General features: G+C 39.5%; 2 protein-coding genes across 2 annotated transcripts in view; both read right to left on the bottom strand.

Annotated features, from left to right (window-relative positions):
- The window catches only part of LOC133154183 (nuclear receptor subfamily 5 group A member 2-like), a 19,139-nt gene extending 15,296 nt beyond the window's left edge, over positions 1–3,843 (bottom strand). Inside the window, exons 1-4 of the mRNA XM_061278682.1 lie at positions 3,822–3,843; positions 2,685–2,803; positions 2,176–2,317; positions 894–1,543 (exon numbers count right to left, since the gene is read on the bottom strand). Of these exons, the coding sequence (XP_061134666.1) occupies positions 894–1,543; positions 2,176–2,317; positions 2,685–2,803; positions 3,822–3,843 (933 nt within the window). The remainder of the gene's footprint in view (positions 1–893; positions 1,544–2,175; positions 2,318–2,684; positions 2,804–3,821) is intronic.
- A 26,862-nt stretch (positions 3,844–30,705) lies between these two features.
- On the bottom strand, positions 30,706–61,783 carry LOC133154654 (nuclear receptor subfamily 6 group A member 1-A). The gene is made up of 9 exons (XM_061279528.1): positions 61,523–61,783; positions 46,337–46,567; positions 42,356–42,411; positions 41,620–41,780; positions 40,519–40,749; positions 37,687–37,941; positions 35,650–35,771; positions 35,413–35,565; positions 30,706–35,197 (listed from the first exon to the last, which is right to left on the bottom strand). The coding sequence occupies exons 1-9, from the start codon at positions 61,536–61,538 to the stop codon at positions 35,067–35,069; spliced, it is 1,356 nt and encodes a 451-aa protein (XP_061135512.1). The 5' UTR covers positions 61,539–61,783; the 3' UTR covers positions 30,706–35,066.
- Positions 61,784–72,089: the final 10,306 nt, after the last annotated feature.

Here is a 72,089-nt window from a genome sequence, read left to right as displayed (position 1 = left end):
AATTAATGTTTTTGGTCACTGAATTATTTGTATGTATTTATTTATTCATTGTGATGGGGGGTGCAATCCAACTCTTATAAAGCTTGTGTAAATGAACTAACAAAAAGGAATAACTAAAGACAAGGCAACAAACTGTCCTCATTTGCATTGCATCAAAATTTTTCATTTTTGTTCATGCAAATTACTGTGCCAATTTTAAATATAGTGTAGCTGCATGCCCTGAGTTACATATACGTCTAGGCCAATGTACAGTAGAATTACGACTGGAGTGGAGAAGTAACTGATGGTGATGAAAGCAACAGTTTGCTATATGGGGAAACTCCCAAGTATTATTATTAATAATATTATAATTATTATTATAGTAGTAGAAGCAGTAGAAGTGGATGTGGAATAATATTAATAATAATAACAAGGTTGTTTTATTAATATTATTACAATTACTATCAATATTATTATTATTATTTCATCATTTATTATTGTTGCTATTTTTGTTTTATTCCTGGTTTGTTCAATTCTACTTGCTTGGTTGACTACCTGTCTTGGTTGACATGAGATGGGCTGCTGAAGTAACCGTTTTTCATTGTTCAATTCCGTTGATCGACTTTTTAGAAGGCTGCTACATTCAAAGTTAAATTCACTTTTCAGCAAATGGTGATATTCGTACGACGGAACAAAAAAACAGATGAGAAACATTTTGTTTCAAACATACGCAAACATTGCACTAAAGACGGCATTTCGTTCACCGGGCTGTTTTGAGGACGATTGATGACGTGCCTTGTTGCAATTCTATGTCGCAATATCGTGTTTCGCAACTCTTTCTTCTGATGCCTTTTATATTCGAGCGCGCATGCCATTATGTGCGACACAGCCAGAACCACATACTGTGTACTCACCCTGAGCTCCTTGAAAAAGATGCAGCTGCGGGCCCATTCCACTATGGAGAAGAGGGTCTGGTCTGCCATGCGACACATGAGGCTGAAGGCGCTGGGCTTCTCCAGCCGACCTCGAGTGCTCTGCTCCTGTTGCAGATGAGCGACGATCTTGTTCCGCACCACCAGCTCGTCCGGATCACAGCGCAGCATCTCCAGCACCAGCGGCGGCAGGGTTGGGGGCTGCGGCGAGGCGGAGGGGTACATTTCTGGGTAGGCGTATCCCGTGAGAGACTCGGGCGAGCTGGTGTAGTCGGGGCACTCGGCTTTGATGACCCTGCTGGGGAAGGCTGTGTACTGGTACTGGCCGCTAAGGGGGACGTGGGACTGCATACCTAGGGATGGGGTGGCATAAATGTTTGCCTCGTAGTCTGTGGGCGTAATGGAGCCGGGGGTGGAGGGTAGGATGCTTTTGGGGAGGGCGGGCATGCTGTTGAGAGTGCCGCTGAAGCCGTAGTCGGTGTGGAGAGGTGAGGTGGACGGAGGAGCCGCACTCTCCAATTTGAAGCCGTTGGAGCGTATCAAAGCCTTCTTCTGCTGCTTCAAGGCCCTGTCCCTCTTGTACATGGGCCCAAATTTATTCCTCCCCCCACGCATGCGGTCTGCACGCACCGCTGTCAAAAAGAGCCCAGCAAGAAATCAAACATAAATGTACTGCACAGCAACCGTCCTCAAATTCAAGCCACCGGTTAGCGATGACTTTCCCGCGTCAAATAGCTGCTTCCATTCCCCCTAATGCGGAATTTAATCACAGAATGAACAACACGCGCGCGCGCGCACACACTTTTTTGCTTCCCTTTTTAGGACTGAGAAGATTCCCCAGGCTTCACTCCTCGTAGCCTAAATAGAGCTTTTGATTTAAAACACGGGAGTCTCCACAGTTTTATCAGTGAGTCCAGAATGTGTCTTTTTCTCTAGCTTGGAAGAAGCAGGTGCTTTCTCGCATGGCTGTCTGGCGATTAATCCCATCTCATGTGATGACAGAGCTACAGCCAACAAATTCGAATTTAGTCGTTTAATTTGACTTGTACAGTCAGACTAACACAAACATAAACGCCACATAATCGCGAACATAAATACACGATGCAACAATAAAGCGTAATAATTATTATATGTTTTTTCCCAACGAAAGTTTTTTTTTTTAATGATGGGCTACATGAAATGTCATCGTTTCTTAAATTACATGTTAAATCTTCTCTCGCAATATCAGTTTGATTGTAATGATTTGATGAAAAGACAAACGTACCTTCTAGTCGCATACCGACGTTGAGGCATTTTTGAAAGCGGCAGAAAGGACATCGCTTCCTCTGAGTCTTGTCAATTTTACACTCCTGATTTTCAGCACACGTGTATCTCTTGTTGTTCTGCACTGTCCTTTTGAAGAAGCCCTGAAACAACAGGAGACAATTTTCATTTCGTTTTCAACCAAAAAAAAACATTAATTTTCCATGGTATTCATTTTTATCGATATTAAAGTTTTGCATTTCAGAATTTAGGAAAAGCAGTTTCTATTCAAATTATTTACATTTCGTTGTCAATAAGTAATATTGTAATATGAATGTAAATCTATAGAATTTTTCCTCTAACAGGCGAATTACAACGTGCTTAAAAATAACGTTTCATAGCATGACTTGAGAATATTTACGGTAATATTAACGCTGACAAAAGAAGCATTAAAACAAACCTTTTAACGGCAAGGGCTCTAATTAACTAAATCGCGCAAATATTTTCTGTAGCACTCGAGTGGCTGTTTACCTTGCAGCTTTCACAGGTGAGCAGCCCGTAGTGATATCCGGACACCTTGTCTCCACATACAGGACACAATTCTTCCAGATCGTCATCATACGTGTATTCCATAACCTTCAAAGTCACACCTGGACATGCACGCACAAATGCAAGGACAGACAGAGCATGACAGGCTCAATATCAAGGCTGCAAGCCCAACTGCACATTTTTGTTGTTCGTGTCGGCAATTCATGTCTGGAGTGAGATTCAATTTTCTTTAAATTACTTATTTCGTTTATTCTATATACATTTGATATGTATTCTAATCAAGTATAATTACAATGATAACATAAATTGTGTATGCATTCTTAGAACTTGATTTGCTAAGTGTGTTTAATGAAATCCCATACGTAATCGTATTTGGTAAAAAAAAAAAATTGTTTTTTATTGCGGAGGCGCAATTTCTCAAGGGCAATGTTACAGTTGATTAATTGGCGTATACCAAATAGATAAAACATACGACGTGTAATCGTTTACGAATACAAATTTAATTTTTAAAAAAATCTATCGATTCAATTTCAAACATCAGCAAGTGCATTTTATGTAGATGGATTTATGACTTCAAAATTACTGTCTGACATCAGACATCATCTTTTAAACAGGAACACATGCATTTTATTTGCATTAATGACTTCAAATCATCTGTAACACAAATAGGTCCATTTAAAAATAATGTCTTTCTTTCTTTCTTTCTTTTCTTGTTTTTATAATTATTGCATGTACTGGGAAATTTTATAATGGTAGTTGCACGCTTTTTTTTTTTTTTAACTGTATTTTATTATTTTGTTTGAGCAAACTACTGCCGATGTCTTTTCTTTTTTTCCCCGAGTGTAGTCGGTCCCGTTTAAGATTTTTCATGAAACAAGACTGTCAATAAAATATGATTTATTCTTTCGGCAATAAATTGACAGCCCGCATCTACAGTTGTGACCCGAAGCACATCCTGACTGAAAGAATTTGGGGAAAAAAGTAAATCGCCTTACCGTGACCCCTGTCAATAAAATATGATTTATTCTTTCGGCAATAAATTGACAGCCCGCATCTACAGTTGTGACCCGAAGCACATCCTGACTGAAAGAATTTGGGAAAAAAAGTAAATCGCCTTACCGTGACCCTTGTCTCCCAGCATCTGAACAGCAGGCTGCAGCCAGTCACTGATGATTGTCTGATTATTAAAATGTGGACGTAGGCGTAGCTGCCGTATTGGATATACAGCTGAGGACAACGGCAGGAGGAGACCAAAGAAAAAAATTCTGTAACGGGATTGGTTTGGGTGTCTCCCTCAGCTTCCTCGCCCTCGACTGTCTTCCCTTATCGCAAACTTATATTTCTCTGCTTCTATTGGTGGACGGAGAGTCACGTGGCCGTCGCTGAGCTGCCTCCTTGTAAATGCCTGGACTGGCGAGAATGTGGCTGATTTTGATGACTCACACCATGAAAGAGGCTTTTTTCAATCGCAAAATAATATTTTTATGTTACTTAAGAGAAAATAGGCCTCTACAATGTTTTATAACATTTTCGACAATGCATGATTTCCATTAGAGGCTATTCCCAAATGTATTTGATAATGTTGTAATTGATAAGCACACACATTTTGATAATAGAAATAATACACGTATTATGATTTTAAAGCACCAGTGATGTCGGTGAGGTTATGTTTGTATGTGTATGTATGTATGTATGTATGTATGTATGTATGTATGTATGTATGTATGTATGTATGTATGTATGTATGTATGTATGTATGTATGTATGTATGTATGTATGTATGTATGTATGTATGTATGTATGTATGTATGTATGTATGTATGTATGTATGTATGTATGTATGTATGTATGTATGTATGTATGTATGTATGTATGTATGTATGTATGTATGTATGTATGTATGTATGTGTAGTAATAATAAGAGTAGTAGTTGTAGTAGGAGTAGAAAATGTATGTGCAATTAAAGCGTTATCTTCACCTCCTTGAAATAATGCCTCTGGTTCTCTTTAAGCTCCACATATATACTATGGACATCATTCACCCCTTTAATCAGCATACAATAAATTAGAAAAATGATCTTTTCTGCTCAGTAAGTGATTCAAAAGGTGAAAATGTCTGTTGTTAGCCAGGATGGGGTATAGCGGGTGGCTTTCTCAGAATCTGCTTGCTACAAAGGTTCATTCTGTGGAAATATATGGACAAAGCAGAGGGTCATTGATGATTGACCATAACCTGTTTCTAAATTTGGAAAAATCACAATAGCATAATTGCAATGTGACCAAATTATTTTATGATTTTCGTGTCATGTTATCCTGTTGTGATTCTAGTTTGGAACCTCTTAAAGACAATGGATCCTAGGACCTAACCTTAAAGAGGACATTATGAGAAATTAACTTTTTAATTGAATAAATATCAATAGTTGGCTTCCTTGGGAGCCTGCCCATATCCATCAAGTAAAATTAATCAGTCAAGTAAATCTGTTGTTTTAGGTCTGAAAATGTGTCTGGAGTGTGCCATTCTGGACTTTGACTCCATTGTTACAAGAGGTGGGCATTCTGTCCCAGGGACAGAATGGTCCGTCCGTCCATCTGTCCTAGACAGCCATTCAGTCGTTGAAGGACAACGGATGAGAACGTTTTAAAAAAGGTACAGATCGAGGATGATCTGAAGTATTTTTTCATCCGTCTGTGTAGTTGTCCCTATCCGTCTACCGACTAACCTCTCAGTCGTTCAAATGGACCATTTCAGCACACTAACATGGAAGTCTGCCAAAGATAGAGATCTCCATTTCTGTTGGAAAGCAGAAACAGCTTCTTTGTCTCACGTGTGGATTCCGCCAATTCACTACATTCAGAAAAAATGTAAATGTTTATTCAGAAGTAAATTAAGTAAATTAAGTGGATGTGAATAGTAACCTCTGCAATTAGCCTGTCTCTCACAACGTTAGACATGTCAAAAACATGATTGCCGTTTGTCCCGAGAGGACATATCCTCAACTTTAAGAAACCTACAATGTGGAGTGGGATCCTGGTTAAACAAGTCATTTCTAACTTAAAACTTTTTCGCATTATTCCGGGTATTTTTACTAACTGAGTGCGAGTGATAACTATACAGGTGCGATGCAGCGTGTACATAGGCGTGAAGAAGCGTTCTGGATGCGGAAGGCAGGAATGAGTCAAAGTAGTAAGAGTGTGTGAGGATAAGAACAAATGAGAGAATATTGAGTTGAGTGTAAGAAGCAAGATGAAAAACAGTGCCAAAGAAACGAGGACTGCAGTGCGACCCAGATTACGGTTAGGAACCATGCATATCTATAACATCTGTGAACGTGTGTCCTTCTAAAGCTCTTCTGTAGCCACTGTATGGTGGCTACCACAACTCAACAGGTGAAAAACCAAATAGAGTTCCTCACCTGTTGCCTTGGACAGACCAGCAAAATTTTAGAGGTTACACACCTCTGACTGTTACACAACACTGGCTAATTCACTGTACATATAAAATGCCACACACAGAATGTCTCGACATGATATGAGCAGCTAGTCTAGGGGAACAGTCAGAGCCACTTTTAAGTGATGGCCGAAGTCCCACTTAAGCACTTACGCACAAGATGTGTGTGGCATTCCTCGTATGCTTACTAAACAATGCAATCAAATGTAACAAATTGCCTATTGCACTTACGTGATTTGGTCGAATAGTGGAGCATGGGGTTAGCATACCTGTCTCAAAATCTTTGCAGGGGTCACTCTGTGTTGGCTGCGTTTTCTCCTTGTGCTTATGTTGATTTCCTTTAGAGCACAGGTGTCAAACTCAAGGCCAGGGGGCCAGATACGGCCCGCCACATCATTTTATGTGGCCCGCGAAGACAAATTGTGCATCAAATTCGTTTGTCATGAATAGAATTGCAAATTGTCTTCACTTTTAATAAGATCTCTTTTTTTTAAATATTTGACCAGTTTTTACTCATCTGATTTGAAAACGAGTTATTTGCCAGTTTGTTTTATAGCTTTTACTGTATATAATATGAGGTGCTCATACATTTATTTGGGTTGACAGTCATAATGGCTCTCCAAAAGAAGCTATGACTACAATGCGGCCCGCGACAAAAATGAGTTTGACACCCCTGCTTTAGAGGCTCTGGTCGCCTCCTCATTCCAAAGGTGTACTAGAAAATAAACCTGCAACTGTTTAAACTAATGTCAATTGTTTATCAAAGGTAAGTGTGGTTAAATGGTGACCGATCCAGACTGTATGCTCAAATTTGGGATAGGCTCCAGCTAGCCTGTCATCCTGAACAGAGCAAGCTGTGTTCGATAAATGGATGGATTTCTGCTCATTGTACAGTTGTATTATAATCATAGGATTTACAACATCATTACATGACTGAACATAACTTTATATTTGAATACAGTATAAGAACTCCTAACTCATAAATTCCACATCAATGTTTTTCTTCTTTTTAAGAACAAATTTAGGAAACGCCATGGGACCAAACGCGGTGAACCAGGCCCAAGGTTTAGCAGGACAAGACTACACAGCTGTTCTAAACACAACTGGACTGGGGAACGTCTACTTCCATCCTACAACAACACACAGAGGTGCAAATGCCTCTGTTATGCCCAATTCTACCAGTGCAAAGTCTAGCAAAATACCAAAAGACGGAAAATTCCACCCATACGCACAGTTAAACTGCGTACATGTGCCCAATAACTGGTGACCAGTCCAGGGTAACCACACTCTTGCTGTTACCCAAACTGCAATAAGTGATTTTGTCCATGCCTAATATAGAATTGAGAGGCTAACTCGATTTTTTGTGTTGTTGTACAAGTCCAGTTGTTGTGTAATGTGAAAGAAATAGAGAGTGACTATAATTTTTTTATTATCCACGTGACATATTCTCTCATAAAGCTACACAATATTGCTATATATCCATTTTCTGTATCGCTTGTCCTCTTTAGGGTCACGGGTGAGCCTGAACCTGTCCCATCTGATATTGGGCAAGAGGTGAGTTACACCCAGAGCAAATCACATGCCACATTTGACAAACAACAGTTCCCTCTAACATCCACACCTACACAAAGGTTTAGAATCTTGCTTAGTTTAAGGATTTAAATATATGCTTTCGGAACATGGGAGGAAGCTTGAGTACCCGAAGAACACTCAGGCAAGCACAGGAAGATTGTTCAAACTGAGCGGAGATTTGATCAACCCAGAACGGTTTCACATTGAGCCGGATGTGCAAACCACTTATCCACCATGGTACCATGAGAAAAAAAATATTTGAGTCACTTTGAAAATTAACCCATTTTCAATTTTGTGTTGCAAAAATGGTCTGGTATCTTGATATTATCCTATGCCGTACAATTTGTAACTATTGACAATATTAACTATTGTCAGCAATGAGCAGTCATTTACAAGTTACAAGATACTCTAAAATGCAAGAAAAGTCGGGTGGCGGCTAAGACAAGCTGGGTTATCTTCTCTACAATTAAAGCATTATCCATTAGAGTGATGGTCTTATAACGATATGCAATTGAGATTTTTGCTCCTCTTATTTATTGGGTTATTTGTTTATTATTTATTCATCACTCATTTTATTTATTTATTATTTATTAGTTATTGTTTGTGCCTTCTTGTTTTTATTTTGTGTCGTCTACTTGTATGTTTATCGTGTACTGTGTCTCGTCACCGTGGGATGGAGGAAACGGAATTTCAGTTTCTTTGTGTCTTGACATATGAAGGGATTGACAATAAAGCTGACTTTGAACTTTGAACTTGAAGTAATTTCCGCAAATGTAGTGGTGTAGGTTCTTTAGGTATAGTAAAGATAAAACATAATACCGTTTTTTTCCATGTATAATGCGTAAAATTTAACTAATTTATTGTCCTAAAATCTGGGGTGCGCATTATACATGGGTAGAAAAAAAAAAAGTTTTTTTTATTTTTTATCCGGATATGATACGGAGGCCGCCATTACAGATGCGCTTTCTTCTCTGCTGTTCACTTCAAGCACGCTCCATACGAACACAATGCTCTCGTATCAGACGCTTGCTCGATCACCTGCTCGTTTGCTGTCACAATGTACTCTACACAAATCCGAAACATTTCTTCGCTATTGAGTTTGCTAGCGCATGCGCAGTGATACTGACCGGCAGAATAACATCCGGTTGTTCCCAAAGATGATCTTTTTTCTGAAATAATTTTACGTTTACGGACTTAAATTATAAAAATGGGACCCATTGCCTCCCTGCTTGGCACTCAGCATTAAGGGTTGGAATTGGGGGATTAGATCACCAAATGGTTCCCAAGCGCGGCACCGCTGCTGCTCACTGCTCCCCTCTCCCCCAGGACAAATTTCACCACACCCAGATGTGTGTGTGACGATCATTGGGACTTTAACTTTCAACTTTAACTTAAGTTAAACCTACCTTTGCAACTGGCTACTGGATTTCCTCTGTCAGAGGCCACAGGTGGTACGTGTTGGCGACAAAATCTCCGCCAGCATCACGCTGAGCACAGGGGCCCCCCAAGGCTGCGTGCTCAGTCCGCTGCTCTTCACCCTGCTGACGCATGACTGCACTGCAACCTACAGCGACAACCGCATAGTGAAGTTTGCTGACGACACGACTCTGGTGGGTCTCATCACCAAAGGAGACGAGACTCAATACAGGTTGGAGGTTGACCTTCTGATCACGTGGTGCAGGGACAACAACCTCCTGCTGAACGTCGACAAGACCAAGGAGATTGTTGTTGACTTACGGAAGGGTCACACCCAACACCTGCCGCTGACCATCGACGGTGCTGTGGTGGAGAGAGTGAGCCGCGCCAGGTTCCTGGGGGTGCACATCAGTGAGGATCTCTCCTGGTCCCCCAACACCGCATCACTGGCGAAGAAGCCCCAGCGCCGCCTGTACTTCCTGCGGAAACTCAGGCGAGCCAGCGCTCTTCCGGCCGTCATGACTACATTTTACCGTGGCACCATTGAGAGCGTCCTCTCCGGCTGTATTGCTGTTTGGGGTGGTAGCTGCACTGACTACAACATGAAGGCCCTGCAGCGCATAGTGAACACGGCTGGTAAGATTATTGGTGCTTCGCTCCCCTCCTTGAAGGACATTTACACCTCCCATCTCACCCGCAAGGCAACCACGATTGTGAGTGATGTGAGTCACCCCGCTCCCGCACCACCAGACTCACCAACAGCTTCATACTCCAGGCTGTTAGGATCCTGAACTCTCTCCCCCTTTCTGCGTAGCGTCCTGTACTTTTGCGCTATGCTTACTGTCTGCTATACGCACACTTGCTTAGTTTTGCTCCTCTTATTTATTGTGTTATTTGTTTATTCATTATTTATTCATCACTCTTATTATTTATTGTTTGTGCCTTCTTGTTTTTATTTCGTGTCGTTTACTTGTATGTCTATCGTGTACTATGTCTCGTCACCGTGGGATAGAGGAAACGTAATTTCGGTTTCTTTGTGTGTCCTGGCATGTGAAGAGATTGACAATAAAGCAGACTTTGACTTTGAAGTAGGAGTCAAAATTTGGGTTCGTATTATACATGGGTACAGGCTTTTTTCCAGCATCAACATGCCATTTTTAGGGTGCGTATTATACATGGGGGCGCATTATACATGGAAAAAAACGGTAATAGCTCAACCCCACATTATACAGTAGATAACACGCCTCCTTTTAGATGTTGAATTTTTTCCAACATGAGATTGTTTTTTCATAGTACAAAAGTACAGAGGACTTATTTTGTCATCACATTGACACAAGCACATAGGTAATATCACGAATCCCGTTAAAACAAATGATTCCCTTTGGCTGAATCTTTAGGACACATATTATCCTGCCACCCTCCTAACACCCCACATTAAGGCTGCTTGCTCATCTGAGCCATCAGACTGTTGGCTCAGCAGAAGTTGCACAGTGGGAGATGAGGGAGAGAAGTTGTATCTATCAATCTAGTTCACCCCTGACCTCCCCGAATCACAAGGTCCTCGATTAGTCTGAATCTGCACCTCTGGTTAATAGGGATCACAGGCCAGAAAACAACCCTGGCTGACCAGAGGAAGGGGGGGCTCATGCTAAGTTGAGCCCTCTGTCACTGGGGCCAAGAATTATGGTCTATCTGTTGTTTGTCTCGACCAAGATTTTGTTTTGCAAGTGTGCTGTGGCTAGGTCAGTGAAGCCCCAGCATCAGACAAGCTCTGTCTCTGTCTCCAAGATATATTTGTACAATAAATAAAGGGAAGGGATAAGGCCAAGCTCATATTTTGACTTTGTCATTTGTATTTTGCTCCCTAACCACCCCAACTGCTGTTATTGTCATCTCCTGGTGAAAAAGCTTGACAAATGTGGACAAACAATTATAGTGTTTATCGCAGTGGGTGAAAGTAACAGACAAATAATAATAACAGAATAAAAAAAACACTAAATTAAACTTTTTGAAGCTCTTTCATGTGAAATATGCAAAGCTACACAAGAATGAACAATGCTTGATAAAAACAAATGCATACCAAAATTTGATACGCAAAAATAGTCAGAGATGCTGATGTGATGACTTACTAAACCTCATTACTCAAAAATTAATAAAGGTTGTTGTCTCTTTGGTATTTACTTTTTAGGGGGGGGGGGCAAACCCTCCGTGAGTCGTCACCTTATCGTAGTGGAGGGGTTTGCGTGTTCTAATGATCCTAGGAGCCAAGTTGTCTGGGGCTTTATGTCCCTGGCTGGGTCACCCTTTGCAAAAGGGTCCTAGGTGAGGGACCAGACAAAGCACGGCTTACAGATCCCTGATGATGATTAATAAAAATGGATACCGTACTCCCTTGCCCGGACGCGGGTCACTGGGGGCCCTCCCTGGAGCCAGGCCTGGAGTTAGGGTTCAAAGGCGAGCGCCTGGTGGCCGGGCCTTCACTTATGGCACCGCCTGAAAAGGTAACGTGGGTCCCCCTTCCCATGGGTTCACCACCTGTGGGAGGGGCCGAAGGGGTCGGGTGCAGAGTGAACTGGGTAGTGGCCAAAGGCGGGTACCTTGGCGGTCCGCTCCCCGGCTACAGAAACTGGCTCTTGGGACATGGAATGTCACCTCTCTGGCAGGAAAGGTGCCCGAGCTGCTGTGCAAGGCAGAAAAGGTCCGACTAGACATAGTTTGGGTTCTGATACAAGTCATCTTGAGAGGGGCTGGACTCTCTTCCACTCTGGAGTTACCCACGATTAGAGGCGCACACCAGGGATGGACATACTTATTGCCCCCCTGGCTGGGCGCCTGCACATTGGGGTTCACCCCGGTGAACAAGAGGGTAGCCTCCTTCCGCCTTCAGAAAGGCAAGGCTCTCAATTTACTGGTCGATCTACGCTCACCTATGGTCACGAGCTATCGGTCGCGACCGAAAGAACAAGATCCCGGATACAAGCGGCCGAAATGAGTTTCCTCCGCAGGGTGTCCGGGCTCTCCCTCCTTGCACAGTTATTGATATAATAATATGTGCTAAACCATAAAAAAAAAAAAAAAGATAGGGTGAGAAGCTCGGTCATCCGTGAGGGACTCGGAGTCAAGCCACTGCTCCTCCACATTGAGAGGAGCCAGATGAGGTGGCTGGGGCATCTCATTAGGATGCCTCCTGGGCATGTCCCACCGGCAGGAGACCCCAGGGACGGCCCAGGACGCGCTGGAGGTACTATGTCTCTCGGCTGGCCTGGGAACATCTTGGTATCCCCCGGGATGAGCTGGATAAAGTGGCTGGGGAGAGGGAAGTCTGGGCATCCTTCCTAAAGCTGCTGCCCCCGTGACCCGACTCCGGATAAACGATAGAAGATGAATGGATAAAGGGTGGGGGCAAGTAGGCAGCAATTGTTGGATAGATAATCTGCCTCGTAATTATGTTCAAGTGCCATTGAGCAGGGCACCAAACCCATTCAGACTCAGATTGGCTCAGGTTAGCATGTCCAGTCCAGTGCTGATGAAAATATATATACTATATATTTAATGTATATTTATATTTTAATTGTGAGGATAAGGGGTTCAGATAATGTATGTATGTATGTATGTATGTATGTATGTATGTATGTATGTATGTATGTATGTATGTATGTATGTATGTATGTATGTATGTATGTATGTATGTATGTATGTATGTATGTATGTATGTATGTATGTATGGATGGATGTATGGATGGATGGATGGATGGACGGATGGATGGACGGACGCATGATGAATTAGCACATCCGCCTCACAGTTCAGAGGTGCAGGATTAAATTCCGTCTCCGGCCTTCCTGTGTGGAGTTTGCATGTTCTCCCCATGCCTGTGCAGGTTTACTCTGGGCACTCCGGTTTCCTCCCACATTCCAAAGACATGCATGGTAGGCCGACCACTCCAAATGGTCATTATTGTTCCACTTTAAAATTATTGGTTCCTACTGTAGTGCATCGTTTGTTTCATTGTTTATATATATTTATGGCATATAAAATTTTTTACTATAGCATATAATTCTCATGTTGTAAATCGGACACCGGATTAAATCACACACATGCAGGCACGCAAGGATACGTTAAAGTGAATGGTCTTGGTCTAAAGATCTTGAGCTTTGGACATAGACACAATCCATTGCTCAATGGCACATCTTCAGTTGCCAAGGAGCAAACTAGCATCTCTCTTAACATTGGTTGCCATTTTTACAGCTTTGTCCACAGCAGGACTTGAACTGTGTTCCACCAGTTTCAAAGTCCTTAAAGATGAGCACTCAAAAGAATGCTTGTGGATTTAATCCCTTAGTTACTAATTGAAATGAATTGAGATTGCCTGAGGTCAGATGAGACATTCACAAAATTGGACTTGATGTTTGGTGTTTATGCTGATTTGTCTTGGATTTCAACTGTAGGGCGACTAAGGCATTCAAAGATACAGAGAGTACACTTCACTAATCAAATAATTTGCGATGATTGGAAATATTTAATACCCCTGAGCATAAATGACCAAAGATTTCTTAGCTAAAGCAATATTATATGAATGCAAACAGATTATTCACACAAAGTTTTCCATACACTATGACGCCAGTATCCCATAATATTGCCCAGAGATTCATGAGAACCAACCAAACTGCAGTAATAAACTAATGTTTTGGATATCTTCCAATTTTTCAAACACAATGTCACAAATCCTTCTGCTATGCTTTTTTACAGTCGCAACCTAAACATACCTATAACCGGTTGCGAGAAATAGAATTTATTGACTCATTCCATCATAGCAGAATATTGGTGAAAATATTTTGTAAACAGCCTACATTCACCGTGCTTTTCTCTGTGTTTGACCAAACAGGGTCCCAACGTAGACAAACCACATGGAAAAGTGGAAATTAGTCAGTAGAATGCTAATACAATAGCATCGGGAGAAAGCAAGTATGGTAGGTGGGTTTCCTTGGAGCCATTTAGCAAAGTCAGAAAATAACCTGCATCTCTCTGCGGGATACACAAAAATGCTCTGTCTGTAATTATCTCTATTTTAAACAATGATTGGCATTGGCTGCACTTTGCAGGTTGATTGAAAGAGCAAGGTAATAAATCAATAAAAAGTTTGTCTCATGGACTCATGCCCCCTGCTGGTCTATTGTTACTCGTGAGTGATATATATTGGTGATTGCGTAGGCTATATGAAGAGTTCTATTCCAAAACGCTTTGAATCGCGCTTGAAAATCGTCTGGAAAGAAAATTCAACTTACTCAAGCATTAAAATTTCACAAGCGTGATTTTAAACAAGAGAATATAATCTATACACAATTAATAGTTTATGTAGGCTATATGGTGTGTATATCCTGCCCCTCAAGTTATCAATGTTATTAGTTATTATGCTCCCCCAAAATGATGTATGTATATGTAAAAATAATACCTTTAAACACTAAAATGAAACAATTAACTTTACCAAACAAGCCTGGAAAAAGCTGCTCAGTAGCAATTGTACTGTCTGCTTTCTTAAACTCATCCTTGTTCAGTTTAACTGGGAAAACTCTTTAAAGACACCATTTTATGTATTGTGTTGCCTATATATGTAACTCTTTCAAATGTCACAATTTCACTAATACCATCATTTCACTAATCCACCATGTTGAAACTTTGTATGTACGTATATGCTCCCCATCGGTAAAATGGTTATTTTGCCTGACTTCTGACTTCATTGTCTCAGTTCGCACCAGTCTAGGCTTTATGTAAGTCTGCTGGAGTCAGCATACCCTTGACCCTGAAAAGTATAATCAGTACCCTGGAAATTCAGACATGAGCGATTGAGTCAGGTGGGTAGTCTCATCAAGCACATTTCCCAAGCGGAGAAAACCAGAAGAAACAAAACACATATTCTTTTTAAATAAATGTTGCTGCTGGGGTTTCAACGACTGTTTGTGTTTCTGATCATTTAAAACTGATTTCATTTGGATTGATTGATTGATTTATTGAAACTTTATTGATCCCAGGGGTGGGGAAATTCAGGACCCAGCAGTATTCATACCACAGAGCGGGTATAAAAAAGAGACAGACGACATGAGCACAACTTTTGAATTATATAAACAAACAATCTTCTCTTCCGCATGCCATTTTGAATGTGGAAAGACTTCAGTCGCTGAAGAGTGACGTTGTGCACAAAGGTTACGTAACAGCAAGTAAACCAATTTGATTCGACGGTTTGTTTTAAGATGAGACAATATGCTAATTTCTAGCAAATTGGCAAATCAGATTTATCCCTCTCGGATTTTCCTAGTTCTGACTTCAAAGTGTTCGAGGTCTGATTGATTGATTGATTGATATCTTTATTTCGAACATCCAAAACAAAAATAAAAAAATAAAATAAAAAATAACACTCTAAAGTGCCACATATAAGTCCATACAACAAACAAACAAAAAATAAACCAACAAACAGAAATAAATAAATTAAATAAATTAATTAATGATAATAATAATACATAAGTAAATAAATCAATAAAGTTTATAGTTATACAGAAACTTTTTAAGGTTGTTCTTATGTTTAATATTTTGAAGTTGTGATTCCCCCTTAACTTATAACCTCCCTCCCGATTTCTAAATAAGTTTTGTATATTTTCTGGTAGTTGTTTTGCTTTTGCCCTATACATGATGATTGCTGTTTGATAAGATACTATGTCAGTGAATCTCAATAGTTTGGATTGTATGAAAAGTGCATTTGTGTGTTCCAAGTAGTTGACTATGAATTGTCCTTATTGCTCTATTCTGCAGAATGGGTGTAGTGATGTTTTATATAAATACCGTAATTTTCGGACTATAAATCGTGTTTTTTATTCCTAGTTTGCGTGGGGGGGGGGCGACTTATAATAAGGAGCGACTTATATGTGTTTTCTTTCAAAAATTTTCAAAAAATAAAAATAAAATAGTGAAAACGCGATAAACTAACCGCAATGTAGCAAGGGATTACTGTAATTTGAATTTCAAGTGACGTCAGCAGGGCGACGCGCCGTGGCGCGGCGGTTGTTTACATAAAGGACAAAGATTGATCACGGGATGACGAAGATGACGAAGGTCCCCACGTACTACCGGCATCATTAGCGGCTTTGTTTCTAAGTGACACGGCGGACGAAGAGTTTGAAGGATTTAAGGATTTGGAGTGACACAGACTATTAGGGCTTTTACGCATGCCCGGTCCTATTCTATGGAGCTCAAGTTCACCTCCGTGGATGGAAGTCTGGGGCCGGCGCTCGGCCGGGTGGCTGTCCGGCGACGGTGGATGGGGCTCGGTCATGGCTTTTACGCACGCCCGGTCCTATTCTATGGAGCTCCCCTATCCACTTCCGTGGCTGGAAGTCCACGCCGCCACACCCCTGTGAGTTTGTTTTGTTAAATAAAGAGCCGTTTACCAAACCCACGTCTTTCCTTGAACTTTGTTAACGCTACAATATAGTTATATAGTCGATCTGTGGAATAACGATGAGGCTGACGTCAGGGCGCACACGCGGGGTTGTTGACAAAGGATGAGGAATTTGATCGATGGATTTAATGATTTAGAGTGCACAGAAGGTTTGATAATACTATTGCTTATATAATAGTTATTTGATATCTAATTTATATATCGTTATATGGGCCAGGCGGCTTGGTGGCGCACTTGGGTAGCACGTCCGCCTCACAGTTAGGAGGGTGCGGGTTCGATTCCACCTCCGGTGGAGTTTGCATGTTCTCCCCGGGCCCGGGTGGGTTTTCTCCGGGCACTCCGGTTTCCTCCCACATCCCAAAAACATGCTTGGTAGGCCGATTGAACACTCCAAATTGTCCCTAGGTGTGAGTTGCGAGTGCAAATGGTTGTTTGTCTCTGTGTGCCCTGCGATTGGCTGGCAACCGGTTCAGGGTGTCCCCCGCCTACTGCCCGATGACGGCTGGGATAGGCTCTAGCACGCCCGCGACCCCAGTGGGGACTAAGCGGTACAGAAAATGGATGGATGGTTATATGGGCCTGTGGAACATTTTGAAGTGCAAGCGCCGTCAGCTGCGCGCACCCATTGTTGACAAAGGACGATTGATGGATTTAATGAACTGGAGTGACACAGATGGTTTGATAACATTTTTGCTTATGTAATAGTTATTTGATATATAATTTATATATCGTTATATGGGCTTGTGGAATATTTTGAAGTGCAAGCGCCGTCAGCGGCGCGCACGCATTGTTGACAAAGGACGATTGATGGATTTATTGAATTGGAGTGACACAGATGGTTTCATTAACATGTTATTTATGTAATAGTTTTTTGAATAACTCTGAATTTTACGTCAGGGCCGTTCTCAGCTCTTAGTTTGTGGTTATGTCACGTTAGCATACCTATCGTTTAGCCTGTTGTTGCTCGTTCATGACTGTTCTTGGTGTTGGATTTTGTCGAATAAATTGCCCCCCAAAATGCGATTTATACTCCGGAGGCACTTATATATGTTTTTTTTCACTTTTTGGGGCATTTTATGGCTGATGCGACTTACACTCCGGAGCGACTTATAGTCCGAAAATTACATATTCCCCCAAACCTCAGCACAGTAATGCAAATAGGGCAAGACATGAGAACAATAAAGTGTACAACGGGAATGATAATCCAGTAATTCCTTTGCTTTGTATATGACTGCCATGCTTCTTGAAATTTTAGACTTTTATTATTTTATTATTTCTATTATAACCCCAAGAAATTTGTTTTCCTGCACCCTCTCAATTTCAGTCCCATCTATTTCTATTCGTATCTTTATGTTCGCTTGCCAAATACCATAAACTTGGTCTTACTTACATTTAATGATAATTTGTTCCAGTCGATCCACATTTTTATTTTCTTCATTTCCTCATTCAACACTGATTCCACTTGTTGGATGTTATCACCTGAACAAAAGATATTTGTGTCATCTGCAAAATTGACGAGTTGTAGTTCTTCAGATACTTTGTCCATGTCATTTATATACATCCATCCATCCATCCATTTTCTGTACCGCTTAGTCCCCACTGGGGTCGCGGGCGTGCTGGAGCCTATCCCAGCCGTCATCGGGCAGTAGGCGGGGGACACCCTGAACCGGTTGCCAGCCAATCGCAGGGCACACAGAGACAAACAACCATTTGCACTCGCACTCACACCTAGGGACAATTTGGAGTGTTCAATCGGCCTACCAAGCATGGTTTTTTTTTGGGATGTGGGAGGAAACCGGAGTGCCCGGAGAAAACCCACGCGGGCCCGGGGAGAACATGCAAACTCCACACAGGGAGGGCCGGAGGTGGAATCGAACCCGCACCCTCCTAACTGTGAGGCGGACGTGCTACCCAAGTGCGCCACCAAGCCACCCATTTATATACAAAATAAATAATTTAGGGCCTAAAACTGACCCTTGTGGAACACCACAAGCTATTTCCAAATATCCAGAACAGTGGTTACCCAACTTTAGTACATACTGTTGCCGTTGTCGCAGATAATCCTTTATCCAGTCTAATACTAATCCCCTTATCCCATATTTTTCCAATTTATTGAATAGTATATTATGATTAGTTGTGTCAAAAGCTATTTTGAGGTCAATGAAAACTCCTACTGCATGTCGTTTGTTGTCTATTGCATCTGTGATTTCCTCGATTGATTCCATTAATGCCTGTGCTGTTGATCTGTTTACTCTAAAACCATATTGTTTCTCTGCAAATAATTTATGTTTTTCCCAAAATCCATCAATTCTGCTGTTAAAAAGCTTTTCCAATATTTTTGAGAGTTGTGGCAATATTGAGATAGATAGGTCTGTAGTTGTGTTTGCTCCCAGTTTTATAAAGAGGAATGACCTTAGCAATTTTCATCTTCTTTGGGAATGTACCAGTTAAAAATGACAAGTTACGGATGTACCCAACGGCTTTGAAATCCCCTCAATGATTTGCTTAACTAACATCATATCAATCCCATTGCAGTCGGTAGATGTTTTATTTTTGCATTGTTTTACAATGTTAATGATTTCATTTTCATCAACTGCCTTCAAAAACATTGAGTGAGGATTCCTTTCTATTAATTTATCTCTGTTGCCTACATCTGGCGCTGAAATCTGTATGTTTTTGCTATTTGAGGCCCAACATTTACAAAGAACTGATTAAAAATGTTTGCCACTTCTTTCATATTATAATTTTCAGTATCATTTATAACAAAATATTTAGGTAATTTGTGTTGTTCGATACCTTCTCTAATAATGTGGTATAGGAGAGTCCATATCCCCTTAATATTATTTTTGTTATCCTCTAATTTATTCTTATAATATTCTTTCTTACTTAATCTTATAATATTAGTTAAATTATTCTTATATCTCTTATATTTATCTTCAGCGCCTTCTGTTCTCTGTTTTATGAAGTTGCTATAGAGTAAATTTTTCTTTTTACAGGTATTTCTTAAGCCTTTCGTCAACCATGGACTGTTCTTATACGTATTTAGTTTTTTTATTATATTCCTTGATTGGACAATGCTTATTAGATAATGAAGTGAATATAGTCATCAATTTATGGTATGCATTATTTACGTCTTTTTCTTTATATATTGCATCCCAGTTCTGTTCAAATTAATTCATGTTTTAGAGTAGCAATTGTCTCATCGGTCCTAATTCTTCTTTGTTGTTTATACACCCCAATTTCAGATTTGAAATTATTGTCATATACTGTAAACACTGGAAGGTGGTCAGTAATATCAGTAATTAATAACCTGCTTGTTGTCCTGTTTTCTATTATATTGGTGAATATGTTATCTATCAGAGTAGCACTGTGATGTTACTCTCGTGGGGCTAGTGATTGTAGGAAAGAGACTCAGGCTATGCATTAAATTTAAAAAATCATCAATATTTTGTTGCTTATTTGTATTTAATAGATCAATGTTATAATCCCCGCAAATAAAAATATTTGTGTTGCCTTTTTGTATAATCACACTTTCTATCCATTCTGTGAATGTCTCAATGCTAGAACCAGGAGCTCTATAGACACAGCTTATAATAATGTCTTTTTTCTTTTCAACACAAATCTGTATCGTGAGACATTCAAGAAGCTTGTCCACCACCTGTGTCATAGCCTCTACAATCTTGAATTTCATATTCAAATCAATATAGATTGCAACACCACCCCCACCTTTTCTCTGTCTGTTGTTGTATATGAAATCATAGCCTTCCATCTCAAAATGCATTCCCTTCTCAGTCGTAATCCAGGTCTCAGAAATAGTTATTACATTAAATGGTTGTTTGAATGTGCTTAAATAATCCCGAATGCTACTAAAATTTTATATAGACTCCGGCTATTGAAATGGATAATACGTAGATACGTAGCTTATCTTTTGTCAAGATGTCCGTATTGTACTGATCATTGGTGTAATAATAACATGTGTTGTTTGTGGTGGAGAAGAAATTATTGTCTGGGTCGATGTCCTGATCTATGTCTGGAGTGCTGCGTTCACTGTAATCAAACGTTAGTTGGAGTTGTTCATGTTCTTGTATCCACTGTGTTACATGTCCATTGTTGTTTGATGTAGGTTGAGTAGTGTCCCTGAGCATTATGTTTGTGTTTTGTGTTGTTTCCTCCATTCAGTTCCAAGTCCACTCCAGTTGATTTTCTATTGAGGATACTTATTTGAGCTTTTCCAGTTCCTCAATACTCCTCACCATCAGTGTCTTGGCCTCTTCTGGTGATCCATTAAGCGTGATGTACGTATATCTTGCAATTTCTGGTCCATGTACTCTGTATTTTTTTCATTCTTCTCAAGTGACGTGCTTTCTTTGCAATATCCGCAATATTGGTCTCTGTCAAATGTTCATTTATGTAGACGTCTGTACCTTTGAGCAACTTACCCTGCTTTAGAAGTGCAACTTTGTGCTTCCTGTTGAGGTGAATGTAAACAACAAAGATGGCTGATTCCGTGAGGATTTTTGTTGTCATCGCATTTTATTGCAATGCTTCTCCTTATTCAGATTTGTTTCAAGACTACAGTTACAGTTAGACTTCACTTTGATGGTTAATGCAGTTATTGCAATGTTGTTGTTTTATCACAGTAGATTGGTTTATTTACATTTCAAAAACCAGAAGCCATTCATTTACAAATGTGATTGCACTTTAGTTTACATATTTAAATGTTCAGCTATTAAGATGTGATAGACAGTTTTTGCACGATTTGAATGAGGCAAAATAACATGCTTTTTCTCTCAAATACATTGTTATAATCTTTTGTTTCAGTTGTAATCATTTTCTGTATAAAAATTAAATTTGGTGTTCAAAAAGTCTTTTTTTAAACTTGAGTCTTGAAAAAGAGGGGGTCGTCTTATAATCAGGGTCGTCTTATATTCGGGCCAATACGGTACAATATATTTCTGCCTTGTATAAATTTGTAAGTCTTATAATACATGTCTTATAGTACAGTGAATCCTATTCCAGCACCTGTCCATGTTTATTTCTCCAGTGTAGATATGGCGCATGCAACAAAGTCGACATCTTACAGTATTAATATCACAGCAAACTGTGCTAAATCTCCACCCTTGAAACAGTCCTTGACCGTCACACCCCTGGAAAAAACTTGGACCAAGATCTTATAACTATTTCTTTACATTTCATAACAATTTGATTTGGGAGGAACAACTGGTTTCTAATCTCACCAGGTACTCGCCAAGCTTATCACTATTTTACAGCGTGGGTCTGGTGCTAAGAATGTTTTTATTGTGAAGACACCAGATGTTCAAGTATAGATTTATGCCAAAATCCTATTCACTCTCAAGGCTACATGAGGCGAGTCGATAATTAAGTGTTATAAAAAGAGCCTTTACAAAACTGCAAGCATCACATTAGAGAATGAAAAATATAAAGAGGAAAAAGGCTGAAAGCCTTAACATTCAAAACGTGGAGGCGAACTGTGAAATCAATTAAAGAAACTGTACCATTTCTAGGCCCGGTTGGTCAAACAATTAATATGGTCTCAATGAATAGCAATGATTTTAGAAATTAATATATGACAGTGTGTTACTTCTGTCAAGTGTATCAAGTTATCAAATATATTTGTCCATTTGTTTGTAAGTCATCTGGTGTCAAACATTAAGATTCTTACTTTTAAATGAGAATTATCTGAACATTTTCACAAATTATTTTTGACAATGTGATGCGCCATCAATGAAAATGTTCCAACATCACAATCTGATGTGAGTCGCTTGAAACCATTGTCATCAACACTCATAAAAATGAAAAGGTGCTAAGTTTGAACATTTAAGGGTTCAATGGCATGTCACTGGAGAACTACCCTAAAAGAGTTGTTTTACCACCACCATAACCACCATAATGACCAAGAAACAATTCGGGGACCACTGCTTTGGCGGAATATTATTTTATTTTGCACCAAAGGTGGCGAGCCCAATACAGGCTATTTATTGGCATCTGTATTTCTATTTTGGGAACTACAATTAACATAATTTGGATGGGTAAATGGTTCAGAAAATTAGCTGTAAAATTCATAAATTTTAAATAATAAATATATTTTGTTTTTAAAAATGTTACAATTATTTTCCATTTCCTATTTTGCGGACCATCTGCAATAACGCCACGGACCACTGAAGGGCCGTGGACCACCTGTTGACAACTTGTGCCCTAAACGGTACCTATTGTACCCTTTAAACAGTACTGTCTAAACTAAGAATGGGCAACATTATGAAAAAGATTCCTCAATCACACCTGCTGAACAGTTTAGAGTCACTCATATCATTTAGTAGTACTTGGACCTGTCCATCTCCACTTAAAAAGAAAATCATGCTACGGTCTAACATGTATGTACCGTGATGTGCAAAATCACATGTATACAGCTCTTAATTTTAATATCAATGGAACCAGCATTTTCATGTTTTACAGCAACAGCTTTGTGTTGACAATGTGCAAATTAAAAGTTAAGGTGACATTTAAGACACGCATTCAACAAAACTACATATGGTTAACATAAACACACTGAAATGATAATGTTTAAAAACCTTATGGTGGAAAAAAACGTTCAATATTGCCAACCATAGTCCATCCATCTATTGCTAGTCCCCACGGGGGTTGCGGGCGTGCTGGAGCCTATCCCAGCCATCATCAGGCAGTAGGCAGGGTACACGCTGAACCGGTTGCCAGCCAATCGCAGGGCACACAGAGACAAACAACCATCCGCACTCAAACTCACATCTACAGGCAATTTGGAGTGCTCAATCGGCCTACCAAGCATGTTTTTTGGATGTGGGAGGAACTGGAGTGCTCGGAGAAAAACCACACCGGCGCAGCAAGAACAAACTCCACTCAGGGAGGGCAGGAGGTGGACTCGAACCAGCACCCTCCTAACTGTGAGGCAGATGTGCTAACCAGTGCCCAACCGTGATGCCCAGTTCACCTCCATTACAGGGGAAGAAAATCTATAGCTAATGACAATCCCGCCAACATGTACCATGTACCAAAATGTGCACATTCACATTTACAAGTGAGGTTAGCACTAGATCACACTAAATTTAAAGCTACGGTTAATTAACACACACTTTCAATAAACTATGGCTAAAATAAACATACTTAATTGACAATGATTACTCACATTATGACGGTAAAAGGTCAGTATTGCTTTCCGCAATGCACACTGGGAACTGAAGTGGCTCAAGGTGCAAAAACTACACATACAACAGTCATTTTCAACACCCAACGCTTATTCTGTTCAGGGTTGTGGGGTGTGCTGGAGCCTATTCGCTGACATCAGGCAGAAGGCAGACTACACCCTGAACTGGTCGTCGGTCAGTTGCAGAGCACATATAGCGACAAACAACCAATTGTGACCTCATTGCACACCGCCACTGAGCGGGAATCCATTCAACGAGTATACCCCTACATACAATGAGCGAAGTTTACAAAGCAATTAGTTTTCCCTGCATTCCATACAACAGCTGGTTCCTTTGAAAGCAATTACATAAACCTTACATAAACTTGTTTGTATCCTTACAAGCAAACAAAAGGGTAGAAAAATGTTTAGAAACGTTGTATTCCTTTTCTAACCATAAACAGTATTTGTACCAAGGGTTCAATTGTGAACACTACAGGTTACATCACAACAAGTTGTATCTTGGAGAGCAAAAAATGACCCCTATCGTACACTTTTTTTCTGATAGTGTGGAATCTGAAAATATGTAAAGGAAGTCTTCACTGGGACAACACTAATACTTCAAGAGTGATTACTATTCAAATTGTTGGCATGCAAGTCCCATCCCTCACAAATTCCAGAAAGGAACTCGTACTCCAAGTACGAATTTCTTTACTTGAATTTAAATTAATTTTCATTGGTCAATGAAAATTCTCTGGTTGGAGGTTGCATAGGAAAGTGACAAAATACTGTAATGTTGTGATATGATATGGATTAAAATATATGGATATGGAAAGATATTTTTATATTTCAATTGTGAGTATGAGCAGTTCCGATAATGGATTGATAAATGATATTTGCACATCCGCCTCAGTTCAGAGGTGCAGGGTTCAATTTTAATTGTGAGGATGAGAAGTTCAGATAATGGATGCATGGATGAATTATATTTGCACATCCGCCTCACAATTCAGAGGTGCAGGGTTCGATTCCGGCGCCGGCCTTCCTGTGTGGCATGTGCCTGTGTGGATTTTTTCTGGGTCCTCTGTTCTCCTTACACATTCCACAGACATAAATTGTACGTTACTTGGTGTTGCTGAGAAAATGATTTCTCTTTGACTTGACCATTGTAATAATGATAGTATTGTCAACACTAATTGCAAAGTGGACTTGTGTAAAACGTCATGGATTAGCAATTAAAAATGAGTTGAAGCAGTCTGAAAGAGTCAAGGGCAGAGAGCACTCGAAAAATGGCCGAACAGGCATCGAAGAAATATATAAAGGAACAAGGTCTTTCCCCTTCTGGAAGTGTGTCAGCTAGCAAGGGGTGAGGAATGGTGGGTTGTTATCAGCAGTTAGGTCCCAGCATGTCAGGGTCAAGGGGAACGAGATGAGAGGGATGAGGAGCGGAAGAGGTGGGGGTGTCAGGAGGGAGGAGGACCACACCAGGTGAAGGCACGCTTGTGGAGCGTGCTGAGTGCACGTCTTGCACAGATGAGCCAGCAAAAGCTAAAGAAGAAGGGTTCAGCCAGAAACCACTGCCAAATGTCCTTGGCACATGTCCCCCATTGACGTTAGCAGAGTAGACCAAAACTAAGCCAAGTGCAGTTTCCTGGTTATACGTATAAGGTGTGAGGAGGTGGAAGATGAACTTAACAAAGGTTTGTTTGGAGGCATATCAGCCGCATTCACAGATTGTTTTAAGTATGTGCAATATTTACAGATGCCTTGTCTGCTATGTAGCGGCATAGTTAGGAAGATAAGCACTGCTGTCGCACAGTCAAGAGATGTCAATTCACATCTCCATTGGAGCAGCTCTGTGTGGAGCTGCTTGCGTGGGGTTTCTTGCATGGCTACTTTGGCTTCCTCTTGTATTACAAAGCAAAATTAATAGAAAACACGGGTGACCAAAGGACATTTGCAGCCCGCCATCCACTTGTTTTGTGACACCCACATCCCCCAAGGGCGCCATGCCCCTGAAAACAACTCCGACTAATACTGATAGTGACAATAACAATAGAGACTGTTTTATGCTAAGCGTTTCTAAATATGCAAAGAGACAAAGAAAAATTCACAAATAAAACAGTCACAAATAACTGTTCAAAATAGATGAACTATTAGACTTGTGAGGAACACAAGTCTTACAAGCAAAGACAAGGAGCTTTATTTACATCGCAAGCTTCATAACTCAATATGCTTTATACAAGCAAAACAAATCTTTAGGGTTAGAGTTGGCAAGTCTATATTCACCCTGAGTGACAGGTGATCAATCAATGTTGTAAAAGACAACAATATGGATAGATGGAGGTAGGGAGGGATGGAGAGATGGATGGAGGGAGGGATGGGTGGACGGACGGGTGGACGTTTCCTTCCAACGTTGAGGTCATCATTCGGCTTGAGCAAAGTTTAACACAAAGACGAGAGATGTGAATTTTGCGAAGTCACACCAGAATGTATCTTAGTACTACAGTACAAATTATTCTTTAAACAAACCACTGAACTCGAGGCCTTAATCATCTGACTGAGTCAACTTTGTAAGGATGATATCAGAACTGTTCCTTTACACATAGTAAAAGATCAAATATATTTTCTCTAAACCTATTCAAGGTCATTTGTTGAAGTGAAATATTGACATAGTCTTCCCACTTTGCAATTCTAAACAGATAAGTGTAATGGAAACATTATTAATTGCTGCACTGAGCCATGGGTCCTCCTTAGACAGAGGACAAGCTAGGCCTATTGTGGGACCAGCCCTGGTGGTGTCATTGGGAAATGATTTGAGGGTCCATAGAGTAAAGGTATGAGGTATATTCCAATATCCACATATAGTTGACATTGCAATAGTTAGGAACTTTAAGTTACAGTCGGATTAGTAAACTCATTTACATATAGACCTCCTGACACCTTGTGAGGAGAGAAAACAAAAGGTTGCATGCCCCTAACCGGTTTATGGTTGCTTGAAGGTGTTAGCAGTTCCTGGGTGGAAATGAAGGTAATTGCTCTTTATTGTTACCATTTGTCTAAATACGCCACAGGTACAGTAATATTTGTCTTTGAACTATCAACAACATTATACGACCGTCAATGTAGAAGTTGGATGCACAGAGAATAAGAAAAGACTCTTCATGCTTGACATTTTAGACACAGGTACATGAAATCATCAAACTTGATAACTTTGGTAGTGAAACTCACGTCATACAACATGGCATTTCTTGTTTAGCCAATAAAGCTGTGACTACTTGCTGCCCTAACATTTATAAAATTTAGCTGCACACCTCCAGTACAGTTCTGTGGCGTTGGGTTGTCATTTATCATTGTATAGTATAATCAGCAGAGTGTTTTATCATTGAGAAAGATGTTGGACAAGTGGTGCAGCTAAAACAAACGTAGTAGTTGGCATTGCTATGTGCCAAGGTGAGAGCACAGACACCAACACATCAAGCAAATAAACAGAGATAATAAATATGTCGGTTCTCCTGCTCGATGCTTATCGCTCAGTTGATAGTGGTGCTCAGGTCCTGTACTCTTGAATATATTCATGTGAAAAACTCCATCATCAGACCGCCCACCACTGCCTATCATGAGTGTTGTTGTACTCAGGGGGATCCACAGCCTTGACTGGCCAAGATCTGATTAGAGACTTGTTGGGTGGTGGTGGGAGGGGTTATAGGCTTGCCTGTCAAAAGCCAATCCGTCAACCTTGAGGAGATAAAGCGATACACCCTGGATCACTGACCTGCACTGCACTCATGATGTTGGTCTGGTGACAATTTACTGACAACGCAACCTACTGTACAACCACAATACACAATACAATTTGAAATCTTCTTAAAGATATATGGAGTATACGTTTTGATACATAGGGATGTGGTTTATTAGTAACTCACTAATGATCAGTTTGGTTCTTATCAATGCCTTCATTTTCTAAACCTGTCTCATTCGGGTAATAGGTGAGCCTCACCAACAGACTTGATGTGAAAAACATGGAACACTCTGGGCTGGTTGCCAGTCAATTGCAGACTAAATACAGACAAATTCTACCACTGACATTCACAAACTTAACCATTTAGACAATTCAGGCTTTAATTCAGTGGTGTCCAAACTACGGCCCGCGGGCCAACTGCGGCCCGCGGTCCAGTTTTTATCGGCCCGCAGCAAATTCCGAAAACATAATTGAATATGGCCCGCACAAGAAGCTTGAGCTCACTTCTCAGTTTCAACACTAGATGAACCCGCCACACAAATGAAATCAAGTGAAGAAAAACTTTTACCGCAGAAATGGCTGCACCCCCCCCGGAAGAGAAGCGAACACGCAGCGTTTGACGTCCCATTAGCAATCCCCCCCCCGGGCACCAATATTGGCACCCGGGCCCCTTCACGTTACTAAATCAAAAAGTGTGGACACCCCTGCTTTAATTAATCTCACATGCATGTTTTTGGAATATGGGAGTAAGCCGTTTGTACTGATTTGCACACATTCATGTGTATGTAATAATCAGCATCTATGTTAAGTATGACACATTACCCTCACTGTTCTGAGGTTGGGCATTCAAATCTGGTCTTTGAACTTGTGTAGGCTTTCTTGGGGTTTCTCTGGATATTCTAGCTTTCTCCCAAAAATATGCATGCTATGTTAGTTATCTAGTTAGCAACACTTTAAATTGTCCATTGGTGTGAATGGGAGGTTGCCCTGTGCTTGGCTCGTATCACAATTTCAAAAATATTAAATTCAGATAACATTCTTCTGCATAGAACGAAATCTCAAAATGGAGCATTCAAAACTTGGACAGTTTATGCTGGCAAAAGAAAAATATGGGCATGAATTTGTTAACCCAGAATCCTTATTAACATACTTGGGTACTACAAGTAACCTGAAGAAACTACATACCTGTAAATATTATAAATGCAACCTTGCAAACAGCCCCATTCTGGAAAGTAAGCCACTTCAGTGATTCTCAAACTCTTGTCAAAATCTTGTTTGTTTAGTTATTAAACCTGTAAATTTTAATTTGATATTTAAAAATGTTTTGTTTAGTAACATTTGTTTTCGACATCCTGTTCAACTTTTAAGTGGAATACATTTTAAAGAAATCATTATTTTAGTACAGTTTTGTATTTCCCTATATTAAGATGCCGTGCAAATGTTCACGCCACAGTATGCAAGATTAAAGTGGCATACATTAATAGCAATAGGTTTTAAGAATAAAACCTCGTTTACTGTTTTTAAGGTCATTTAGGCCTCCTATGCTGTGTATTCTGAGCAGCTAAATAGATTTCAAGTGGAATTTTGCAAAGTTTGAGAACCACTGGGCTACGTAAATCCATTTTGGTCACATATTGCACAAACATCAATTACCGTAATTTTCGGATTATAAGACGCACTTGTCTATAAACCGCACCAGCTAAAATTCGGGGATATTTTAGTTTTTTTCTTATATAAGCCGCACCTGACTATAAACCGCACGTGCGCACGAGTTATTTACAAAGAAAGATAATACACAGAAAGCCTTTATAAAGTTTTAATAACATACATGTCTTTCTAAATGCTGCCTGTGGCGCAGCAGTAGTACCGCAGCAACACGGAAGTGTGCACGCGAGTTATTCACAAAGAAATACAGTACACAGAAAGCCTTTTTAAAGTTTTAATAACATACCTTAACATTTCTTTCCAAACACTGCCTGTGACGCAGCAGTAATACCGCAGGAACGGTAGCACAGCACCTACAGGGCTGGTTAGAAAAACATACCAGTAAAAGTAAAAAAAGAACCAGTAAAAGAGCCGTCTTCTTCTTCCTCCTGTGCACTGAACCCATCGAAGTCTTCCTCCTCAGTGTCCGACTGGAATAGCGTTAGCTATCCTTCGCCACACACTTTCTCAGTATCTCGTTGGTCGTCGCTTTTATGCATTTCTTCTAGCATTTTCCATGATGAGGGTGTGTTCATGCTAATTTTATTCAAGCACGAAGCGCTAAGTTACATTAAACTAGCGAGCTACACGTATAGCTCCAGAGTAGACGCGACTGGGAAATAAATAAAGAAAAGGGTGCCGCAACACAATGGGCCAAATCGACTGCCTTTAACTTAAAAGCGGTACAATATATATTTCTTTTGTCCCCCATTATGACGGTTTGTGTATAAAAATTTCCTTTCAGTAATGTCCATCTGATCACCAGGCATTTAAATTAAAGCTACTTCAAATTGCTTTTAAAGAAAATTGAGAAAAGCATTTTGTCTAAAAGAAGTCACTCAAACCATTACGTCGTGCTGAAAGCAATTTGAAGAATAGAAATAGAAACAGATGAAAGGTAAAAATACAAGTGGGATGAATCCTGGGAGTTGACCTAATCAAGGACCTCAAATCTACACTCTGTAATCCTGCTCTAGTATCTGGGACAGTTTGAGTTTATTTGAAAGGTGTTCGTAATCTGGATCGAATCTGTTTATTTGACAAGATTTGATCCAGATTACGTATTGAACATTTCCGGTAACATTGTATTTTCGTATTGTACTGCATTGATGATTTCTATATCGATGACATGATAGTGGTGGTATTCAGTCATGGATGGAGTTGGTCTCCACATAAGTCCCACATCAAATACACAGCGTGCCACGTGCTACAAATGACAAGAGCAGTAAGAACACAAAAGAGGAAATTTTCCCCCCTCATTGAGGGGAGTGGTCAATATTTCAAAAATCATCTAAAATTTTGAAAATGTATATTTGTGTTTAAAAAGAGGTGATGGACTAAAAACTACTTATTTTCCATTCAGCTTTCAGTTCTCCACTCTGTGTTTAGAAAAGGTTCAGGAACATTGGATCAGCCCAGCACCTAATCAGTTGCCAGTATATTATTCCTTTCTGTGACTAAAATAAATGGAATGAACAGAAAAATCAAGGACGGCGTGGGTATGCTTGCATAACGTTCACATTTATTTGGTTTTCATTTCCTAACACATTCTAAACATGCTTTTAACACATAATGGATCACATTCTTCACAGGTAGTTAAAGTAACAAGAGCAGACAAGATTTCTGAAGAAAAAAAACACGAAGCAGTTTCAATTGTCTGTTCACAGTAAACAACAGTGGGTAAATCAATGTATTCCCTGAGATATTTCATGACTCGATTCTTATTCACTTCAACCCCAGATTCTCCTCACCTTGTGCTCCTGTAAACAGGGTATGAATGTGTTGCACCACTCGAGATGGACACATTTTACATGAAGATACAGCAAACAATGTATGACAGGCAAATTCAACTGCATATTCAGCATACACTAAGAGAAAACGATACATTTAAATGGGGATAACTTTGTGGCAATGAATACAGAGTAAAATGATCTCTGCACTTACACAGAGCAGTCAGAAAGTCTAAAAATCGTAACAGAGGGTCCTTCGTTATTAGCTTCTCCTTATTATATCATGTTAATATCATTATCAGTGAGTAAAGTTGCAGCCTCATTTCAGAAGCCCGCATGAGTCCAAACCCAATGATAAAACCGCAGCAGTCTCGTGCCATAGTGCCAGGGTCATCCGACTGAGCGGAAGCATGTAAACACAAGTAGATGTCAGCGCGACCACAATTACATTCCCTGATTGATAATCGATTACAAGCAGCATCAGATATGATAAGCAGCCACATTGTGAACACTGTTACCTTGAATGGTCAACAGCAATCATTTAGCTAAAAAACAAACAAACAAAAAAAACTACACAGGCATAGCGTGACGTGTTGAATATCATGTATACACACATCCAACCACCATTCACAAGCTAGCGGGCTGCTTTAAAAAAAGTGTCAACACAGGAAAATAAAGCACTGCATGAGGGCGGCGATAATGCTTCATGTGAATAATCAGTAGGCTGACATTGTCATGGACATTCTTTCATCTTTGGTTTTGGATTCACGATAACAGGGCAGAAGTGAAACAAAAGATGACCCTAATTCAAAATGAAACAAAAGGGTTGCATAAACGAGGATCCCTGATAATAGAGATTAAAATATTCGTTGTGTTCCAGCCAGAGGTCAGGGAAAATTAGCGGCTGACAGATAAACAGCAGCAAGTGTGAGGTAGAGAGCAACATGCAGCAACATGCTTAGAAAGTTACAATAATCAGGTTTGAAGCACTTTTATAAATCTGAGGTCACTGGGTGAGATAAGCGACAAACTATGAAAATGTAAGCAATGAGTCCAATAAATAAGACAAAAAGAATCACCTAATTGTAGTGTAAGTAAAATGATGACAAAGAGGTAGTTTCAGCACAGATATTATAAATGACATTTTCTTTGTGTTAAAAATAAAAATAAAAGCGCAATCCATTATCGTGAATTAGATTACGACAGAAATTGGCAGTAAGGTAGTGGAGATGAGTTATTTGCGTTAAGTAGCAGGATGCTACATAAAAGGAAAAATCTCCCTTCAGATCTTTTTCCTACAGTCAGATCTCTGATGTGTGTGATGTTCAATGCATTCCTGAAGTTACTTTGAGAGAAGAGAGTTGGTAGCGCCTCTGTTGTTGGCCACCCTGAACTTTTCTCTTCTTCTTCAACTGCATCAGTATTACTCTGCTGAAAGGTCTCTGTGACTGCCGATGCAGGTTAGTGCAGTTAAGAGATGTACTTTGCATTTAACATGACACATCAAACAATGATGTTTCCGAGTCCCTGAGCTTAAGTAGTAGAAAATGAGTGGTTCGCCTCGATCAGAAACTCCAAATTTGCCATAAATCAGCCATTCAGAACACGTCGAATTATCGTCGGGCTAAATGTGCGCTCACTTTAAAGGTGTTAACAAAGACTCACAGGGGTGACTGTTCTTATGAGGCCAAAAAATGGACGTCAATCACAAAATAATCTCAGGATCTATCTCCATTAAGTCAAACTATTGCAGGAAAATCTATAGCAATTTGCGGACTCTATCGTCATGGCTTGCACTGGAGTTAATGTGAAACAATCACTTGCATTGAAATAACTTTGCCGCTGTAGAAAATGGAAGAAAGATGACACCAGACTGGAATCCTAAGTGGTCCCACAACACCTGATTTTAAATCCCAAGTAAAACATACAACTTGATGAAACGAGATGTCAGTATTGTCGCATAAAATGTGTCTGACATCACATCACCTGAGTAACACTTTTGTAAACTGCTGTGCACAAGGGAATGAGTCTTAAACCAAGTCCACAAAAAAGTTAAGAAACAGAAAATGAGGGTTTAGCCTCACTAAAAAAAGACAATTAATACGTGAGAAAAAAGACAACAACCCAAAACATTCAAAAATCACTACATAGGTACTGTACATGAAAATGTAAAAAGAAATTTAAAAGATGAAACGAGAACTGAAGCATTTGAAAGAGAAACACTGCACAGGAGGTGTGGTTAAAAAGGGCAGCAGTAGGACAAGCGAGCAGTCCGGGAATGCGACTGCTTCTTGCTTTGCTCGTCACAAATGCTGAAAGAGGAACAATCACTGCCCACTCCCCATATGTTTCACTTTCAAACTACATCCACTCTCACCTGCACGAAGGGGCGGGGTGACCATCACGCAAATGAGGCGGAAACAATTTTCCTACAGAGGACTATCTATGTCCTGACAACTATGTTTACTACCACAACAAGCACATCAGCACGGTCGCTGGAGTAACTCCTGAATGCAATACATACTAACACTCACTTTACCCTGTTTCGATCCAGGCCAGTAGGGACCTGAGAGAGGAACACACTGGGTGGGCAGTGGCCGAGGTCAGGTCTCTGAACGTCACCCATGTGTGCAAAAAAAAGAGAGTTGTTGCAATGACTGCATTCTTGTCTGCATTTCAAATGGTTTGCACACAATCAAACTGCTCAAAACTGGAGGCATCATAGAAAATGCTCGAGCTGTTAAAAGATGAAAGACCATTTGCGACAATAATGTGCATACCCGTCACAGAGAGCAAGGACCGAAGATCTAGTCGATGCTCTAAACCAAATCAATCACACTAAAATCATATCACCACATCTTAAAATGATTATCTGCAATCTTTGTGGCTGAACTTGACTCAGCACAAAAACATTCATTTCCTAGTCCGTGGAGTCAACCAAACTCACTGTGAACCAGTTAGACGTTACCTGAGACAGAGTTTGGTTCAGGTCGAATCTAATCTTCTTCTAGTTTTGGCTCTGTGCAAAAACATGATTGGACTCAACAGGACCTGATAAAAGTCTAATTGCAAATGTCTTTGCTAGGCCGATGGGCACCGCGGTATCTTCATGACAACGAGCTCATGAAATTATTCAACTGCTGATCACTTGTTAGTTTCCACCCAAATGCTATTAAATCTTTTTGGTTGAATGCATACGTGGGTGCAGGTTTAGCAGCATTTCGGAGGAAATCTGGCAATGTGCTCATCTGTACATCAGAGGATCGCCCCTCGGACTAAGATTGATTCATTTCTTATACTTATCCTTCATTGACAAGAAATGTTTTGCTGAGCTATCAGCTCCATACCCATCAATGGGCATTTGAGAAAAGCATTGCATAATACTTTGGTCAGAAAAATAAAATACAATAAAACAAAAGAAGAAAGCAAACAGCAAACCTAGCTATCCTCCCTTACCCTTGCAATAAAACCTTACTTCACCAGTCTATGATTGTAAAAAATACCCGTATTCTCCTTTTCCAAAGAAGATCCCGCTGATCCAAATAGCTGTCACCTTCACTCATGGAATGTTACGCCTCCCATAAGCAGAATGTCCAAGAGTCCATGCAGCTAAAGTAGTTGATCTTTTCTACCATCTAGTATTTTCCGAGTAATAAAACATCATTTCTTAATGTTTGATTTGCACAGCTTCTTTGAACATCCAGACTCTGATTGAGGTGCCGAAGCATCCACTGGAATTTTGTGTAAGGCTGGGCAACTCTTTAGTAACACCACGAAAATAGCAATAACTTCTTCCTGAGGTAGTCTCAAAACACTTGTCACGTGTCTTCCCCCATCTGAATAAAATAAACTCTTATTATTTTTTTTAGTCTAGCTCTAACAATGGCAACACGGACACATTGAGCAAACTGGATACACACTTGTAAACTCCAAAGACCAATGCATCTATGAGCATTTGTTTTCTACAGAAGCATGTGCACAGTGTAAATCAGCATACATTCAGCTCTGTCGTTGTAATAAATATTAAAAGAAAAGGTAATAAAAAAACAAACTAGCTGCTTGTCACATTCATTAGAGGTGAGACCAGTCCCTTGCCTTGGGGGGGGGGGGGGGGTTCAGGGTCAGGGAGGTCTAATTTCCAGAGGAGGTGGTCACACAAGGTGACGAGCCGGTCCTGTAGCTGGTAAGACTGGATTTGCAGGAGTGCAAGACTGCTTTGAATAAGAGGGGGAGCTGCTCCAGAGGAACATTGACCAGCTTCCCTGAAAACACATGCAACTAGTTTAGCTTCCCTTTTGCTCATAACTGCATAACATAGCAAAACAACTGGGTAATGAGGCTAGGTTGAAGGATTCTGGGCAAAAAGAATAGGGAAACCAAATAATAAGATGGTTTCCTTTTCTTGCCTTGCGCTTCTGAATTCAATCAAACATCTAAGACCCCCACTCCCCCCAAAAGTAGTTGTACTCATTCTTACCGGCTATACAGCGGATCTCTGGCAGACACATCATGATCTCAGGAAAGCGTTTGGGCTGATGCGGGTACTTATACTCAGTATAGTCCTGACACACATACCAGTAGCGCTTGTTCAGCTGCTCAAGCTGAGAGATGTTTGACAGACCTCTGATATCTGCAAGAATGCAAAGCACAGCACGGATATAAGAAATATAGCACAGATGCAGAAAAATAAGAGTAATACTGTTTGCTCTGGTACCTTGGTTTAGGAAGTTGATTGCTTTCATGCAGGCATACTCCTCATTGCTGATCTTCAACTGGTGGAATTTACGAAATAGATAAATCAGCCTCTCCATCACCTCCATGCCGTCCTCACTGAAACTGAGGAATAACAAAGACAATTTCATGCAAGGCCTATTTCCACAAACCAATGCGTAAAATACTACAACGTTTTTTTCTAAATCGGATACCTAATGATTTCAATGTTTGACAGTGCATAAGAATACGTAAGTTAAATTCACCTCGTTATATATTCTTTGTAGGTCCTAGTTCATCAGATTAAAATTAAAAGTAGGAGCCGCCCCTTTAAATTCACAGCTAAAACACCAGACTACAAACTGAGGTATCAGTGTGGCTCTGAACAGCATATTAGGAGGAAGTGTGTCATGAGGTTAGATAATTCCAGCATGATTTACACACATCCAAACCCCCACACACATCTTTTATTACCAATACTGAGAGACATAACATCACATGCCAAACAGATGGTGCTTGCCACTGCTCTGTATTGGGGAGTCCTCCTATCCATGGATTGGTTCGCTGGCCCCATTCCAAGTGTTTTTTCCTTAAAGTCATACGGGGAATCATAAATCATTTTGGAGATATATGTACAGTAGATTTAACAGACTAGAACGTCTGGCTGTCTGGGAGAGTTGTGATATCTACCTTAATTCTACGGAAATTATTGGTTGGCTATTACAGTATTTGGAAATCTGACAGCTAATGTTATTAAAAACATAGCGCCCCCCTATACTATGAGGCAATCACAGGCACTACTGGAATAAATGTCTAATGAATGCAGTGGAACAAGCTTTTAGAATATGTCGAATAGGTGGGAAAAAAAATCTCACACTTAAGTCTAAGTCTAAAACTAACTATTTTAAATGACTGCAAAAAGAACATGCTAGTGCATCTAATAAAAAGATAACAATTGACCTTCAATTGTGTATTTATTACTTGATAATTATTATTTATTATTATTGTTATTATTTATTTCTTACTCAGCACATTTATTGCTTTTTATTTGTTGCTCTCTTCTTTGTTTGATACTCATGTGCAATGTTGTCTTTTGTACTATTTCTGTATGAGCTACCACACAGAACCAGAATTTCCAGAGGGAGCAATCCATCTCTTACAGCACCTTTGATTAAACTCTAATAGTTATTATAAAACCCCTCGTAAAGTTCGCAAAACTATATGCTAAAAACACTGCTTAGTATTGAGTTTGAAATTTTGTAATAAGTTTTGAGTGCCCAGCACTCTTTTACAGAACAGTAAACACAACTCAGTGTTTACACTTAATTCAATATTATTATTATTATTATTATTATTATTATTATTATTATTATTATTATTATTATTATTATTATTATTATTGTTATTATTATGCAACTCTGTGGCCATACTTTCACTGGAAAAAAAACATTGTACATTATTAGATCACTATAATCAGCCTGAGCACTAGAAAAGCGGTGTGGAGGACAACAAAGGGAGCACACAGAGTGACAAACCTTTACTTAACAATTACCTAGTGTTAAAAAGGTCTATTTGGTGCAGCTGGCGTTTGATGAACGTGACCCAAACATGCACAAGCAAATAGAAGTGGAACTATAAGGAAAAATGCTCAAAATGTATGCTTTTTTATGTGTTGCTTAATGTCAATGCGAGTGGGTGCTTGCAGAGTTTTTGAGCGGTAAAATATGAAGCATCCCACCTGGCTCCCATGCTAACCTATACCGTGCAGCACTATTCAGTGTGAAACTGTCTGTACCCATAAACCTCTAAAGCTAAAATTGTCCTCGCTGTGAAGCAACTAAGTTAAAAAATTAATAAATACAGTACACTACTCATAGCTCTGGGTTTGTTACAGTATGTAAGCTTAACAGCTAACACATTAGCTGTACTCAATTATTTAAAGAGTAGTTAAAATGAAACTGGTTGGCTAGAGCTGAAAAAGAAGCAAACACATGGACTGAAACTAAAGGGTTGGCATGCTGTAATTTTCACAGCCGCTCACCCCTGCAGCTCGTCATCAGATGGTGTGTACTTGGCCGTGACATTTGCCAGGTCGCCAAAGATTTGCGCGCTGTAGATTGTGAGACATGAGAGTAGGATGAGCTCCTGCCAAGTGGAGCTCAGCAGGCAGGTGTAGTCCTCAATGGAGAGCTCGCAAAAGAAAGGCAACTTCTTGATCCATGAGATCTGACGGAAGAGTAGCTCATCTGCCAGGCGGCACAGCAAGGCAAACAGCTCCACCTGTGTTACCTTGTAGCTTAGGTACAAAAATAAATAAAGAGGAGAGGAATCATTTTAAACACATTTAATAGCGAAAATGTCTGTGTCTCTTAAACCATATCCGGTGGATTCACTGTATTACATTGGAAAACAACAATACGAGTCACATTCAAGAATGTGAATACCAGAGGTAGCCGTTCTGTCCCATGGACGGAACGGTCCGGGACACTCATTTTGCGGACGAAGGACGACAAAGTTAAATAAAATGACGGTAAAATGTCCGTCCCTATAATCGCCCGCATCTGTGTGGAGTGGAGACTAAATTCTTAGTCTGTCCAACGGACCGTTTTGGCACACTAACACATAAGTCTTTCCGCTTTGTCACGCTTGTGTAATCCATATGCTCAAAAATAAAAAAAAGGTTTGTTGCTTCATGCATGAGGTTGTAATTCCTTACTATCCACAGCGATTGGGACCAAGCCGGTCACGAATCCCGAACTTCAGAAATGAACGGTGCTCCCATTAGAATAGCCTTTATAAAAATTTCAAAGCATAAATAGACAAACTACAATCCCAAAACACTTACATAGCATTTCAAATGTTGATTAACATCTCTCAATTTTGTTGTACCCTTAAAACTGAATAAACTTTTAAAGCTAAACTCTACCCAGGTTTGCCAGTCACAACTACATTGATGATCAAAATTGTCACTAATTAATTTAAAGGTCAACGAGTCCTTTATGATGCAAACCTGCCTTTCATTGGACCACATTGTGGACACTCGACAATCTGAAGAGAGAGCATGCTCTGGCTGATGCTTGATTTTATTTATGACATAGGGACAGTCATATCTGCACACAGGTTACGGTGTTATTCTTTTTGTATTTATAGATAGTTTCATAATATAACGCTGCATTCTGTATAGGTGTGGGTTTCATTTAGAGCTAAAATAATCCATCCATCCATTTTCGATACCGCTTGTCCCCATGGGGGTCGCGGGCGTGGTGGAGCCCGTCCCAGCAGTCATCGGGCAGTAGACGGGGGACACCCTGAACCGGTTGCCAGCCGATCGCAGGCTACACAGAGACAACAACCATCCGCACTCGCAGTCACACTTATGGGCAATTTGAAGTGCTCAATTGGCCTACCAAGCATGTTTTTGGGGATGTGGGAGGAAACCGGAGTGCCCGGAGAAAACCCACGCGGGCATGGGGAAAACATGTCTTCATTATTCATTTGTACATTCTTTAAAGAAACAAGCTGTAAGCTAATGATGGTTATTTTAAGAGCTAATGTGATATGCCGCGATTTACATATTCATCGACAATTTACGACAACTCTTGTTGATTAATCCAGAGCTGTAACCAGAAAAAGTTAATAGATTGGACCAGAAGAAAGTTAAGACGGACATTTTTTGACAGAGGAAACATCAATATAACATCTCTGACTCAATAATGTCTAGCAGAAACAAATTTAAGGTTTATTCTGACCTATTTAAGCGAAACAGCGCACCCTGCTGTCTTCAAGTGCACACTGGGCACAGTGGGCCTACTAGTACAATAATCGCATGAATATAGCAGTAGTTCACCAAGTTCACATCATGACTGCATTTTCAATGCAGACATGATGCAAAAAGTGATTTTAATAAGACATTTGCGATCCTATTTTGATTAAAATGCGATATCGATGCACACCATTCAGCCTGCCTACAATGGCAGTGCGTTTCACATGTGTACAAGGATCTTTACTATTAAGAGATCCAAGAATTGATGGAAAAATAATAACAATCACAACTCTCATGGAGGCGCCGATTTTGGTGTCTGAAACTCGGGGACAAATATTTTTGCCAGCGGCTCGACACGCACATCTCAGTGTTTGCTGGAAAATCATTGCTCATGTAAATTTCATTGTAACGGTTGAGTGAGAATAAAACATTTTTAGAAAATTTTCAATACATTTGATACATTTTGGTTTGAGTGTCAAAGATGTTGGAGCCGATCTTTTTTCTAAAACGAAATCTGACAGCCGAAAGTAGATCTAATGGATTTAATAGTTTTAAAACACGTAGGTAACAAGATCTTTATATATATATATATATATATATATATATATATATATATATATATATATATATATATATATATATATATATATATATATATATATATATATATATATAGATACGTATATATTCACCAAACATATGATGAGAAGACAAATTAAGTATCGGAGGTTGTATTTTTTTAGATTCCTTGACTACTAATTTCATTGTTATCGGTTCTGAAAAAAAAATCTGCCTATCTCAGTTTCTTTCATTCTTCTGGATGGACTGTCTGCAAGATTGTGGAATTCAAGGGAATTATTTACCCATGCCTGAAATTCTTTGTATATTCAGGCATCGGCATGTTGGAACCTCCCCAAAATAGTTTGCGCTGTTAGCTGCAGGGAATTGATCAAAACTAGGGCAAATATGTAAATGATTTCATCAACCTGTTCCATCTCAAGTGCATGAGAATAGTAGTAAACCTTGACTCATCTATGGAATAAAAACAGAACACACAATAGATTTTGATAGTTTTGAGCAGGGAAGTGTTTCAAGCAGGGGTGTTCTCACCCATCTTCTATGAGCATCGGGGTGGTCAGTGGGGCCAGGTCTTCTGCTGCCACCAGCTGCAACACCAATGGATGGGACTGTGGGTAAAGGCTGCGTGGCTGGGGGGCCAGCAGACCAGACTGGGCAGCATAACTGAAGAGGTGTGGCAGGAGCTGGTAGTGTGTTGACATAGAGGTGTTGATGTACTGATCTCTGAGAGCTGCGGTATAGCCATTCATCTCGATGGAGCGACTGTGAAAAGCAAAGACCAAGTTAACCAAATATATGTTCAACTATACTGACTACTTCACTTGCACTCCTCCTCCTGTACTTTTGCGCTACTATACTGACTGTCTTCTGTATGCACAATTGCACCATTTCCACCAAGTTGCTCTTCTTATTTATTCATTGCTCTTATTTATTCATTGTACGTGCCTTCTCATTTTTTACTTTTTGTACTGTTTACTTGAATATGTAGTATGTCTTGTCACCGTGGGATAGTAGGAAACGTAATTTCGATCTCTTTGTATGTCTTGACATGTGAAGAAATTGACAATAAAGCAGACTTCGACTTTGACTTTATATTTGAGTATTCACCACAAAAGTATGAAATTATCTAACTTTTGTCCATGCTTCTTGTATTTAATTTTTTTCTCGAGGTGATTGGTATGGGTACTGTACCTGCATCCCATGGTGTGTTCCCCTTTGGAATTTTGGTATTCCGCCCCATTTTATCTTAGGTTATATTTGATAAGACAAAGACGATACTCGCTGATTAGCTATCAGCTGCAAAGCTGAGTAGATAAAGCATTTCATACAAAATGGGGCAAAAATAAATGTCCCCGGGCAAGGGCCTAGACGTTATTTGTCCTTGCTGAGTAAAGATAGATGATGCACGCTTCTTCATCACAAGAAGCACTGATAGTGGAGCGAGTTCTTTCTGTTTGATGTCATCACCATGCTAGAAGAGCTGCAAGCGACGGTATTCTTCATGCAATGAATACTTTAATTCAAGTCTTGCAGAGATGAATGAGGTATTAGTTTGTCAGGGCCAGCTCATTATCTCATAGATGGACCAAGTGGCGGTGATGTGCAGTGTAGTGGATGAGACAAGCGACTCACTTGGATGACAGCGTGGAGGCAGGTGACGGCTGGTTGCCCTCCGAAGCTCCATTGCTGGGAGAGCTGTGGTCGCTGTCACCGTTGTTACCCCATGTGTGCTCTGGAGCGTCTTCCTTGAATTCCTGGCCTGACATGATGCGCTCAATCTCCTCCTCTGTGATCTAAAACAAACATATTGACACTTCTGGGCCTGGGGGGAATTTAAATAATGTCCTTTTGACCAAAAGCAAAGAGTAGCTCAATTCCGTTAATTAGCATGTACTACCACGACAGTACTTTTCACTCAAATGTTCAGGAGCAAGGCCGCTGTCACACAATGAGAGGGACCTTGAGAGAAAGAAGAAAATGTGTGTGTGCGCGCGCGCGTGTGTCTGCGTGTGTGTATACACGATTAAAATCGCACGTCCACGCAGAGAGAGAACTGAAAAATATATATTTAATAAATTAGTATGTCATGAGTGCTTCAAATTTTCTGACCAGGGTCATTTTAGTTTCAGCCCATATACTTGCTACTGAAATTGCAATTCATTTCTTCTCAATGGAATAAACAATTGTTACTTAGCCTCATGTCTTCAAATTTTCTTTTCCAAACATTATTGCTGTTATAGCTCTCCACTATACAAGCGAATGGTTCATCTGCTCATCATTATGCAAGCAACGAAATCCTGGCTTCAGCCTCAATACTTGTTTACAGTACAAGAAAAACCTCAGTGAAGGTCAGCGACAATTTTTTTACCTGAACTGGTCCGATGCTTTTGTTCCTCCCTCCTGGCATGCCATCTTCTCTGATTGCTATGTGGTAAAAAGAAATAAACAAGAAAATGTGTTTATTGTTCATGTCAATATCCTAATTACTAGTACCATAGTGATTATAAATACTTCAGCTCTATCTCGTGGCTGAAACAAAATTCCTAAAGAACAGTCCAAAATTTGGCTGCTGTGTAATATTCCTCCTTCAACTTTCTTGTTTTGTTGCAAAGGGTAAGAGGGTTTCTCTTTTAGCTTTGAAAACAGTAGATTTTGGGAGTTGTTTATCTTTAAATCAGGAGTCAGTTTACAGAGTCTTGAGAGACTAATCTATAAATGTATACTTTTCTGGCCACCAGACTAGTTAGTAGTAGTGCGACTCACAATTTATCCATAAGGGGGCAGTAGAAAACCGGTTGAACTCTTCATACAGTGAGACTCTAACGCTCCAGTAAATTGAAACAAACCATGTCTTGGTATATTTCAGCAATGGAATATGTGTACAAATAAGCTCTAACCGTAGAAAAAAAATAAAGACTAAAGTACACAGCAATAACTATAATAATTATACTAATGCAATTGATAACAACAAGAACAACAACAACAATATCAACAACAACAATAATAATATCAATAACAATAATAATAATATCAAGACAAAGCGGTACAGAAAATGGATGGATGGATAATAATAATAATAATACTTTGATCTCCATTATGTGGCACGTTATGAAAAACAAAGACCCTAAACAGTTTTTTATAGATTATCAAGATACTTCTGCATGTAAATGTATAATGTAGTAGGTCAGGGGTTTTCAACTGGTTTTGTCCAAGGGACTACCATTATAACCTAGAAGTAACTCGGGGACCACTGCTTTGGCGGAATATTATTTTCTTTTGCACCGAAGGAGGATAGACCTATACAGGCTATTTGCATCTGTATGTGTATTTTGGGAATCTCAGCTACATTTGACATAATTTGAATGGGTGAATGATTCACAAAATTAGCTGGAAAATAAATCAAGTCTAAATAGAATATCAACTTTATTTTTAAAAATGTTACAATTATTTTTCATTTCCAATTTCACGGACCACCTGCAATACCGCCACGGGTGCCTAGAGGGCCACGGACCACCAGTTGACAATCACTGTAGTAGGCCTATGCATGTACGTCCACTTGGATATACAAAAACTGATGTGGCGTTAAAAATCCCTTAATGGCTGGTGACATAATTTGAAACAGAAGTAATGAATCAAAAAAGAGTGAAGGTGTTGCCTTTGAATTGAGCAATGACCTTACTACTGTATTTCGTTGCAAAGACTTTTGAGGCAATCAATGCAATACAGTTTGTGTAATATTTTCTGAGACTGGCTTCTGCCCACATCATATTTTGTTCTCCTTGTAAGCAAACTGCTCCACTTGTCTCAAGATTGAATGGTGCAGGCGGGGCTTCTGCGGTTGCTAATAGGCCATTTCAGTGGGCAATACTTTGTTCATTGCTTTTCTTGAAAGTTTACTGTCGGGTGTCCTAATTCTGTTGAGAAAGCCTTTAAGTGGAGGCCAAATGTTCTGACACTGGGAAGCATATTTTGCTCCAGAATGCATTGTTAGTCTTGAGATCATTGAGTCATTTAATTGAAAGCTTGTGAGATTTGTCAAGAAGCTCCAGATTCATTTCCAACGCGTCTTTCTTTAGAGGTTTGGTGGATTATTTACATGCATTTCGGAAAGATCCAGTCACCAAGCTATTTAGTTACTTGTGTTTGTATTCTTTCTTTAACAAATGGCAGCAATAATGTTTTCCATCTAGGGATGCAAAGTACGTACTGTATGTACGAGGGAGAATGGTATTGTTATCTACAGTAAATGTCTGTGTATATTATGAGTCATCCAGGTTATGGTAATCTGCAAACATTGAATCGAGGCAAGTGGAGAGTTCTTGAAAGAGTTTCAACAAACAAGAAGATTCCAGGGGCCTCATATTTAAAGGCAGCGCCTTGCATGGCAGCAGACTCCCACTGGTGAAATATCCTAATTTTGTTGTATACCAGTTGTACATTGACAGGAAAGGCATTCTTCTTCTTCTCTTCTTCTTCAAAGATTTTATCCACAAATATGGCGTACAGCCGAATCCGCCAAAAAACGTGCAAAAAAAAGAAGCAGATTCATTAATCTGTGAATATGCATGATTCCAAGCACATTCCTTTCGTACGTCTCAATCAATGCAGAAATGTTTAAGTACCAGGAACCACCCTCTCCGCGCTCCTATATATTCATATGCAAAATTGTATGAACAGGGCCTGTCGGTGGGAATAATCACTCTGCTTGATCAGATAATCGGATTATCAAGGCATGAGTCAACAATGAAGAAAAAAAAAGCAACTTCAAACTTCACAGAATGTGATCTGGAAACACTGGTGACTGTTGAAGCCAGGCTTGATTGAACATGTAGGGTTCTAAAATGGGTTGACTGACCAGTTTTTTAGCTCAGTGGTCAATGCTCTGCGCTCCCAAACAGGAACGTGGCTGATCCCTGAGCTGGGTTGACATTGCAAGAATAAGAGTTGTTTGTTTTCATTTTATGCATTGTACTGTATTTGTATTAAACAGCTGATATTGAGCCTTGAATATTAGCAAAAATCGGCAGCATATACCGTTTTTTTCCGTGTATAGTGCGCAAAATTTAACTAATTTATTGTCCTAAAATCTGGGGTGCGCATTATACATGGGTACAAAAAAAAAATAATAATAATTTTTTTTTTCATTTTTTTTTATTTATTTTTTTTAAGTCCCAATGATCGTCACACACGCAGGGAGGCAATGGGTCCCATTTTTATAGTCTTTGGTATGGTCTTAACTAGGCTGGATGTAATTTTTTTTGTTGGCGTTGATTTCTCCGACTGCCCGTAAACGCACCACCGCGCTTCGTGCGCGCACGGGACAGCAAACGAGCAGGTGATCGAGCAAGCGTCTGATACGAGAGCATTGCGGTCGCATGGAGCGTGTTTGAAGTGAACAGCAGAGAAGAAAGGCAAAGTGTTGTGAAATAAAATGCACAGAACGGATGCGCAAGACACGTCAGCTATATAAAGAGCGAGAGTTGTTTTCTTCCTATTAGTTTCAATTCACAGTTTAATTAGCAGTTTCAATCAGCAAATAACAAAATGCGTATTACAGGTAATATTTTACTTTGCTTTGTTCCTTTGGTCTCTGCTGTTCATCCTAAAACACAAAGGCGCTCTTTAAGCAATGCGACAGTGAGCGCCCGGCGCGCTGCACCAAATTAAGCTCCCTGCGCAGTGCGCACTGAGGTCCACTTAAATTTTAGAAAGTACATCAGGACTTTAAAAATATCTCCTAAATTTCAGCGACGGCTCTGTCACAATAATCGACCAGCCCGGTGCAGTTGGGCGGTCGGCGGCGCGCTACGGTTGAGCGTTCTCTCGCGCTCTCTCTCTCTCTCTCTCTCGCTCTCGCACACACGCAAACCGGATATCATACGGAGGCCGCCATTACAGATGCGCAGAACGGATGAGCAAGCTATATAAAGAGCGAGAGTTCAGTTCTCTACCTAAATCCGTATTACAGGTAATATTTTATTTCACAACACTTTGCCTTGTTCCTTTCTTCTCTGCTGTTCACTTCAAACACGCTCCATGCGCACGGAGCGCGGTGGTGCGTTTACGGGCAGTCGGAGAAATCAACGCCAACAAAGAAAATTACATCCAGCCTAGTTAAGACCATACCAAAGACTTTAAAAATGGGACCCATTGCCTCCCTGCGTGTGTGACGATCTTTGGGACTTAAAAAAAAAAAAAAAAAAAATTAAAAATTTTTTTAAAAAAATTCATAAAAATTGGGTGCGTATTATACATGGGTACAAGCTTTTTTCCAGCATCAGCATGCCATTTTTAGGGGTGCGTACTATACATGGGGGCGCACTATACACGGAAAAAAACGGTAGTTTACCTTTGCGGTTCATCCCCATTTGCAGACACTTGAGTAGGCGGCAATACTGGCAGCGGTTCCGTTGCTTGCGTGACATCTCACAGTTCTTGTCCCTGCTGCATCGGTATACGCGCTTGTTGCAAATGCTGCGCTTGAAGAAACCCTTGCAGCCTTCACAGGAGATGATGCCATAGTGCAGGCCTGTGGCTCGATCTCCACAGATAAGGCAAGTACGTTGCTCAGCTGGATCATCTGCAGAGGTTCAATGAAAATACAGAAAAAAGAAAGTCACTCTCTACTATGAGGATTTTGCTGCCCCAAATATTTGACGTAGAAAAATGTGGGTGCAAAAACCTTCCAGGCAGAAGTTTCTAATTAGGATTTTGGGGGTGGTTGGGGCTTAAGTGCTAGCTGGGCGCTGGCTAATCTTGTGGGATGTTAAGCTACAACTCTCATATTGTAAAAGTGGGGGTGTAATCAGCACAGGGACATAAAGCATGTCTTGTGCATATTTTACTCAGGAGCTTTGATGAAGATTTGTTGACACTTTGAAGCTTCACCTTTCTTTGCTCCAAACAACAGCCATGATTATCACATGAACATGCAACAACCTCAGAAATTAAATAGCCAGGCATGAAGTAAACATTGTTTATCCGCACATTATTTCATGGTACTTTGCTGGTACGTGTGTACAGAGGTGAAACATTCAGCCATTAAGATGGCAGGGCTTTGAAGCTGATATTTGGTGCAGCAGAGAATTAAGAGTGGATTAAAGAGAAACACATCAGAGACTGCAGTCTGCTAAAGAAACTTATATACTCAGGTGGTCTGAAAATGTTACAACAGCAGTTTGGGGAAGCTGTCAAAAAGCTTTTCTTAATCCCCCCCGCCCCATTTATCGTCATGCTACATAATGCATCCAACAAAAACAGATTTCTCGAGGAGCACATCCTGAAAGCTGTTATAACATGAATATTGCTAAATATCATCACAGTGCAGCAGGTGAATTGATTGAATTGCAGCACTACTGTAATTGCTGCACCACACTCTGTAATGCTGTCAATTTGTTTTTATTTCATTCATTACACTCATTATGATTCTTCAAGGAGGAATCAACTTGCATACTGCTGCAACACGCAGCCAACCAGATGATGCACATGAACACATGCAAAGAGACACCAAAGTGAAAAGGGAGCTGAATACATTGTTCCCCCGTTATATTGCAGTTCACCTTTTGTGGCCTCGCTCTTTCTTGAATCTTTGGGGGCTGTCAGCGTGTCATGCATTTATTAATGTATTTTACAGAGTATGGATGGTAAATGGCAAATAAAGTGCACTGATACAGTGCTTTTATCGACACCATGGTGCACATAGTGATTTACAAAGTCTCACATTCACACATCCATGCACATGCACTGTGTTCTGACACAGCATGTCCCAATTTGGAGCTGCTACGGCGCGCACTGGCACTCTGTATTTGGCGCACCAATAACCAAACGACACCATTGTTTGGAATTTCAGGCTGCTATTCTAATGTGCTGTTGAATCATTCAGTAGAAACATTTAAGACACGTTTAAAGACACATTTCTATGGTATGGCCTTTAATTAACCTGTAGTGGCCGATTCGGCTGGAGTTTGTTTTCGCTCCCTACTCGCAACAACTGCTAACTATTGCATCCTTCCCACCCATTGTCCCACATTGCCCTGGACCTGGCCCTAGACTAGTCCTACATCATCTAACACTATGACTATGAAAAAACTATGACTAAAAACAAAAAAACCCACGTTGAATTTAAACCAAATGAGCCACAGTATGGAGTAAAAAGAAGGGTATACAATTTTCCAATTCATAACTTAGAAGTGGCAGCTTGGGGTTGACGGTGCAGAGCTTCAGATTGTGGTGACGACTAGTGTTGACTAGGGTTGGGCAGTATTATGATTATCGGGTATCTCTGTCTTAAAATACTCATTGAAAAATACGGAAGCACATAAGGACATATGCGTTGCAACGCTGCATAATATATATTAACTATAATACAATAATTCCTCGCCACTTTGCCCTTCATCTGATGCAGATTCATTATTATTGCGGATTTATAAGTGCCGGGAGAACGGCGTTTAAATACAAGTTGATGAAGCCGGGCATGCCTCTGCGGACTCGCGCCGGAAGCGCAGCAGCTAGCCGCGCTCGAAGTCAAAGCACTGACGTGTAGAACGAGTCGGGACAGCGGCAAGGAGCGCTGATAGCGCGGAGCATGACTCTGAGCAATGTATATCACTGCGGACGTCACTGAGAGAAGCGCAGGAGGCGCAGGAGATCGGCCTCCAGCCACGTGCGAGGGAAGAGGACCGACTGGTGTAGAAGGAGTCGGGACACGTAATATTTTTACGTGGTTTTGCTTTTATTTACGATAAATGTACAATCCATGCACAGATCGATGTGGGAATTGTTATTAAGGGAATGGGAAAGGTTTATGTTGCGTATTGGGGAGAGTTTACAAAGCCTTAGTATTGTTTATAAAACCACAATTCAACAGGAGATTTATGCACAACTGTGACTCACTTTGGTTTTGCTACGCATGATGTCCCCTGGGTGAGTAGAGTGTGGTAATTCTGAAGTTAAACACATTGCATTGCTTGGCAACACACATTTTTTTCCGTGTATAATGCGCAAAATTTACCTAATTTATTGTCCTAAAATCTGGGGTGCGCATTATACATGGGTACAATTTTTTTTCAAATTTTTTTTTTTTAAGAAAATCACTGTACAACAAAACCAACAACAGGACTGACCGACAAAGTCGTGGAACAAAAAGACAGGGTGACATTACCAAAGACAGGAACAGAAACCAAACAGACATCATGACAGTAACACATGCAATGATCCGACGGTGAGCGAGGGGCAGACAGGACTTAAATACAAAACACGTTACATTGATTGAGGTGACACAGGAAGGGAGGGGCGACGCGAACAGTAACTATGGCAACCTAGACACATAGCAAAACTGGGGACGAGACATGTCAAATCTCCCTCGAAATAAAACTTGAAATCACCTTTCTTCTTGTTTGTTGTCAATCACGCATCGCATTCAACCATCCTGCTCAACACACTTAGTCAGTAAAATTCATAATTGACGACACATCGTTTGATGCGATGGTGCAATCCTTGATGATGTGTTATTGTCAAATATTGTTTGTTTTTTAATCTCCGTCGCGGACCGGACGTCATACGGAGGCAGTATCACTGCGCATGCGCACTATGGATCCGATGCGCAGAACGGATGCGCAAGACACGTCAGCTATATAAAGAGCGAGAGTTCAGTTTTCTTCCTATTAGTTTCAATTCACAGTTTAATTAGCAGTTTCAATCAACAAATAACAAAATGCGTATTACAGGTAATATTTTATTTCACAACACTTTGCCTTCTTCCTTTCGTCTCTGCTGTTCACTTCAAACACGCTCCATACGAACGCAATGCTCTCGTATCAGACAAGGCTTGCTCGATCACCTGCTCGTTTGCTGTCACAATGTACCCGACACAAATCCGAAACATTTGTTGCGGCTCCGAGTCACGACGAGAGGCAGGTTTTGGTTTCCAAGGGTGTTTTTATTCCTCTTCAACGTCTCTCCCATACAGAGCCGCCTTTTTCACATGTCCGCACGCCTTTTTCACATGTCCGCACTGATCGCGGTGGTGCCTTTACGGGCAGTCGGAGAAATCAACGCCAACAAAGAAAAATACATCCAGCCTAGTTAAGACCATACCAAAGACTATAAAAATGGGACCCATTGCCTCCCTGTGTGTGTGACGATCATTGGGAAATAAAAAAGAAAAAGAAATTGGGTGCGTATTATACATGGGTACAGGCTTTTTTTCCAGCATCAACATGCCATTTTTAGGGTGTGTATTATACATGGGGGCGCATTATACACGGAAAAAAACGGTATATCGTTTCTACTTCGCGGATTTCTATTTTTTTGCGGGTGGTTCTGGAACACATCTCCCATGATAAACGAGGGATCAATGTAGTACATACTATAAATATGTACGTAGATGTGTCCAACTTAATATCACTATAACTATTTAAAACTAACAGTAGGCAATACTGTTTCTTCTAACTGCATGGGAATGACGTTTTGTTAGTCGTGTGACAGCCTTTGGCCAGTTGTGCAAGAAGGGTATGTGTACAGTGTGGCCACCTTGACGCTCACGGGGACCTTGATGAGCTTTAACCCAATCAACGGAAGTTGTCAAAAGTGCCAACAGCAGCTTTTGTTTTACTTTTCAACATACAAACAGAGTCATGGCCAGTAAGTTATTATGCATGTACATCTGCCAAGGTAGACTTTAAATATTAGGTAACATTAGCTTGTCATGTTAGCAGGTAAATTAAAGTAATATATAATGTCAGTCACATTTTTTACCAAATATGCACCTGCAAATCTAGACTTTAGTTTATATTTTATGTTAACTAGCCATATCAACAGCTGACCTATATTGTTTTTGTTTGTGAAACGCGTCGAACAGAATAGATGCTTTTTTTGTGGTTGCTGATGTATCTTTTTTTACCACGTAGAAAACAGTTGTGGAATAACAACAGCATTATTCACACAGTACATTTTTTTTATTGATTACGTACCGGTTTCCTACTAACATTATTTTTGAATATTCAATTTCAAATGTGTAATTTTTTAACACACCAAGGATTTATCTTGATTTACATACCGTTTTTTGCCATGTATAATGCGCAAAATTTAACTAATTTATTGTCCTAAAATCTGGGGTACTTTTTGGGATGTGGGCGTGCCCAGACAAAACCCACACAGGCACGGGGAGAACATGCAAACTCCACACAGGGCGGGCCAGACGTGGAATCAAACCGGCAACCTCTGAACTGTGAGGGGGACGTGCTCACCAGTGCGCCACCGTGCCCCCGCTCCTCTAAATCACGATAAAATATAAATTCACAGCTAATTTATAATCTCGGTAAAAAGTCGATTCACGGTAGTTTAATGTGCTGCGATTGGCTGGCAACTGGTTCAGGGTGTCCCCCGCCTACTGCCCGATGACATATTGCTTTTTCCAACAAGTAGCGGAAACCTGATTGTGTCTGTGGTCAAAAGTTCATCTGTTCAAACACCATGGAGCACTGTTGCGCCATTAATCATCAACAATCATCTTGAATACTCAAACGAACATGCTACTGTTTTGAAAATGTTGCAGAATAGCAGCACGTGAATAAGTAGCAGCCTAAGCCTTTCTGAGACAAGACAGAGGTAGGTAGTTAATAGAAAGTTCATGTATTAAAGCTAATTAGAAAGAGGCTGACTGGGGGTGCTTTTATAGTAGAAGGGCACATGGTATTAAGTCTCTTGAACGAGGAATCGAGGCCTTCTAACGCCCAGAGGCAGATTACTATTTTAAAAGGTGTGTGGTTGAAATTTGCTGCTTGCAGAGTGGTGCTGGTATAGCAATATTATGTGAAATAATGGGGCACCGCACAGTGAAGACAGACAGCGATTAGAATGTATGCATGTTGGAGATTAACACGATATAGAAGAGGTTAAGATGACTGTCAGAAGAAGTGAGAACTAACTTTGTGAATCTCTCTTCCTAGACTACTTTTTAATCTTCAAATACAAATAGTTACAGAATAATGAAGACCAAGCTGCCTTTTGAAAATGTTACATATGGAGGCAGGGATAAAACAGGACTTGAAATAACATGATACCAGAGACCAATATGTTATAGTTTTTAAAGATTCTCCTGCAGCATATTAACTGGGAAAATAGAAGAAAGATAGATAGAAGATAGAAGAAACATGCATACCAGTTCCACATGTCATAAAGACAGCCTGTAAACAATACCCATTGCATTTGAGGCTCTATTTTTTTTTTCATTTTGCAGGAAGCTCAATATGAGAATAGCACATTTTTAATTGATTGAGGTTTTTCTATTGATTTTAATGGACGTTTACGCTTTGTTGAGATAAGTGAAACGTTAGCAAGTAGAAAGCAGCTTAGATTTAAATTGAAATTATTAATCAATTGATTATGAAAATAATTAATTATTATTGATTAATTTGATATCAATTCATTATCAAAAACATTATTTTATTATAATAATATATACCTATATACACACACACACACACTATATATATAATTATATTATTATAATTTGATAATTGATTAGTTTAATCATTTAATTGTTGCAGCTCGAAACTCAATCAGTAATTTCAGGAATACAAGAAAGACACGTTGCACCAAACAAAAGGGGATAGACTAGAGCAGACATGGGCCCGCGGGTCACATTCGGGCCGCCAAACCTGAATAAATTGTATTATTAAACGTTTTATTGGTCATTTTATATGCAATGACTGCGTGTCTCCAGTAGATGGGGAAACGCCCGCCCGCGCATTTACTCCCGGAAGCCGTGTCAGAAAGCTCGGAGCACACTCATAAGTGCGTGCACGTACTCAGTAGTATTGACCCGGCGCACTCCGCGCTCGATTTCCATCAATGCTGAATTTCAAGTGAGGGCTGTGACGTCAGCATTCTCGTAATTCGCGCGCTGAGCTTTCAGATACAATTTTACGCTAAAGCCACCCACAAACCTTCCCCTGGTATCCTTCCATTAAAATGGGTGGCCCGAGGAAAAGAAAGGCGGACACTGAGTGCCGAGTGTTTAAAAAAGAGTGGACAATTTGGCTTCCTCCCACATCCCAAGAACATGTTCGGTAGGCCGATTGAAGACTCCAAATTGTCCCTAGGTGTGAGTGCGAGTGCCAATGGTTGTTTGTCTCTGTGTGCCCTGCGATTGGCTGGCAACCGGTTCAGGGTGTCCCCTGCCTACTGCCCGATGAAGGCTGGGATAGGCTCCAGCACTCCCGCGACCCCCGTGGGGACTAAGCGGTTCAGAAGATGGATGGATGGATGGATGGATGGATGGATGGATGGATGGATGGATGGATGGATGGATGGATGGATGGATGGATGGATGGATGGATGGATGGATGGATGGATGGATGGACTTCAGGTGACGTCTGTTGTGCTTGATAGACAGTAAAATACACAATCGAAAAACGGGTCAATTACAGCAATTGTCTTAGGGCACCTCAAAGAACAACAATTTGTAGTGTAAAGTAGCAAAACACAAGATTAGGGTGAATTCGGCATTGAAGGTGAAAAATGTTTTTTATTCTCAGGGGAATTTATGTTAGAAATCTCCGCCAACTCAAGATATGAGGATCCCATAGATGAGCCATTGCATCTTCACCAATGCCATCCAGCCATTTGTCAGCCCATCTGCTCATTCAGAAAACACATTAAAACCATATATTTCATTAACCTCTCTTTGTGAAATTCCCAACTTCCTTCACTGAGGAAAAAAACACAACAGCTCTAGTGGCCTTCACTCTAGCTTATTTGCCAAATTTATCACCCTGTCTTTCAAGTGCATGACCACCATATAATCAGGCTGATTCACACCTTCACACACTTGATCTCAGCGTGTCATGTCCTACGACTCCTCCTTTTCCTTCTCAGAAAATGACAGTTAAATATTCATGACAATTATTCAATGATTTAACTTCCTTAAAGTTTCTGAGCAATGGATTATTACAACTACTACACCAAAACATATGGAGGAGAAAACACATGAAAATACAAAAATAAAATAAAATGTACAGTACTGGAAGTAAAGGAAAGTTTAAAGTTTAAATTTGAATTGGATTACATTGAAAAATTACTAATTTAGGTTTACAGATATGGTTTGTGTCTGTGGGTTGGGGTTTCTCTTTTCTCACAGTGCTGAAAAATATGGCACCTAGCAAGAATTGCTATTAAATGAAATGCACTTCAAAAAGTCTGTAACAAAACTTGCTGACATTTGAAAATAAATTATATCATTACAGTAGGTAATTAACTTCAATTAACAGTGCTGGTGGAAAAATTTTGTGAATTAAGTTAATGATGAAAGAGTTAGAACTGGATCATGTAAAATCATGTGTTGGATATTTTGGATATTTTGATGGCCTTATTATAAAGTAACCTGTATTCATTAAATGTGTCTCCAAATAAGGGATTTATTTCGTTAGATTTTATTTCAAAACCAACTCAGCGTTACACATTGATATCGTAACCTATATTCATTAAATGTGTCTCCAAATAAGGGATTTTTTTTCATCAGATTTTATTTCAAAACCAACTCAGTTTACACATTGATATCATAACCTAGTTCTCTGAATATTTTTGCACAATGTGTTACAGAACAAGCTAGTTCTCTTTTTTGTACACTAACTTGTAGGAGTGTAACGATTCATCGATACACATCGATTAATCGATATAATGCTCTACGATTTATTGGCATCGATGCTAAACGTAAACATCGATTTATATCGCCGTGTTTGACTTCGGACATTAGACGCGACTTTATTTTGAAATCCAGTTCATTGTTGCTTGCTTCCTCTTTCCGGGAGCAGTGCGCGGCGTTGTTGTGTTGTGAGCAGAGCAGGCACGTGAAAGGAGAGTCGACAACTAGTACGCGGCTCCTGGGCTGGTGCTATGGCTAGTGTCCAAAAAGACGAGGAAATTTGCTCCCCTTTAGGCGTCAAGTCATTTGTTTGGAAGCACTTTGGATTCCAAAGAAAAGATGGCTCAACGGACAAGACACGTGCAGTTTGTAAATCCTGCCATGCGGTGATCAAATATTCAGGGACCACAAATCTCGCCGCACATTTAAAGAAAAAACACGACATCAAAGTTCAGTGTTAAATAGGGGTGTAAATCGCGGGTTTTGTCACGATACGATATCATATCGATACAAAGAACTTCGATACGATATTTGCCGATATCTTAAAGCCTGCTGCGATTCATTCACGATATATCACAATATAGTGCTCTACGATTGATTTTTTTTTTTTTTAAATAAAAAATATAGAACAATATCCTGATTTATAACAATTCATACGCAAAATCAACAAGGTACTGCAAAGTCTTCATTTAGGAAATTACAAGATTATTGTAGTATACAAAGTGCTTATTTTAACACACAATTTGATGATTTTCCCTTGTTTAGCCTCAGCTGTGTCATCTACATAACTACAACAGCAAACATTGGCGCTCTGAAGCAAAGGTAAAATATACAGAATGAACAACAGGGACTAACCCTTGAGTGACCCCTCAAGTCATGGCCATTTGATCAGATTCAATGGTCACAAAGTAACTTAGTTTCTCCAAGTAGTGCCTGAACTGAGAGGCCACATGGTATTTATAGGGTATTTATTTTGATTTAATGTTTGTTTGTTTTTATGTTATTGCAATTATTTTTAAAACATCTCAGAGGAAGCTAATTCAATTGTTTGATTTTGTGTATATATACGTATATGTATTAGGGGTGTAAATCACGGGTTTTCTCACGATACGATATCATATCGATACAAAGACACACGATACGATACTTGCCGATATCTTAAAGCCTGCTGTGATTCATTCACGATACATCACGATATAGTGCTCTACGATCGATATCGAACAATATCCTGATTTATAACAATTCGTACGCAAAATCAACAAGGTACTGCAAACTTTTTATTTAGGAAATTACAAAGTGCTTCCAAAAGAATGACTTGAAGCCCAAAGGGGAACGAATTTCCTCATCTTCTTGGACACTGGCCATAGCACCAGCCTAGGAGCCGTGTAGTGGTCGGCTCCCCTTTCACGCGCCTGCTCTGCTGACAACACGACACGCCGCGCACGGCTCCCGGAAAGAGGAAGCAAGCAATGAACTGGATTTCAAAATAAAGTCCCGTCTAATGTCCGAGGTCAAAAACGGGCAATATAGATCGATGTTCACGTTTAGCATCGATGCCAACAAATCGTAGAGCATTATATCGATTAATCGATGTGTATCGATGAATCGTTACACTCCTAATATGTATGTTATATGTATGTACATGTGTATGCGTATATATGCATGTATATGTACGTATATGTACTGTAGATGTGTATGTAAATGTACATATGTATGTCTATGCGTATATACTATAATAGGGCTGTATACAATATCATTATTTTATCAAAATCAAGATGTGAACATTAAAGGTATTAAAGTCAAAATAAGGAAGATTGTATTACAATCGAGATCTGAACATTCAAGATCGTAAGATCAAAATAAGGACGATATCTGTCACATGACCTTAGCTACCCTGTGTTGCATGTAAACCACGGTCCAACCAACTACATTCCTTTCAAGTTTGGCAATGATCAAATGCTGAATCAAGCCAGTGACAATTATCTTTCAGAAAGGAAGAGGTAGGGGGGTGGGAGAGAGAGAGAGAGAGAGAGAGAGAGAGAGAGAGAGAGAGAGAGAGAGAGAGAGAGAGAGAGAGAGAGAGAGAGACCACCCTTAACACCCATTAAAGGCAGCATTGTTTCCCAGAGGTCAACCCGGGTTTCATTCCAAACTTTAACACAAACCAGGAAAAGGAAGTTGAGCATTTTCAGTTGATGTCAAAGACAAAAATTCAACAGCACCCTTTTCCACTGCTCACAACATTTCAGCTTATGGTCTCTGTAAGCCTGATGACAAAATGAGACATAGATCACTTGTGATGTTGTTGTCACTGGGCTGTTTTCGTTTTTCTTTTAGGTATTTCAGCAGTGAAGTGTGTTAAGAGCAACATGGCTAAGAATCTAAAACCACTGGGAGCCAGAAAGAAATCAAGAAATCAAGCAAGAAAGCAAGAAAGCAGGAAAGCAAGAAAGCAAGAAAGCAAGAAAGCAAGAAAGCAAGAAAGCAAGAAAGAAAGAAAGAAAGAAAGAAAGAAAGAAAGAAAGAAAGAAAGAAAGAAAGAAAGAAAGAAAGAAAGAAAGAAAGAAAGAAAGAAAGAAAGAAAGAAAGAAAGAAAGAAAGAGAAACATTGCTCTCATATGCGAAGCAGTTTGCATGCAGGAGCCCCAAGCCTCTCCAAGCTTCATCATGCTGAGAACACACAAGTATGGTGGCCAAATCTCTCTATTGTCCACACCATGAGCACACAAAGGCCAGTTGCATAGTGTAAAGCAGCCTTTTGAGGGGCTGGCAGAGCAACAAGGCCCGCTGCTAAAGGGGTTTCTCTCTTCAGGTTTTGTTCCGTGCTTTCCATCACAATCGCGCTCAGCTGACACAGGGAGCGGGGGTTGCAGGAATCTGCTGTACTTTTCCGCTCGGGCCACACCCCCTCTTTCCAAGCCTACTCGTTTCCTATTTTCCAGATATCATGTCTGTTCTTCTCCTTTACTTATCTCTACAACCTGAGGACGACGAAGGGGTGTGTGTGTGTGTGGGGGGGGGGGGGGGGTCGGTCGGTAGAAAACTTTTTGACTATGACTGGTATGTACATAACACACATCAAACACATTCACAGAGGTTGAAGGCATCTGAAGACCCTCTGGGACTAAGATCCCGAATTCCTGGCAAGCCACACTGTGATGTTAATCTTCTAAGTTATGTGCATGCAGTTGTAGATTGGGTGCTTCCAAAGAAACAATTGTGACCTGTTGACAGAGCCGTCTTGACAATATACACTCAAGCTTAAAGGTTAAATGATTAGCATTAAGTAATACTACTCCAGGCAAGGGCTCCATATTAATTATATGTAAACACAAGACGCATGCAACAGTTTGCTTTTTTTTTTAAATTAATTTTCCGTCTGCTTTAAATGTGTTTAATTAGTTCAAGTTTTCTACATTTTGTTGCTCTAAATTTGGTATAATCTAAAATGCCTGAGGATGCCTACAATCGGAATACGCCAAACCAACTTGTATCCGTCTTCAAACTTTTCATTTGTTAAAATAACGTTAAACAACATTAAATAAAAATAAATAAAAAAGCTGCTAATGAATAGAGTACATGCATTTATTTCAAAATAACAAAACTTGCATTAATGCAAACCTGACCATCCAAGACATAGTACTTAGTGTTTCTATGTTTTTGGGTAAAAAAGCCGCCTAAATGATATTTACATAGCATAAAAATGTGTAAAACCTAAAAAAAAAAAAACAACTGTGATTCCTTTTGAATCCTTTAATACATTGGTTCTCGAATTTTTCTCAACAATTTACTTGCTGTTAAAATTATTTTCAGTGAAGTACCACTTAACTAGTGCAAAGCATTTTTGGATGGAAAACAAAAAAAAAAAGATTTAAAATAAAGTGCTCTGCCATCAAAGTCTATTGTAAAATGTAAATATTAAACTTTGGAACTCCATTGGTAGTGGTATTGTTAGAAACCACGTGGAGATAAAAAGATGTAACTTAAAAAAAAAGCAGATATACGAGAAATAAAATAAAACAGTTGTTCATTTGCCATCATAGTAAAGCTCTGTTATCAAAAGAAATCATTCATCGCTAATTTTAAATAAAAGCAGTGAGTGCAGTGAGTGCTGTCAGGTGATTAAAAAATAATGGAATTAATTACAGGACGTGCAATTAATTAATTTAATTAATCACATTTTATTCTCATACCTGATAAAGGTCCCCAAATAAAGAATTTTGAATTCCAGGGCATTACAAGATTGCAGTGCAGTACACCAAGAAGAGAAGATTTGAAATCCACTTTTTTTTATGATTGGTGGGGTGTGCTTGTTAAATCAAATTTAAAAGAAAAAACGTCAAGCACATCCGCAAACTAATTAGGACAGGTGCATTATTCAAAAATGCAATACAAAAACACTAAAATATCTCAAATATAAAACTGACGCAATGCAGCAATTTAAAATTCAGGGATCTCCTGCATTAGTTGCACCTCAGTTTCACACAGCCTGTTGGAACTTTGAAAATCCCCACTCCAAACAGTGTACAACCAACCATAATACTGAATATTATAGTTTTAGCTTGAAAATGCAAATGTCTCTACTTCTTTAGATTGCACCGTGCTGAAAATGTGACTTGGCAAGAAAAAAAATAAAAGCAAATGAATGACGTCACCACACCAGAAGAGTGGGAATAGATGACCATATTCCACCTATAATGCCTTAATGTTTAAGATTAAATCGTTTCTCTTTATTTCATGTTCCAAAATGGTGAGTTGTTAGTTGTATGTGTGTGTGTGCATGTTAATTTGTAAAAATGTGTGTATTATCTTTTTTTTTTTGTCTGAAACAAATCCTTTTGTTAAACTTACACCACAGCTACTATAGGTGTGTTAATTAATTATTTTGCTTATGTTCGCTCAATTCTACACTTTGCCTGTTGTTGTCCTGTTGTTGATGAGAAACACTACAAATGTCTTTATCCGTGTGGCTGAGGCTACTGTAGACGAAAACAGCCCTGCAAAAAGCAGGAAGCGAACGTGCTCCTTCAGCCTACAGGTCACTCACTGGGCCAAATTTAAAATGCTTGCACATGCCATTCCAGATTACTTGCGGTAATTTGCTGTTTAATTAATTAATCTAATTCACACATTAAACTGACAGCCCTAGTATAAATATACCTACACTACCATACAATTCAGACATCTCATTTGGAGTTTAGTTATCCAGCACATAGGTGAGAGTGTAATTGATTAAAAACTACATGAATTGCATATGGACCCGGTATCTCCATTTTCACGGTTGTAGATGGGACCTTTCAACGACCTCAGTGCCGACACAAAAACAATGTTCTCACTACTGTTATTGACTCCAACATGTGTTGCATAAATGTGGGGGATTGAAGTGATTTGGCATATTGGAAATTAATCAGTAAGCGTGTGTGTGTGTGTGTGTGTGTATGCGTGCGTGTGTGCGTGCGTGCGTGTGTGTGTGTGTGTGCGCGCGTGTGCACTGGGGGAAGGGTTGAGTCCAGTTGAAATAACACACCCTTGAAAGACAAAGGTCTGCAACATGATTGACTTGATGGTTTGGTTTGACAGGGCAGTGGCCTGAATGATGGATCAGTTTCAGTGAAATTAAGAAAATGAATAAATGGCAAGAATGAACAGCTTCTGTCATCTGCTATTTATAGTTGAGTATAACAGAGTCCCTGACCTCCCCCACCCTTACTATTGATCTAATCACTAGTCCTGTCGCCTGTATCTGCATCATATAAACAAGCTTCTATGCTACCTTTTTCTCCTGTCTTTCGTTTTGTTTCACTTTTATTCTTAAACATGGGAAATTAACTAGCCAACAAGGTCCACTAGAAGGTTTAAAGGTGGTGTGATGTGTTGAAGAGTAGCATTAACCCTGTCTTAGCTGAAGCACAACCGACATGGCTGCTGGCTGAAGGATTAACATGGGGGAGGGGACGAATACAGTAGAATGGTTCCTCCACATGCATCCTACGTCAGAAGTTTGAAGGACAACATTAAAAGAAGACAGTGGACTTGTTTACTAGATTAGTTTTGCTGATAATCAATATATGAAATTAACTTGATTAAAATGAAAAAAAAATCACAAATGGATGAAAAGTAAAACATTTTTGTGGATTGTGCTATTTTACATTCCATATTTCTTGTGATATACAGTGACGCCGGTGGTTCGTTTCTCTGTATAGGAAGTCTCGTCAATACTCAATATTTGAGCCATTCATTAAAAATAAGCAGATCGATTCAACTCAAATACCTAAATCAAACAATAAACACAATCGGAAAAAAAATGTCATGATTGTATGCAAGACCGTTACTGTAAATAAATCTTAAGACTGTGAAACTCCTGAAATGAGGAAGAATGAGGCTAAAGACTGAGCCTATTGGCTACTTTTTTTTACAAGTACAGTAACAGCCATCAAAGATTTCCAACTGTGCAATCCCGCTGCCATGCATCCAAAACAACAGAATGTTAAAATCACAACCACATCTAATACCCACTAATTCACAATCACACAAATTACTTGAAGACACTCATGGATAAGCTCACTAAAAAAATCAAATCTTTCCATATCACCGTATTTGGACTAAATATGTCAAATAACCCGTTAGCAAAATGACGAATTACATTTTCTGAGTCACCCTTTCGAATACGCCAAGAAGATCTATTTGCATTTACAAGTTTCCATTTAAGCAACACATTGTGGTGTTTTACATAATCCTTCAGTGGAATTTTTCTGGCAATAAAACAGTGCTGGTCACCAAAAATAGACTCCTTATTTTTGCGTATAAATGTCATTCACATGTGAGTAGGTTAGGTTTAAATCTTTGGCCTTCTGCAAGAAATGATCAACCACCAATGATAGCCTCACTTACCTTCCCATGTATCCATTTCATGCTTCTTCCAGGTTGCCTGGAACCCATTCAAACATGGAGTCTGCTGAAGAATTGCTTCATAGCTTTTTTCCCCCTTCCCCTCTGTTCTCTCCCCCAGCAACCTCTTTCGTCGACAGCCTGCTCTTCTCTGACCACAGCCGGAGCCAAGTAACACCACTGGTCACTTTACTGCCTGGTCACATGACCAGAGTTCAAGCCCTGGGGTCGCGGCTTGGCTTGAGGTCCAATGACAGCTAGGGGTTATCTGAGTGGAACTGATAGTCCTATTTTCACTGCCGTCCTACAATACAGCCCCTTCACCCCCGCCCTTTTTTCCTCCAAATTAGCCTCCCCTCCCCTCATCTATGCCTCTAGCAGTTGTAGAGAGGACCAAAGTGCATGTCCAAGCATAAACACAGGTTCAAGCTGACAAAACACACCAACATTAACTAATTGGAGTATTTTGTGTGCCAGGGGAGAAGGTCCGTGCTCTGGTTTCACAACCGGCTCGGTTACCAACGGGGCCACGAGAAAGCCCATTTTCAACTGAATTTGGCACAGTATGCATCCTTGTGTTTTTAATATCAATCCGTACCATTCCACATATTGGTACCCTTCCAATGGTGTACTCACCATAGTGGTGCTGTATTGGCACACCTAAATCTTGGTTTTACTTGCTTCGATCCTACGCAACTTTCTGTCTAACGTGGTTTGGTCATGGACCCCAATTTTATTGTCATAAATACATTTTGAAGTAGTATTTTAAATGGATGATATAAGGACCATACGAAGCTAAAGGACTAGCACGTAAAGCTTAGTGCTAATGATTCGATGAATTTCCGTGACCTTACAGTTTTACGGAAAGCTAGGATCGATTTTGTTCGCAGAAGCACCTCATTCATAGTCACACAAGTCAAAGAGCGTGGCCAGACACAGTAGTAGAATAAGTGGCTGCTTTATTCTCTCTTTCATCCAATTCACATGGCATCAAAATGACTTTCTCAATCTGCTTGATATTGTCACTTGCGTAATGTTTCTCTTTTAATAAAATGTCAACAGACTTCGATGTGTGTGGAGCAATCATACCCCTTTGGCTGCCCAACAACATGCCTGACCTAAATTAATGTAACTAATGACCCCTTGGGCTGGCTAAAAGCATGCCTTTCTAAAAAAAACAAGACTTTCTATACAACGCGCTTTCAGGGTTAACGCGATTCCCAAATTTCACAAAGTCCACGTAGAATCGAGATATAAATCTAGTGTGTTCATTTACATGTTTCTACCCACAGTCATATCACAAAACATGCCATTTTAAAAATAGTATTACAATTGAGAGCGGATGAGATACTTTTTCTTTTTTACAGATCATAGGCAAGCAGGTCTTAACATTGTTACTTACTGTTGATTGCAATAGCAGTTAGATGTATATGTCCCTGAGACATAGCCACAGCCTACATAGCTTATAGTGGAAATACTAGCCAAATCGCGGAAATGGCTTCCCAAGTTTAAAATTCTTAAACAGGGACAATGAGTGCAAACTAGTCTTTAACTAAAAGCAGTTTGACATTTGATAGGAATACTTGATATGTCAAGACACAAATGCCATTTTCAGATAGAAGGGCAGGAAATTGTATCTGCAGTAGATTTAGTAAACACAAATGTGCAAAGTACACACACATTTAAATGGCTATCTTGTTGCTATGCACCAGGCAGGGGCAGGTGAATCGCTCTTAAACATGAACACTGATAAGTTCTCATACCAATGAGTAAATTCTCTTCCTTCATCCCCTCCAGTGGCCTTACCAGTGTTGCATAATCCAGGGTTTCAAGAAGTGTACAAGCCCAATTTCACAAGCCCTTGAGCCTCTCCTCCAGCTGGAATTAACCGCCCAAAGTAGTGGACAAGCCTTTCCGGATCCTCCGGCCTGTCTACTGCCTGACCCTTTCCACGCTGCTCCGCCCAACTAATACCATATGCTCTGCAACACCCTCTACCCCCAATGTGAATGCTAATGACCACGCAACACTAACTCACAAACTGTATAAGAATATATGAAGCTTTTCAAATTCAAAGCCAACTCAGAGAGGTAGCTCATGTTTAGGGAAACAAGTAAATATGGGCTGTATGAGCTGTTAAGACAGTGGAGCTGGTCTTACGCAGGTTGGTACACGGGTAGAAATATGAAGGCTCTTGGTAGGGTGATCAAAGCCTGTCTCTTCACCTGCCAGTTTATGTTGCATGTATACTACTGAGCTTGCTACCATATGGCACTGCAGAGCATTGTAAACACATAGTCCTGCTGTTGTAATTGCATGTGTGTATTTGAGCCTAAATATTTGTTACGCAGTGAATAGCTCATGCATTGGACAATGTTTTCATTCAAGTTTAGCATGTGTTTGCAGAGCTGCAAACTGTTCCAGATTGTCTGTATTTTGTTCTGGATATCATTGATCGCTAACTTGTTACGCCCATAAAACTGACTGGAACCGATGTTTTCAAACATCCAGGGTCACATAATCGCTCAGGTTACAAAGAAGCAAAACGGCTTCATATATTGCAAATGTGGTTTTATTCTTTGTCGAAAGGCTCCAGCGATGTCTTGCACACGCATGCATGGTTGGGGGCTAACAGATGAGGTCGCAAATGAACAATTTGAGGCTAACCCTGACTGCTGCGAGCCTCAATATATTCATATCAGCTCAAGGAGCAAGAGCAAGAACACAATGTGACGCTTCATCACCAGATTATGATGTCAAATAATGCTCAGACAGCTGTGCTAACAAAAACTTTGTTCATCTTATTCATCATACAATAACAATCGCCATGACTCTTTACTGTGTTTTTACTGTGTCGTAATGCTTGTCAGAATACACTGACTTGTTGAAGCGTTGTTAATGGTGAGCGATTATTTGTTTCTATAGTGATCTTTGAAAATATGACCACACGAGAATGGCCAGTAGCACTAAAACGTTTCGGGACCTCTGCCTTTATAAACAAAACGTGTGTGTGCGTGTGTTGAAATGTTAGTGTTGAGTAGATGCTATAATATTTATATCATTCTGTTACCGTAGTTTTGGGACTATAAGTCGCGTTTTTTTCCATAGTTTGGGTTGGGGGGGCGATTTATACTCAGGAGCGACTTATATGTGAAATTATTCACAAATTTTTACTGGATCATTAACACATTACTTACGAGTATACTTGATCACTTCACATGTTATTTTCACTTTAAACCGCATGAGGGCGCACTATGGCTGTGGAAACTTCTGGGAGTTTAAGATCAGGGGATGTTTGAGAATATTTGTCAATTTTCGCACGTGAGTGTTGTTAGTCACCTAAATGTTAAACAGAGGCTGAGATGTACCGAAGTCAAATTCCTTGTTTGGCATGCTCAAACATAGGCAATAAAAATTCTTGAATCTTGAATAATTCGAGCCCCACTGACAATGAGTTCCATTCACTGACTTTCGGAGTCAGGAGATTTAATGATTTGGAGTGACACAGATGGTTCGATAAACTTGTTATTTATGTTATAGTTATTTGACATACGTACATATATACATAAATATATATATATATAAATATAGTATATACATACATAAATATATATATATACATATATATATATATATATATATATATATATATATATATATATATATATATATATATATATATATATATACATACATACATACATACATACATACATACATACATACATACATACATACATACATACATACATACATACATATAGTTATTTGACATACGTACATATATACATAAATATATATATATATAAATATAGTATATACATACATAAATATATATATATATATATATATATATATATATACATACATACATACATACATACATACATACATACATACATACACACACACACACACACACACACACACACACACACACACACACACACATACATACATACATACATACATACATACATACATACATACATACATACATACATACATACATACATACGTAAATAAATAAATATATATATATATTTTATATATAAAAAAACAACAACATGCTAAGCCAATTTGGCCATAGCTATGATTGTTAGTGTGAATAGCTGTTTGTCTAAATGTGCCCTGCGATTAGATGGCAACCAGTTCAGTGTGAACCTTGCCTACCACCTGAAGACTACTGGGATAGCTTCAACATGCCTGCGACTCTCGTGGGTATAAGATGAGATCAATTCTTTGCAGTTCTCGTTTGTCAATGAAAAGTGAAAATCCAACAGGCTACATTCACACCATAGGTCTTAATGCTCAATTTGGATTTTTGGAATCCCTTTTTCTCTGTGCGTAAGCTTTCACATTCCATCTTAAACGCGACCTTTAGTCAATTTGGTGTGTGAACATGTGCTTTCCCAAAGTGACCCGTATGCATAGAAGAAAGAAGCGACATTCGCAATGTCATGTTTGCAGAAGTAAATGTGGTCAAGCGAGTTGGCGCCACAGGCTTATCCTTTTATCATCTCATCTCCACAGAGGAGTGATAAGGCAAGAAGTGGAAATAGTATTTTGGGGGAATGAGGTGAGGCTTTTCCATCACATTTCATGGAGACGTCGCTAAAGATGACGTCTACCCACTACCGCGCCTAATGAATGAACTTAGTATGTTTGTCTAATATGCTACCAACAAAAAAATTAAATGAATGAATACATGAAAAAAATCTGAATTGAGCCTTTCAGACCCTCTTAAAAGAATCAGATACAGACCGTATATGGGCAAAGAAATTAGAAATGAGTTGCAGTGTGAACCTTATATGCCGCAATAAGCACAAGAGCAACCAGGGCTTCCTTGAATGGAAACAATTATTTATCTTGTGAAAAGAAACATACAATTTTTTCAGCCTGAATGACAAACTTAGCTGTCGATACTAGTAGGAAATCTAACCTGAGCAGCCATATGTCACCCTTGACCTTTCGGCACCCTTCCTCCAATGTGGATAAACTGCATAATCAGCTATGTTGCCTTTAACCTTGAAGTAGGTGGGAGTGAGGACAACTACTAATCGTCTGTCATGTGTCAATTTTTATTTTATTTTATTTTAAATAATAGCAGTTAAAATGTTGAGTAATTTGTTCTCTACCCATCAAAATGATTAATTATTGGGATTATTGGAGTTAAAAAAGTGTATACAGTAGGTGGCTGTTAATGCAATGTCACTTTTTCCAAAACAAGTCACCATTTGGACTATAGAAGCAATGATTTTTACAAAACAGTTGGAAATGCCATTTTCTATGGTATCTTCAAAACAAAAGGCATTTCCCGTTCTATTTAAAAGATTGTGGGTCTGTTCTTGGCTGTAGTTGGCTAAAAAAGCATACTTCTCAAATCATACAATTGTTTTTTGTTTTTCATGTATTACTCATAAAATTTAAAACTAAATGATACAAACATTTGTCTCCAGAAAATATAGCATAATATCAAATATATATGACATTAAAAGTTCATTCTAAATTAGTCAAATGAATAATATCTTGTTTTGTAAGACACTTGATGAGTTTTAGAATATAGCCTGAATACGGCGACTTCAAACATGATCTTAAATATGTTCAGTATGTTTAAACATGCCACTGGTAAGTATTGAAATGTTTATCTTAGAACTGGACTTTCCTACTTCTGTTAAACGAATGGATTTTTTGATTTGTACCACTTGTGATTCAAAATAAGCACAAGCAAGTTGATTCTTGTATTGTTTTTAGCATTTCCCTAAGCATCAGAGTAACAAAGGGTATTTTCTTTTGTTAAAGCTCCCTTCCCCCCAGCACATGAGAAACCTTTCTGCTTCTCAGACAAAGAGCTTCAAGATAAACAGGAACAGGCCACGCTGCACCTGTTCTCATCCAATCATACAAACAAACAAACAAACAAACAAACAGTTGTACTGTGGTTGTATGAAAATGTCAAGGACCTCTATTTACAGTAAAAGAAAAGCATCAGAAGCTTTACAAAGACATTTACCATCCATCTCTAGATAAATTACAATACGCTTTTGCCAACAATAAGCTATTGCCTACAGCCTTACAAGATGCAATCTACCCTATTACTGTACAAACTAGATAGTACATGCAATACACAATATAACATCTACTGAGGGATAATGTCATTCCTCAGTATTCCTTAATGTCTAACAGAATATCGTGATTTTTCTTTTCATAATTCAGATAGCCTATCCTTGATCTGGGCAGTCCAAGAGGTAATGACCTCAGTAGTGTAACTAAAGCTGTAATTTCTTGCAACTCACTAAGTAGAGTTTTGAATTGTGACTACATTTACATGCAGTTAATAACCCTTTAAAACATGAATATTCACAGTCTTATGTTTTTTTTTGAAGGCCATGTAGGTACGCACAAAATCCCAAATAGGCCCTTGTATTTTTTTTCTATCAAACCCAAAGAAAACGCCTAGGTTACCTCTTTTCTAATCCAAATATTGTGTCACATATAACTGCGATTGAACGAGACATTGGTTCTTGTTCTATTCATGCTTTTGCTCTATCTGCAAATAATCTTGGTTTTAGTAGTACCGGAAGTAAGCTTGTCATCCTGGTCACAATGAGCCAAGTGTGAATACCTTGATTTCTCCCCGGCATGCAGCACAACATCCATGCGTCGCCAATTCACTGGGATATTTAAATGCGTGAATGACTCTGTCCGTTAATGCATGTAAACGGGTTATTCTGAATTTTTCCAAATCTGGAATTTTGACCTCAACCCGAATAGATAGTACATAGTACACAGGAACAAGCGTAGCATTTTGTGAGCTCACAAACACCTGTGACTCAGCACTCGGCTTGGTGATGATCCAGAGCCCCTTCGAAGCCATGACCGTTAAACTACAGTGTGAAAACTACACTTCCAAACCTAGCGACTAAAAAGTGTTGATTTTGAGCATTTACTGATATTTTATTTAGATTTAGGGTCCTTTGACAAATACAAGTCACAGACAAGTAATTACACCTGTTAAAACTGTTAAAAAATGCAATATGTCTGCTTTTGTGCAGACTGAGACTAACTAACTTAATCTTGACAGGTAATTTGAGGAAAATTAAAAATAGGTTGTTTGGATTTATTAGAGTGGATTATTTCCCTCTTCTGCATACCCAGTCCCAATATAACCTTTATTTTAACATAAAAAAAGATACATAAAGTACATAGTTGAGTCAATGACCCAAAAGAGTTTTTTTAAATCAACAGTAAAATGTGCCTTCTATCAAGGCTTCTGCTGAAGGTCGGCCCTATTGTATCATTAAAAACCAATTCATCTTCTAAAAGTAATACATGAGCAACACAATACTGGGTATTACTGCATATGAGCACTAGACCAACAAAGACATTGAAAAAAAAAAAAGCAAAATACTAAGACTCAAAGAATCGTTTCACGAAAAGCTTTGCCTATAAGATGATCGTCATTTTCTATGTTAAAATACCAATATCCATTGAATTCAAGTATAAATAGATAAATAAATAAATAAATAAATAAATACCGTTTTTCCCATGTATAATATGCCCCCATGTATAATACGCACCCTAAAAATGGCATGTCGATGCTGGAAAAAAGCCTGTACCCATGTATAATACGCACCCAAATTTTGACTCCTACTTAAGTCCGTAAACGTAAAATTATTTCAGAAAAAAGATCATCTTTGGGAACAACCGGATGTTATTCTGCCGGTCAGTATCACTGCGCATGCGCTAGCAAACTCAACAACTCAATAACTTTTCTGGAAAAAAAAGTCTTACCGAAACCCCTTCATTCACAAAATGTAATTTCAGTGTTTCCTTTTCAATTCCTGGAATACAGAAAAAAAACGTTGAATTTGTGTGTGTGCACGTGTGTGTGTGTGTGTGTGTGCGTGTGTGCGTGTGCGTGCGTGCGTGTGTGTGATCGTGCGTACATTAAATAATGTTTCATCAATATTAATCAATAAGGGTCAGACTAACAGACTATTAAAAAGTACAAGAATGTACAGCACAGGTGTCAAACTCAAGGCCCGGGGGCCAGATACGGCCCGCCACATCATTTTGTGTGGCGGGCGAAGACAAATTGTGCATCAAATTCGTGTGTCATTACTAGAATTGCAAATTGTCTTCACTTTTAATAATATCTTTTTTTTTAATATTTGACCAGTTTTTACTCGTCTGATTTGAAAATTAGTTATTTGTCAGTTTGTTTTGTAGCTTTTACTGTGTATAATATGAGGTGCTCATACATTTATTTGGGTTGACAGTCATAATGGCCCTCCGAAAGAAGCTATGACTCCAATGTGGCCCCCGAAAAAAATTAGTTTGACACCCCTGACGTACACGAACAAATGTAGATACAGTTGAGATATATTATTGCAATAAATGAATTTGTGAATAGTTATTATAAGGTGTAAAATTTAGTACGCATATCATACTCATGACCCCCCCCACCCACACACACACACACACAAAAACAAAGAAAATGCTAATTCCTGCTCCAGTTTTAAATAAGAAGTTATAATAAAGAATTGGCAGTGTATTCCATAAATCTGTGTTTTTCTCTCAGTCATTCTGCAGCATTGCCACGATCACCAGGAAGGTCGTGGATTTAGGTTGATGTCAGCACTAACTGTACCACAAGAGGGCAGTCTATAACAAATAGTAGATCTCTCAGAATTGATAAGATAGGAGTTTGAACTCAAGCGGTTGCTCCCAAATTCCAGAAGCTCATCGAAGAGGAGCAGGGAGAGACTTGAGAGACTGCCAAGCAGCCCATTCTGAGTTATAGATGACAGCTAACTGACTGATAAAGACTCCTCTCTGCCTTGTTATGTTTTAACCCGTGACCATCCTCTTTTTTAGCAACGCTCAGAAAGCACCAAGATTCAAATTAGAAGTCAGAGCTTTTTAATATTTCCATGTGGTGTTTTTCCATTGCTGGCCAAACTCTGGTGGGAAATAAGCTGTCACCACCATTAACATTAATTTCTCACTCTGGCCGTTATACTGAAAAAATGTTTCTTTAATTTTGTTTCCATTGTTAACAAGTCAATACCTGGTTTACCAGTGAATGTGCAAAGTACAGAAATGCTATGGTACTATATACGTATAATTAGAAATAAATATGACTTATTAGTACAATTGCATTATTAAATATGACTATGTACTGAGCTCAGTAATACGACGGCATTGTATTGAAGACATTAAAATTCATTCTTCGAGGAATAAATCAATAAAAAACATTTACTTTCTGACATTCTGACAATGCACATTGCACACACAATCGCTCATACACACGGACACGCAAAATTAGTTTTTTTGTGTCTAAACGAAAACGTGAATATTTTAAAAATGAAAACAATGTAAAAACAATAATTTAAAATCTCATTCAGCATTAGCTGCGCTTCATTTTGGCATATTCGAACAAGTAGAATTAGTCTTTTGTGCAGTATGATGATCTTTGTTATTTAATGATGGATAAAGTTGTCTTCAGTAAACTTGTCTGAGCATTAATGGACATACCAATCTTCAAATGAAGCTTTACTTTGGGTGGCTGCACTCCCTGTTTATATGAATCTATTAAAATTACCAGCAATCAGTGTCGTAAAGTTGTTCGCTTTCAGTTAACTTTGGACTCATCTGCTGGCGTCCGCGTGGCTTCTACAGCGACGCTTACGTCCCCGGTGGAAGGGGTGTGTTGACAATGTGACCAATCTTTTTTTTTTTTTTTTAAATATCCAGAATTACCAGGTTACGACCACAACAAAGTCATGTTTTTATAACAAGATATAAACAATCTGGAATAGTTCAAGGTCAAATTTAAAGAGAAATGTGAGTTGTTTTCAAATCCATCTTCTGGTGAATTACTAAAATGAGCTAAATTCGAAGTGCATGCATTTTGAAGCACAGTGCCTCAAAGAGACACTGCAAGCCTTCCATTAATTTCTTCAGCAGACATGAAAGCAAATGGGTCATCACACACGACTTTTAGTCTTCACACAAGTGCATTGCATTTGTAACCCATGCTGGAGTAATTGATCCAGCTAGTTTCTTATCAGATGATTTTTACCTTGGGGTATCCATAGCTGAAAGATGCCAGCGGAGACACGTCAGTGTCCTGTACGATGAGGCTCAACGCACGTAATAGAATTAGCGATTACCGTGTTTTCCACACTATAAGGCGCACATAAAACCCTTTAATTTTCTCAAACACTAAAGATACACCTTTTATTAAGGTGCGTCTTTTGTGTGGACTGAATTCCATCCATCCATCCATCCATCCATCCATCCATCCATCCATCCATCCATCCATCCATCCATCCATCCATCCATCCATCCATCCATCCATCCATCCATCCATCCATCTTCTTCCGCTTATCCGGGGTCGGGTCGCGGGGGCAGCAGCTTCAGGAGGGACTCCCAGACTTCCCTCTTCCCAGCCACTTCATTTAGCTCATCCCGGGGGATCCCAAGGCGTTCCCAGGCCAGCTGAGAGACATAGTCTCTCCAGCGCGTCCTGGGTCATCCCCGGGGTCTCCTACCGGTGGGACAT

The sequence above is a fragment of the Syngnathus typhle genome, linkage group LG5, assembly GCF_033458585.1.
Source record: "Syngnathus typhle isolate RoL2023-S1 ecotype Sweden linkage group LG5, RoL_Styp_1.0, whole genome shotgun sequence".
Classification (NCBI taxonomy): Eukaryota; Metazoa; Chordata; class Actinopteri; order Syngnathiformes; family Syngnathidae; genus Syngnathus; species Syngnathus typhle.
Note: the sequence above shows the minus strand (reverse complement) of the source record. Positions and strands in the feature narration are given on the sequence as shown.

Coding starts and splice junctions, on each gene's coding strand:
- LOC133154654 (XM_061279528.1), bottom strand. Junction 42,412..46,336: donor AATGGGGATGAACCGCAAAG/GTAAACTACCGT, acceptor TTTACCACATAG/CAATCAGAGAAGATGGCATG. Junction 35,198..35,412: donor AGAGATCCGCTGTATAGCCG/GTAAGAATGAGT, acceptor ATGTGTTTTCAG/GGAAGCTGGTCAATGTTCCT.